The 72,089-nt window shown below is 45.9% G+C and overlaps 5 non-coding genes across 5 annotated transcripts; all 5 read right to left on the minus strand.

The window, feature by feature from the left end:
- Positions 1–13,369: 13,369 nt before the first annotated feature.
- LOC138361640 (5S ribosomal RNA) lies at positions 13,370–13,488 on the minus strand. The gene has a single exon (XR_011227076.1). It is a non-coding gene; the product is annotated as a 5S ribosomal RNA (ribosomal RNA).
- Positions 13,489–35,623: 22,135 nt separating this feature from the next.
- Positions 35,624–35,742, minus strand: LOC138361643 (5S ribosomal RNA). The gene has a single exon (XR_011227079.1). It is a non-coding gene; the product is annotated as a 5S ribosomal RNA (ribosomal RNA).
- A 10,360-nt stretch (positions 35,743–46,102) lies between these two features.
- On the minus strand, positions 46,103–46,221 carry LOC138361644 (5S ribosomal RNA). Its single transcript, XR_011227080.1, has one exon. It is a non-coding gene; the product is annotated as a 5S ribosomal RNA (ribosomal RNA).
- Positions 46,222–59,492: 13,271 nt separating this feature from the next.
- On the minus strand, positions 59,493–59,611 carry LOC138361645 (5S ribosomal RNA). Its single transcript, XR_011227081.1, has one exon. It is a non-coding gene; the product is annotated as a 5S ribosomal RNA (ribosomal RNA).
- Positions 59,612–69,150: 9,539 nt separating this feature from the next.
- Positions 69,151–69,269, minus strand: LOC138361646 (5S ribosomal RNA). The gene has a single exon (XR_011227082.1). It is a non-coding gene; the product is annotated as a 5S ribosomal RNA (ribosomal RNA).
- Between the last annotated feature and the right edge of the window lie 2,820 nt (positions 69,270–72,089).

A 72,089-nucleotide genomic window follows, 5' to 3' on the forward strand; every position in this document is an offset into this window, starting at 1 on the left:
AGATACCAGTGTCGGGGTGGACCTGCTTCAGCACTTTGTAGATGTAGATGCTGTAGCTCTCCTTCCTCCTGCGCTTCTTTTTCTTATCGCCCTTGGCAATGGCCTTCTGGGCCTTTCCGGCCTTCTTGGCAGCCTTTCCAGATGCCTTGGGTGGCATGATGATGCTCGTGCTGGCTGGCGTTGCGATACAATAATGAACTTTTGCGCGAGTCGAGCTTTCCTTTTATATCCCGCTCGCGACTCAGCTCAGAGCGGGTCGCGTGGCGGAGCGCGCTGATTGGTCAGTGGCGGACTCCCTTGATCCTGAGCGGGGTATATAACACGAAGCTCGATCTGCGGGCCGGCATAACAACATAAAGATAAAGATAAACATAAAGATAAAACCGAAAACCTAAATCAGGCTCTCTGCACCCAGCACTGCCGGGTGGGTAAATATTAGGCAGCAACGTAGAGCCATGATTTACCGCATAAAGGTCCGGTTTCGTGACGAAACCACTTACACCGGACCCCAATTACTAAGGAAAATCGTTGACATCACGAACGCAGCCCCGTTGGACATCCGTGACGATGCTGACGGCGCTGTACTTCTTTATTCAAGCGAGCAAGCTCTGGAGCAACTGTTTGCACCAGAACACCAGGACGCCCTACGAAACGCCAACCTGATCATCACTCCTAACCGTCGCTACTTGGCTGAACGAACCATCTTCGTCAGCCACACAAGTGTCTACATCGCCACCCAAGACCCTGGTACCATACTTGATAGTATCAACACCAGAAACCCGGCTCTGACTGCTGCTACAGTCAAGGTCATCAAGAACAACGACAACCCTAGGCCTACTCTCAAGGTCACCTTCACAACAGCTGCTGCAGCTACCCAAGCTGTGGAAAATGGATTTAGATGTCTGGATATTTCCATCACACCTGACACTGTAAAGAAGGAACGGTACTACAACATTTGCCAGTGCTTTAAGTGCTACAAGTACGATCATGATACCAAGAACTGCCAACAAGCAGAGGTTAAATGCAGCATTTGTACCCAGGATCATCACTTCAAAACCTGCCGGTCAACCACCAAACTGTGCCTCAATTGTGGAGGAGCTCACACCGCCGTCTCCATGGACTGCCAAGTACGACTAGACGAAATAAATAAAACAGCATCTGCCAACCCAACAACCAATCAGCCGGCGAGCTTCAATATCCAAGCTACATCGTTTCCAGTGCTTCCCAACGCTTCTGCTCCTGCTACACAGACGTCCACACCAGGCCAGACCACCCCCCAATGGGGACCCAGGACACAGGCGACTGCAGCTCAGCCAACCAACTTGACTGTCAACCAATCAGCGGCCTCGACCAACACCACTCTCATCCCATGCCTGATCAGTGTAGCTGAGAGAGAGGCGGGAACAGACAACGCAAAATACGTGAGAGTACTGAACAGGCTGCTCGCCCAGAACAACCTGCCTACAATGTTGATACCAGCAGACCTATTTCAACATCACAACGCTGCTTCAACCCAAACAGACGAAATTCCAACACCAACAGCAACCGCAGTCATACCGCAACCACCACCACCGGAGTCGAACCCAGCACAAGTCACCCAGGCAACAGCATCCACCCAGACTACCACCACAGCAGACAAGCCAACCTCATCACCTGCCCCCACCAGCCCGAGACGGAAGAAAATGAGAGGAAAAAGGAGACCAAAATGTCAGCAAGTGGAATCAGAATCAGATTCAGAACCAGAGTTCCTAGAAACCTTGGCTGAGACCATCACATATGAGGCCCCAGACTTCGACCTAAACCCAAGCAAATCAAGCAAGAAAGTGCCCTGCTTTGGACTTTACCTCAATCACGGTGGCACTTTCAACGGCAATCGAAGCACAAGAATGGTCATTGCCTTAGAATGCAACAGGATCATGAACCAGCTCAAGACCACCATGCCTTACCCTGTGTTTGTCCACCACGAGACCGTGGAACGCTATGTAGACTTCTGCGCTCTGGAGAGTGTATACATCGACCCTAAATTCGACTTCAAGAGGGGACAAGTGACCTTCCTGGAAGAAGATGAAGACCCGACAGGAACACCAATACCACCGCTAACATTCGGGAAGTACATGCGAATACCTCCTGGCCAAGACACCACCAAGCAACAGTGAACTTACCTCTCACCATCTCAATAAGGAAGACGCCTCCTCCAAGCCAGACAGACCACCTCAAGTGAACCAGGACGACATCACCCTGCCCCACCACTAGCCTCCTGCCGCCCAAGAAGAACTTAAGCTACAGGCTTTGACTGAAAAAACATCTCCAATCCAAGGTGGAAGGGCCACCGAACTTTCAAGCCTCCTCTCTCCACATCCAAATCCTCTTCCAAGAATTTCATCGCCCCATCCTTCTTCCTCCCACATCCTTTCCAAGCTCTTTGGACATCAAAGCGAAAGCCGGCATAAAGACTCGCCAGCCAGCAGCCGCCGTGAGCAGACGTGCTCCCAGGAGCTCCCGCCACCTACAGGAGAATCTGAGCGTTGGCTCCGCCCACCTCACTCAGGATTGGTGCGCCAGCGAGCCAATCACAGCCGGCCGGCCGCGTAGCAGCCAGCCTCACCCACTGTCAGTCGACTACAAGCTCTCTCGGCGTCAAGACACGCCGGGGCACCTGTACTGTGTCTCAACCTAGCTCTACTGACGCTTACAGCAGTATGATGTCCTAATAAAATAACTACCCATCCTCATCCTTCATCCCACACCCCCTCCCCCCCCCCCATTCCCCACCCTCTCCTCCCCATTCTCTCCCTGCCTGTACCAAGACACACCACACACACACTCACACAATACACAATGCATAACCTACTAATCATAGAATTAAGGAGTGAATAAGGCTGTCTTTCTAAACTGTTTCTACCTCTTGTATTTCGCCATTCCAAACGATCATTCCCGAGCGGTAGCCAAAACCGGGTTCTTGAAATTCTTGCGGAGGTTTGATCGGGCATCTAACAGCCTTGTAGCAGGCTTAGGCTATCGATAGGTTCAATTACCACCTTGTCTAGTAGCTCTAGTTGCCTAGCAACTAGAAGTTAGAGGCCTCGGCCTAACTAACACCCACCATCCACTTAGTCTACCTGGACACTTCACAGCACCCACCATAGTATAGATTAGATTAGGCTGCCTGGCCCACCAAGCTATGGCGACCAAAGTCAGATTCACAGACGAATCTGGCCGGGGTCGTACCCCAGCCCAACTACTTGAGGTGGTCTACGAGGTCACCCAGATTACCTACAAAAATGTGTACAAAATAACGAATGGAGCCATCTTGTTGGTACCCAATGCAAACCTCCCAGACCTCCTTTCGTCAGACACCATGAACAAACTAAGGGAGAAGAATATCACTGTCTACCCCCCTGCCGAATTCCAAGCCCAACGCACCATCTTTGTACATAGGATCCATGACATCATCATGGATCACTCAAATGATGAAATAATTGCAGAAATAGAGAGGAAAAACAGGGATGTCAAAATACTTCAGGCCCACAGATTCACAACCCAACGCAACAACCAAGTACTGAAACTTACTCTGGCTTCACCGGAGCAAGCAACGCAAGTCTGCACACAAGGCCTTTCTGCATTTGGCATCATGGCTGAACCTGACAAAATCAACCCACAGAGGTTTTACAAGCTCAAGCAATGCTTCAAATGCTTTCAGTACGACCACTATTCCAATGCATGTAACAATGGAACCCCCAAGTGCAGCAGGTGCACAGGGGAACACAGCTACAGGGAATGCACAAACCCTACACCCAAATGTGCTCTATGCAATGGTCCACACATTGCAATCTCGCATCTTTGTCCTCGCAGGCAAGAGGCAATCAAGCAATTGCATGAAACGGAGACAGCAGCCCGCCAACAGGCAGCTATTACCATCCCTGCCCCTCCTCCACCAGTAAATGCCTGGGGCATCCCTAACCAACAACAGGCCCAGTCGGTGGCCCAAGGGGGACACCAAAGCACCCAGCACCCCCATAACCCCACGGTTATTCCAGAACAAACCCAGAATCAAACACAACAGGCCCCAACACCTAACTCTCTTGCAACAAACCCCGATCCCAAGCCCAGCTTAGGGGCCGAACTCCTAACATTTGCTCAAATCCAATTTCCAGACAACCCAGTGAAGCTCCTAGGTTTCTGGAACTCACTTAGGAAAGACAATGGCCTACCCCCTGTCCATATGTCCGAGGACTCGCTTGCCTACTTGACTCCTAGCATCACAACAACCGCCGGCCAGGCCCAAGCACAACCCAACAACCCCAACCCTAGTACTCCTCGCCCCCAGGCCTCTACCAACGCCCAGGAGACTCCAAACTCCCTGAACAACCCCGGCCCCTCCACCCCGACATTCTGGGAAACACCTATGTCCACCCTTCCTGGAACACTCCCACATCAGATCGCCCTCCAAGCTCTCACAAACTCCCTTGCCATACGGAACCCCATCCGGGGCACTAGGAAATTTCGCTTCAAACACCGCAGCCCCACAACAATATATTCCACACAACGCTGTACCAAGAGGCCTAGGACCAACACCTACAGCCGAACCCCATCCCCTGTGGACGGAGCAAGGGCAAGCAACCCCCACAACTCTTCACCAGAGAGCGACTCTAGCACCACGGATGTCGACATCATGAACAGCAGTGACACCGAAGACCCCCCAATGGCACAGCAACGTATGGGAAACCCCAACCCCAACCAATCCCCGACCGGAACCAGGAACAAGATACCTGACTCAACAGCTTTACCCCCCTCCTCCACAAACAGAAGCGACCAAACCGAATGTAATAACATTGGCACTACAACCAAACAATCACTTCCGTCTCATAGTCAATAATGGGGATCACAATCCTTCAGGTGAACATCAGACATTACTTCAACAACAGATACCTTCTCACTCTGGAGGTAGCCAGACTTAACCCAGATGTTGTCTTACTCAATGAAACAGCGGCCAGACAAGACCAGCACATCTCCATCTGGGGATATTCCACCAGGGAAGTCAACAGGGGTAGGTACAGTGGGGTGGCAATACTAATAAGAAGAGGGCTCTCCTACCGCCCCATCCTCATAGAAGACGACAACTTTCTTGCAATAGAACTCACCACTTCACACGGCCCCCTCATTGTCTGCACCGCATATCTACCACCTAGACTGGCCTACCTCCCCTCCATCCCTCTGAACAAGCTGCTCGACAGGAACCTCCCCACTATCATCGCAGGAGACCTGAATGCCCACCATCAGGCCTTATTCAACGCTCCTGACAGGCCAGACCTCAAGGGCAGGCAGCTCTTCAATCTAATGCAAAACCGGGACCTCTCCTTCCAAGGCCCCCACTTTAAGACGTTCTTTGCGGGCAACCATAGGGGCACCCCTGACATAGTGCTGACCAACAGAGATTGTGACCTGTTCCACTGCAGAGTAACCCCAGGCAAGAACGTGGGGTCGGATCACATCCCTGTGGTCACATCCCTCCAAGCAACCCCCTTCAGATATGTGGCACCATCCAGGCCCAGATTGGAAACCATACGTGCCCGTGACTATGACACCTTCCTTGCTGGCGACCCCATCCTTGAGTTCGACAACCTCCCAACCCAAACAATCGACCAAGCAGTAAACACCATCCACAACCGGATCCAGCTTGCAACCGAGGCCACTTGTGAAATATCCACCACTAGGACTTACCACCAATATAAGCCGACCCGAGAAATCAGAGGCAAAATGAATGTGTACCAGCGAGCCTGCCAAAGCCACTACCAAACAGGCCAGCCACCAGCGTTGACCCTACAAACACTCAGAAGGGAAACCATAGACCTTACGCTGACCCACAAGAGCCACATTTGGAGAACCCTAGTGAGACAGGCCAACCAGTACAAAAGGGAGCCGGGAACTTTCTGGCGCATGATCAGACAGCTCCTGGGATCGGTTAACCCCAGCCTCACCCACCTTGTACACACATTCCTTGACGAAGATGAAGAGGAGCAACAAGAAAAAATGGAAGACCCGCAGGATCAGGCTGACCTCATGGGCGCAGTTTGGAAAAAGACACTCACAGCTTCAAACAGCAGAGCCTTCAACAACACTCACTTTGAACGTGTCAACCAATGGACAACAGAAAATGCCGCCTCCCTTAACAGCACCCCTCTGATTGACCTGACAACCCTAGAAGACGACCACCCTTTAACAAGACCCATAACTATGCTAGAGATGAGAGGAGTCATCAAAAACACCAGAGATAAGGCCCCAGGACCATCAGGGATCAAAGCGCTGCAGATCAAACTTCTACCAGGCAATCTTATGCAATCCATACTCAACCTATTCAACGCTATGCTGGCATCGGGTCACATTCCTGTAGCATTCAAGTCAGCCAAGATGATATTCATTCCCAAACCCAAGAAAGACCCCCACCAACCTGGCAACTACCGACCAATCTCACTCTTAGACTCAATAGGCAAGTGCTTTGAAAAAATCATGTCAAACCGCCTTAACTACTACATGGAGTACAACAACCTCTTCACAGAAAAGCAGTTTGGCTTTCGAGCACATAGATCAACCCAGCACGCAATTAACATCATCTACGACGCCTTAAGCTCAATTCGCAAGCAAAAACAGGTAGCCTTGATTGCGACGAGGGACGTACACAAGGCCTTCGACAGCCTGTGGCACGATGGTCTGGTGTACAAACTAGCAGACTTACCAGCGCAAAACTGGACCCTCCTCAGGCTGATCAGTAATTTCCTTAAGAATAGGCAAGTTACCCCCAGCTTCAAGGCAAACGAGGCCGCAGCCTTCACCCCAACAGCTGGAGTCCCCCAAGGATCATGCTTGAGCCCGGTTCTCTTCAACATCTTTGTAAATGACCTGCCCCAACCAGAGTATAGGGACACCATTATCGTGCAATTTGCGGACGACGTAACGCACGTAATAACATCTAACCCTAGCAGCCAAGCGGCCAAACATGCAACTGCAACCCGTAAGGCAAACGTAGAACTAGCAAGGACTGTTAACTGGGAAAGGAAATGGAGGATCACCACTAACCCAGAAAAGATTCAATTAAGCACTGTCGGCTGTATGGCCTTCTCAATTGAAAATGAGGGGGGAATAAGAATCAGGGGTGAACCCATAGCCATCTCAAACTCCAACACAGTGCTCGGTTACAACTTCAACAGGCTTCTCAACTCCTCCCAGTACGTATCCCAGAAGACAGCGATGGCCCGGGGCTCACTGGCGAGGCTCTTCCGTTTCAACCAAGCCCCATCCCACATCAAGCTCCACCTGTACAGAATGATCATAAGGCCTAGCTTGGAATACCCATACGTTCCCCTGAACCTCACCAACAAATCCAACATGTTGAAGATTCAACGAGTACAAAACAAAGCACTTCGCTTTGCAGAGGGCCTGACTCTGAGGGACAGGGTGAGAACCGACCTGATCCATGAGACGCTCAACATGAAGCCAATGAACATTAGGCTCAGCTACCTGGCCAGAAGACAGCTGTACCGTATGAAGAACATGTATGTCCCAGACCCAGAAGATCCCTTCGTAGCAGAAAACACCACCAGCGACTACGAGATCCACGAACCACCACACAGAACCAGAAGAATCACTCTCCAACAAAAAGTGATCAGACATATCCATGATGAGGCCTTCCCAAGCCCTCAGATACTAAGCGGTCTGCCAGACGATCCAGATGAGTGGCCCATCCCGGACCCAATCTACACCAAATGAAGAATAAAGAAAGAAATAAAAAAAAAAAAAAATATAAATAATAAAAAAAAAAAAAAAAAAAATAATAATAAATAAATAAATAAAAAAAAAAAAAAAAAAAAAAAAAAAAAAAAATATATATAAATAAAACACCTACAAAAAAATATAAAACCAAAAAACCATTTGTCGTGGCGGCAGAAGTGTAACTACCCTGATGTTTCTAAGATTAGCCTCCTTCAGCCAACTCCATCGGCTCTAGTGCTTTAGGACACCAACAAGGTCACAAACACTAGCCCCCCCAGCCAATGTACTGACAACCCAACATAACACACACGCAAACAAACAACACATACAAAAATGTCAACCCATGGTGGACAGGCCACCGAACTTTCAAACCTCCTCTCTCTCGACACCCGCATCCTCTTCCTGAATTTCATCTCCCCATCCCTCTACCTCCCCCATCCTTTCCATTCCCTATGGACATCAAAGCAAAGCCGGCATAAAACACCACAAACCCACAACAGCAGCAGCAATGTCAGGACGCGGCAAGGGAGGCAAAGTGAAGGGCAAGTCAAAGTCTCGCTCCAGCAGGGCCGGACTTCAGTTCCCCGTGGGCAGAATTCACCGTCTGCTGCGTAAAGGCAACTACGCCGAACGCGTCGGTGCTGGCGCTCCTGTCTACCTGGCAGCCGTCATGGAATACCTCGCTGCCGAAGTTCTGGAGCTCGCCGGTAACGCCGCACGTGACAACAAGAAGACCCGTATCATCCCACGTCACTTGCAGTTGGCCATCCGCAACGACGAAGAACTCAACAAACTTCTGTCTGGCGTAACCATTGCACAGGGAGGTGTTCTTCCAAACATTCAGGCAGTTCTTTTGCCAAAGAAGACAGAGAAGAAGTAAGCACTTCTGCCACCCACCACGACAAATACCATAACCAGGCTCCATCCGGAGCCACACACACTTTAATAGAGAGATTCAAGTAGACAATCAACTTTCAAACATTAATAATAACATTTATATTGATTTCATTTGGAATGTGTACATAACAAACAAACAAAACAAAATTATAGGGGATATTCAGCATCACTTGGAATATTAACCAATCATATAAATCCAATATATATTTTATATTTTACTTTAAGCGAGGAATTCATATTCTATCAATTTTTAATCATACAAATGAACAAAAGCAATTCTTCACTAGACGTAATGAATGAATAAATGATCAAGGTTTTAATGTGTTTCATGAATATATATATATATATATATATATATATATATATATATATATATATATATATATATATATATATATATATATAATATAATATAATATAATATAATATATTATAATACTTGTGAACCAGAATATGTTTGAGCAGCAGCGATCGTGCCTGCCATTGGCCGAAGTGCAACAATTCAAATAATTTAAAGGGCCTGCTCGGGTATATAAGAGAGGCTGGGAGACTGGGGCCGGCATATACAGAGTACTTTGCTTTAAGAGGTCAGACCCCACCCTGATCCGGTGCATTAAACCGGTAAGAGACGGGAGACCTCTTAAGGAAAGTGCAACCCTCTAGATCAGGCTCTCCTGCACCCAGCACTGCCGGGTGGGTAAACATTAGGCAGCAACGATTAGAGCCATGATCTACCGAATCAAGGTACGATTCAGAGGGAACCAGACCCCTACTCGATCAGAGATATCGGATTTGATCACCACTACAACCAATGTTGCACCCCTGGACGTCGTACTCAACGATGATGGACTCCCTCAACTGCTGTTCAGCAGTGCCGAGGCCGTACAACGCCTCTTTAACCCCATTCACCTCACTGCTCTCGAGGAGGCGCACATGTTCCTCACCCCACCACGACACTACCTCGCAGCCAGGACTGTTTTCGTAAGGAGAGTGAGCTCCCTCATCTCCGAAAAAGCTACCACTGATGTCGCCACCCGCATAACCGAAGATAACCCTTCCTTGACTGCAGTCACCGTAAAATTCATCCCTGTGCAGGACAGCCACCTCTCCACTATGAAGGTCACCTTCACCTCGCCTGAGGAAGCTACCTCTGCTACCACCAACGGCTTCCGGTGCTTCGGCCTCGCTTGTACACCCCGACAAATAACAAGAGAACATTACTACCAGCTACGACAGTGTTTTAAGTGCTATAGTTATGAGCACTTCACTAAAAATTGCCCATCTCAGGACCAACGGTGCAGCAAGTGCGCCGAGAGTCACCACTTCAAACAATGCACCAGCGACTTCCTCAAATGCCTTCTCTGCCAAGGTCACCATACTGCCGTCTCTGCTGAGTGTCCACAAAGACGTCAAGAAATACAGAAGATGACCGAAGCCAGGCAAGCCAACACCACACGACGAGAACCGTCAACATTCAACGTGCAAGCCGCCAACTTTCCTCTGCTTCCGGGAGGGGGCGGAGCTTCTGCACAGACTGCATCCCATTGGGGCCCTGGGTCCCAGCCCGCCAACCAATCATCGACGCAGCAGCGACAGCCACAAGTTTACTCTGCTGAATCAACAAGCCAGCCCTCACCACACCAGATGCTGCTCCCTAACAGGAACCACAACGTCATAATGGGACTCATCCGCACTGCTGAAATGATTGCAGGCACGAACACCAAGGAATTTGTACGAATTCTGAACATTATGTACGCTGACAACGGTTTACCAACATTTACTGTTCGTGACGAGCTCTTCACAACAACAGCCTCAGCCAACACCAATGCTACGACTTCAGCAACAAATACCACTTCTGCTTCTAACATCAGCATCACCATCTCTTCAACTGCATTGGCAGATATCCTGTCTGCTGACGCCCACCCTGTGCAACCTGATACAGACTCTGCAACATCCTTGCACACTGCTACTACTCCAGACGAACCAGCTACTTCTCCAGTGGTACCTGAGACTGCACCAACTTCACCAGCTTCACCAGAAAATACACCAGCCGCACCTGAGACTACACCAGCTTCACAGGTACCTACACCTGATGCTTCTGAAAACCAACACTTGTTTTCCGATGATGACTCTACTGCCTCGATTGACGTTGAAGCACAATCACCATCTCCAGCAACACAGGAGTCTCCAAGAGTCTCCGCACTATATGATCAACGTGAACAACTTACACTTGGAACTCCCGAATACAGACGCCTCTCCAGCAAAATACTCAACACAAGGTATGCGGAATGCCTGCTGAATGATCCAAACTTAAAGTACACACTAAAGAACGAAGTAATCTTCGTTGAATGCGACGAAACCACATTGTCAAAGGACCTTTTCCCACCAGACTACGCCGATTACAAACATCAAATGATTACTCGAAGCAAGAAGAAAGAAGAAACACCAAATTGAAGAAGAAGAAGACACCACATGAAGAAAGATTGTTTCCACCTTGAATGCTGAAGCACTGCCACCGCCGCCTTCCAGACCCGCCTCCAAGCCTAGCCAGTTGTTGGGTTGTTTGCAGCATCGACGTATTGCCACGCAGCTGGGTTTAGCCCTGGCACTTTTTCTTCAACTTCAGCATTTCCTCTCACCGACTACTCTTCAGCTGTCCCCACTTCAAGGCTCGCCCCAATGGGCATCTTCTCCTGTATTATTCAGTTCAGTTCAATTCTGGGGCCGGTGGTGGGTGATGGGTGATGAGTGATGGTGTGGTGTGGTGTGGTGTTGTTAAGAGTTGATTTACGGCCAGCCAGCCAGCCAGCTGCAGCCAAGGCAGGGCAGGGCAGGGCAGGGCAAGGCAAGGCAAGGCAAGGCAAGGCAAGGCAAGGCAAGGCAAGGCAAGGCAATAACAGGACAGGACAGGCAAGGCAAGGCAAGGCAAGGCAAGGCAAGGCAAGCAGGCGGGCGGGCGGGCGGGCGGGCGGGCGGGCAGCCAGCCAGCCAGCCAGCCAGCCAGCCAGCCAGCCAGCCAGCCAGCCAGGCAGGCAGGCAGGCAGGCAGGCAGGCAGGCAGGCAGGCAGGCAGGCAGGCAGGCAGCCAGCCAGTCAGCCAGCCAGCCAGCCACTCCCACTTTGTATTTATATGCATTCAATTTATATTCAAACATTATATTTGTTAAGGGCCTAGTTTTAGTGTTTATTTTAAAAATGACAAACATCGAGTCGTTTTACCAGTCCTTTAGCGTTAACGGTGATGCATTTTAAAACTGAACAGAAATCACCTTTTCTGGATATATCAAATATCGAATCCGCTTAATGTGCCTACAATTCAATCATTCAAAAAATACATAATTTACATCATGCCTTTTCATAGAACAGACAATAAGATTTGAGACAATAAGAACTTTAGTTTTATAACTAAAGTTGCACAATTATACCAACTCTATGGTGGCTGGGTGGTAAGGTGTGTGGCTGGTGTTTTGGAAGTCGCGAGTTCAAACGACCCAATGGGAGTACTTTTTTTTTTTTTATGCCATACAATCTTCCTAGTACTATTATGTAGGTGTGTGTGTGTGTGTTTTTATTCATTCTTTGGTTTTATAGATGACATACATATTGACTCCTTTTACCGGTCCTTAATTAGGCTCTGGGGAAGCAATGGTGGTGGTGGTGCATTTAAAACTAAACCAAAAATCACCAGTTCTGGACGCGTCAAATATCATATCCGCTTAATGTGTCTACAACCTAATTACTTAAAACTACACTATTTAATTCATTCATATCATGTGCATATTGGTCATTATGCTCATACAACCGACATAACAATTTATTTTCATTATTAGAATCATACATTTCATCAAGTAATACAGATACAAAGAGATTTTCTTTCTGAGAAGACCGTTAGTATTGGCTGGCTGGCAGGCAGGCAGGCAGGCAGGCAGGCATTTGAGGGTTATTATTTCGCCTGTTGATTGGGGGGAGGGAGGGTTGATGTGTTAGGGGGTTTTCGGTTAGGTGTGGTGGTGGTGATTGGTGGTGATTGGTGGTGGTGGTGATTGGTGGTGATTGGTGGTGAGTAGTGGTGGTGGTGGTGGTGGTGGTGGTGGTGGTGGTGGTAGTAGGTGGGAGGGGGGGGGAAGGGGAATGATGGTCTGTGGATTCCTTCTCCGTACCCCTTACATATAAGCAAAAACATGCCTTCCTGTGGGTATAGAAACATTAACACAAATTATATCAGTAACTGATATTGTAGCCTTTTAAACAGAAAAGATTTGTACATACAAATACTTTTAAATTATCATTTATTTGTGGAAATGGCATTTACGTCATTAAATTGATACCTCAGCATCAAGTGTCCTGCAGCTGTGGTCCAGTGGTAAAGTGTATATAAGTGATGCGTATTCTTGGAGTTGCGAGTTCAAACTCGGATTAAGCTATATATATATTATATATATATATATATATATATATATATATATATATATATATATATATATATATATATATATATATATACAACATGTTTTGTTTTGGTTGTTTGTTTTTGTATAAAGCCTCACACACTATATTAAGCGAGTTTGTTTTAAACATGACATACATATTAATTCATTTTACCAGGCCTTATTCCACACAACTCCGTGAATTTCCCGTGGAGCCAGCCAGCCAGCCATTCAAACAAAAACAAACGAAACAAAACAAAACAAAACAAAAAACATTATTGCCAACAGCATTTGGTGTTCCCAGGCGGTCACCCATCCAAGTACTAACCAAACCCAACGTTGCTTAACTTCGCTGATCGGACGAGAAGCGGTGTTCTCAACGTGGTATGGCCGTTGGCATGAGACTGCCTACACATTGTGGCTAATAACCAACTCTTTTTAGTCATCACGGCAGGATACGGACCTTCTTGTGGTGTCTTAATGGTAATTGTATCCTAACATATTTTTGTCTCCTTGGCATGGATATTTAACATCGTTTATTCAGTCTTGGGTTTATGTTCTTTCGCCATTTACAGACATTTTACATCTACCTACTTCCTCAGCCTACCCTGCCAATTTCTAATGATTTTGTGGATTTTCTTTTGTAATACATACATGTGTGTGCTCATCTGCTCTTCAGTTTTTATGATATTTGTCTCATCTGTCCTGCTTTATGATACTTTTACAAAGAACATGAACAAATGCTTCTATTTTAGAGAAGATATGGGATCCAGGTTTCGGAGCCGTAAAACCAACCGTCGTGATTGGTGGACGAGTTGCCAGGTTGCAGCTTCTGTACCGTGCCGGCACATAAATAGGTTCGGCTCAAGCGGCGGCAGCATCATTCCCCCGTGACTGTCTGAGCGTCTCTCATCACCTTGGTTGGTTCATCATCATCATCATGGTAGAAGCAAAGCCTACCAAGAAGGCTGCGGCTGCTGCTGCTGTGGTGGCCACCACCAGGAAACCTCGCGTCCAAATGGTTCTAGCCGCGGTCGCAGCACTCAAAGACCGTAAGGGCTCGTCTCTACAAGCAATCAAGAAGTACGTTGTTGCCAACAACAAAGTCGAGGCTGCCAAGATCGCCATTTACATCCGAAGATTTCTCAAGAAAGCAGTGGCTGACGGCATTCTTGTTCAGACCAAGGGAAGTGGAGCTAGTGGATCATTCATGCTGGCCGTAGCAGAGAAGAGGGCCGTTCTAACTCCCAAGAAAGCTACCACAACCAAGAAACCATCTACAGCAGCAAAGAAGGCCGTGGTAACTCCCAAGAAAGCCGCCACAAGCAACAAACCACCTACAGCCTTGAAAAAGAAGCAGCAGCAGCAGCAGCAGCAGCAGCTTGTTGTTGGGAACAAAAAGCCCAAAATAAAGAGAGCTTCAAAATCTCCCAAACCACCCAAGGCAAAGAAAGCTGTCAAGAAAACAACAAAGGCAAAATAAACGACGACATGCAAGCAGCATGAATACACATGACAATAAACATCCAGGCCTCCCCCCTCAGTGGAGGGGCCTCATATGATTCCAAAAAGAGTTTAGTTTTGTAGACAAATAAATCATTACTTTTGGGGTAGATTTACTCTGTATATTATATATATATATATATATATATATATATATATATATATATATATATATATATATATATATATATATATATATATATATATATATATATATATATATATATATATATATATATATATACACACATACATGGGTGAGGTGATATGGTACCAAAGTTTTGGGTGAGGTGATTGACATTTACACAAGATAAAACACGAACCAATGGGAATAAAAACATAAGAATGGAAGTAACTGCAGAAGGCCTATTGGCCCATAACACAAGCACTTCCTCTTGATGCTTCTATATTGGTTCGGAGTCTTGAAGCTATAATATATATATATATATATATATATATATATATATATATATATATATATATATATATATGCACACAAAACTAAATAGTCTTGTTAGACAAATTGCCCCTATTAGAGGCAAGTTGACTAACAAGCCGAATGACTGCAATTGTTTTGAATTTGAGTTAAATCTAACATAGAAATGTAATCAAACCTAACCTAACCTATGCTAACTCAAGCTAAGCTAACCTAACCTAAGCTAAGCTAACCTAACCTAACCTAACCCAGCAATTCATGATCTTAATATAATACTGTTAATTGGATAAACCAATTTGGAAAGAAATGTTCGAAAATAACAAAATTAACTGTGCTTGTTAGGAAAATTGGGCCTTGCATACTTGTCCCAATAGTGTGGTTCTCGCTTTTAGGTACGACATAAACGTATACCTAAGTTGAGAGAGAAAAAGATTCGCACTCAAACATGCATATCGATTGCCAGTCCTGAATTCTGGGTAGATATTCGTGTCCTCCCTTTTCATTTACCATCATTTGGATACTATCAAAACAGCTCTGTGAAGGATAAAATGAATAAAACGGGTAGCTCACTCATGTAAAAAGGAAGAGTTGGGAAAGATCTCTCTCTCTCTCTCTCTCTCTCTCTCCCTCACCCCCCCCCCCCCCCCACCACCAATGATCCTGCTCTGCTAGTATATAACGGAACAAACCTTCCCCCCCCCCCCACCCCTCCCTCCCCAATCAGAGTCCCTTTAAGCATGCGAGGATAAAAAATAGATTTCATAAGACCCAATGTGCTAGCTGATATCAAAACAATTTATGTTATCGTCTATTAAGCCCTTCAGTAAAAAAGTATAGGGACCTAATTAGGTCCCGTTTTGAGGTGGTGGTGGGTGGAATCGATGGATTAGCCAAGCTCTTATCCGCCGAATCCGTAGAGGGTACGACCCTGGCGCTTCAGAGCGTACACCACGTCCATGGCAGTGACGGTCTTCCTCTTGGCGTGTTCCGTGTAGGTTACAGCATCACGGATGACGTTCTCGAGGAACACCTTCAGGACGCCACGGGTCTCTTCGTAGATGAGACCCGAAATACGCTTCACGCCGCCACGACGAGCTAAGCGACGAATAGCGGGCTTGGTGATGCCCTGGATGTTGTCACGTAGCACCTTACGATGACGCTTGGCGCCACCCTTTCCGAGTCCCTTGCCTCCCTTGCCGCGTCCAGTCATGGTGTTGAAGTTGTGTGAATAATAAAATTTCGGCTGAATTGAATAATACAGGAGAAGATGCCCATTGGGGCGAGCCTTGAAGTGGGGACAGCTGAAGAGTAGTCGGTGAGAGGAAATGCTGAAGTTGAAGAAAAAGTGCCAGGGCTAAACCCAGCTGCGTGGCAATACGTCGATGCTGCAAACAACCCAACAACTGGCTAGGCTTGGAGGCGGGTCTGGAAGGCGGCGGTGGCAGTGCTTCAGCATTCAAGGTGGAAACAATCTTTCTTCATGTGGTGTCTTCTTCTTCTTCAATTTGGTGTTTCTTCTTTCTTCTTGCTTCGAGTAATCATTTGATGTTTGTAATCGGCGTAGTCTGATGGGAAAAGGTCCTTTGACAATGTGGTTTCGTCGCATTCAACGAAGATTACTTCGTTCTTTAGTGTGTACTTTAAGTTTGGATCATTCAGCAGGCATTCCGCATACCTTGTGTTGAGTATTTTGCTGGAGAGGCGTCTGTATTCGGGAGTTCCAAGTGTAAGTTGTTCACGTTGATCATATAGTGCGGAGACTCTTGGAGACTCCTGTGTTGCTGGAGATGGTGATTGTGCTTCAACGTCAATCGAGGCAGTAGAGTCATCATCGGAAAACAAGTGTTGGTTTTCAGAAGCATCAGGTGTAGGTACCTGTGAAGCTGGTGTAGTCTCAGGTGCGGCTGGTGTATTTTCTGGTGAAGCTGGTGAAGTTGGTGCAGTCTCAGGTACCACTGGAGAAGTAGCTGGTTCGTCTGGAGTAGTAGCAGTGTGCAAGGATGTTGCAGAGTCTGTATCAGGTTGCACAGGGTGGGCGTCAGCAGACAGGATATCTGCCAATGCAGTTGAAGAGATGGTGATGCTGATGTTAGAAGCAGAAGTGGTATTTGTTGCTGAAGTCGTAGCATTGGTGTTGGCTGAGGCTGTTGTTGTGAAGAGCTCGTCACGAACAGTAAATGTTGGTAAACCGTTGTCAGCGTACATAATGTTCAGAATTCGTACAAATTCCTTGGTGTTCGTGCCTGCAATCATTTCAGCAGTGCGGATGAGTCCCATTATGACGTTGTGGTTCCTGTTAGGGAGCAGCATCTGGTGTGGTGAGGGCTGGCTTGTTGATTCAGCAGAGTAAACTTGTGGCTGTCGCTGCTGCGTCGATGATTGGTTGGCGGGCTGGGACCCAGGGCCCCAATGGGATGCAGTCTGTGCAGAAGCTCCGCCCCCTCCCGGAAGCAGAGGAAAGTTGGCGGCTTGCACGTTGAATGTTGACGGTTCTCGTCGTGTGGTGTTGGCTTGCCTGGCTTCGGTCATCTTCTGTATTTCTTGACGTCTTTGTGGACACTCAGCAGAGACGGCAGTATGGTGACCTTGGCAGAGAAGGCATTTGAGGAAGTCGCTGGTGCATTGTTTGAAGTGGTGACTCTCGGCGCACTTGCTGCACCGTTGGTCCTGAGATGGGCAATTTTTAGTGAAGTGCTCATAACTATAGCACTTAAAACACTGTCGTAGCTGGTAGTAATGTTCTCTTGTTATTTGTCGGGGTGTACAAGCGAGGCCGAAGCACCGGAAGCCGTTGGTGGTAGCAGAGGTAGCTTCCTCAGGCGAGGTGAAGGTGACCTTCATAGTGGAGAGGTGGCTGTCCTGCACAGGGATGAATTTTACGGTGACTGCAGTCAAGGAAGGGTTATCTTCGGTTATGCTGGTGGCGACGTCAGTGGTAGCTTTTTCGGAGATGAGGGAGCTCACTCTCCTTACGAAAACAGTCCTGGCTGCGAGGTAGTGTCGTGGTGGGGTGAGGAACATGTGCGCCTCCTCGAGAGCAGTGAGGTGAATGGGGTTAAAGAGGCGTTGTACGGCCTCGGCACTACTGAACAGCAGTTGAGGGAGTCCATCATCGTTGAGTACGACGTCCAGGGGTGCAACATTGGTTGTAGTGGTGATCAAATCCGATATCTCTGATCGAGTAGGGGTCTGGTTCCCTCTGAATCGTACCTTGATTCGGTAGATCATGGCTCTAATCGTTGCTGCCTAATGTTTACCCACCCGGCAGTGCTGGGTGCAGGAGAGCCTGATCTAGAGGGTTGCACTTTCCTTAAGAGGTCTCCCGTCTCTTACCGGTTTAATGCACCGGATCAGGGTGGGGTCTGACCTCTTAAAGCAAAGTACTCTGTGAAATTTCGGAATCAGAATCAGAATAATACAGGAGAAGATGCCCATAGGGGCGAGCTTGGAAGTGGGGACAGAAGAAGATAGGGGGGGTGAGAGGAAGAAGATTTGTAAGAGAAAAAGTGCCAGGGCTAAACCCAGCTGCGTGTCGTTAGGTTGCGGCTTTCGAGGCAGGGACTCAGTCGGGTGTTTTCAGTGACAACATCGGGACATCACAAACTCACAACATCACAGTGATTGGCTCAAGAGCGTCAGGGCTGAACTTTTTTACGGATTGTTTGTGCTGGTTGTTGAGAGCTGAATATGTAATGATAGTGGATGCTGGGTGTTGAGAGCTAAAGTTTAACGAAATTCAGAGTTAGGAAGAGGATCATGGATGGTAGAGAAGAGGTCATGATTGTTTCGTGGTAGTCTGAGAGTGTGTAGGAGAAAATCAATGTGTTGTTCATGATGAGTGAGTAGTCTATCGATTTGTTTGTCTGATAGAGTTTTCCAGTAGGTATTTAGGGCAGGAATGTTAGTACTTTCATGGAGACTTTGATTGGTATTTAACTCTTGCCATCGGGTGTTGAGTACCCATCTTAGTGCTCTGTTCTGTATTCTTTGAAGTTTTATTTTGTTAGTGCGTGCAGATAGAGAAAGAGCTAGTGGAGCGTATGTTAGGAGAGGTCTAATAAGTGCTTTGTAAAGGTGCATTTTTGTGTCAGGTTTTGCAAATCTAAGTCTGTATAGTTTCTTCATGGCTTGAAGAGCTATTGCATGTTTCTGTGTTATGTGTGTGTGAAAGAGTAGTTGTCGATCAAATGTGAGTCCCAGGACTGTGGAGGAGGGAGATACAGAGATGTAAGTAGGATTTTGAGTGTATGAATAGAGTTTGAGAGGAATTGGGCGAATAGTTCTTTTACAGAAAAAGTAGGTGATTTTAGATTTGCTGGAGTTGGTTTTTATACGCCATTTGTACTCCCACTCAGTGACAACATCAAGTTCTGTTTGTGCTCTGTTTGTTAGTGTATCAATGGTGTTGCTGGTGACAAGGTGAGAGACATCATCAGCATAACATATGGTTAATGAAGTGTGATGAACAGGGTCAGGAATGTCGTTTATGTATAGGATGTAGAGTGTTGGGGCAAGAACAGAACCTTGGGGAACACCGGCGTGTAAGTTGAAGTAGTCAGAGTGTTGTTGGAGGAACTTAATTCGCATTGTCCTATTGTCTAAGTAGTTCGAAAGAAGTTTGGTGGTGATAAGAGGAAGATTAAAGTTGTTGCATAGTTTGAATTTTAAGCCGTCATGCCAAACAGTGTCAAAGGCCTTCTCAACGTCCTTAGTGATGAGTGCAGTCTTAAGTCTTTGGTGCTGATTGATACTGAGGTAGTTAGTCATGATGTTTAAGGCGTCGTGAGTGGACCGGTGAGGCCGAAATCCAAACTGTTTGTTAGTGAGTAAGTCATTGTGTTCAAGGTGGGTTCTAAGTCTCTGGTTGATCAGCCTTTCAAAGACTTTGCCAAGTGTCTCTAGAAGGCTGATGGGTCTATAGTTCTTTGGGTCAGTGTGGGGTTTCCCAGGTTTTGGAATAAGAACGGCTGTGGCAGACTTAAAGTTGAGTGGAAAGTATCCAGAGGCAAGGGAGGCGTTGAATACGTTAGTGATAGCAGTAATGATAGAGGCAGGGAGTTGTCTAAGAAGGATATGTCCAATGCCAGACGCACCAGGGGCTCTACGACGAGTGCCCATGAGAGCTGTCTTGACATCAGCTAGAGTTAGGGGAGTCTGTAGTTCAGTGTTTGAATTGAGATTTTCAAGGTGAATGAGGTCGTCTGGTGTAGTTGCTTGTCTATTTTGGTGTATCCAGTCTTCGACTATTTCAATGTTGGGGCGTGCAAATGGTTCAGGAGGATGTGGGTGAAAGATTTGTTCCCAGTGGTGTTTAAAAATGTTGAGAACTGCTTCAGGATCAGTGATTTTGTTGTTATTATGTAGAAGGTATTTAAACGGTGTGTGAGTTGATCCTTGTAATCGTTTGATTCGTTTCCAGAATTCTTGAGGTGTCAGTTTTCTGTATTGTTCTGCTTGTTCTATAAGGTGTTTCCAATGTTTTGTGTGATCTTCATCTAGGCTGTTAAGGATATGGTTTTTTAATGCTGTTAGGTCCCATAGTATTTGTCCATGTCGATGTATGTTTTGTAAGAATCTAGTGTGATAGCAAGCTAAGAGGCGTTTGGAGCGAATGGAGGGGGTGAAAGTGAAATGTGGTTTGTGTGCTGTTTTTGGAATGGAGATGTTTGCTGCATGAATGATGGTGTCTTGTATGTTGAGTGCTTGTGTGTCGATGTCAGTGTGATGTTTGTCATTGTATTCATAAGTGAGATCAGTGTCATCAATGTGTTGTTTGAACATGTCCCAGTTTGCCCTATGGTATGAGAATTGAGGAGTGCTGGGGATGAGAATAGGATTTGTGGAGACTGTGAGAATTAAGGGAATATGATCAGAGCCCGTAATGGGCCCTGGTGAAATGAAGTGTTGCAAGTTGCTGCCGTGTCTGTTGGTGAATATGAGATCAGGCCGGCCAGAACCTGTATGTGTGAAACAAGTGGGGAAATCAGGGCCAAGAAAGAATAGATGTTTTTGGGTGTATATTTGGTGAAGCTGTCTGCCATGCTGATTTGTGGTATTGTGGTGGAATGTAGGGTGTTGTGCATTGAGGTCTGCAAGCAGAAAAACAGGCAAGTGAGAGTTGTTGAAGAGAGTTATGAAATCTTGCATGGGAATGTCGGTGTTAGGACGGGTGTAGGTTGTGCAGATGATGAGAGACCCCATTTGTGTATGAACTTTAATGGCTAGGAAATGTTTGTGAAGCCAATGAGTGTGTAAGAGTTCGTGTTTGTATGAAGAACGGATGAGTATTGCAACTCCTTCATGTGCTTCATCTGGTGACTGGTAAGAGGTGTAGCCATAATGTTTGATTTTATATGAGTTCGTGATATATGTGCTATTTAATAATAGCACATCAGGTCTCTCGATCTCAATAAAATCTGACACCATGTGTCTAATGTTGAAATATGCCCGCACATTAAACTGTATGATCTTTATGAATTTTTAGGTTTTGATGGGGTGCTGGTGGGGTTTTGTGCATGTAAAAGAGCATGAGGGTTGCGTGATTCAATGAGTTGGGCAGTTATTGAGGAGGGTGCATCTTGGAGGATGGTGGTAGGAATTGTAGGATATTTACAGCGGGAGGTGGGAGTAAGACAACGGGTTGCTGAACGGGCTCGGGACGAGACAAGATGAGTTACAGAAGAAATGACTGAAGTTGTTGGGGGATGGAGGGAGACAGAAGGCTTGTTGACAGGGACCGGGTGAGAGGTATCAGAGGTTGTAGTGTTAGTAGTCAGATTGGAAGTGGAGAGGACAATGTTGGGAGAAGAGGTTGAAAGTGCCTTTGACATGGATGCTTCAGTTTGGGATAGTCCAGGATGTGCTGTTTGGTCAGTGGCACCGTTTTCTGTGGCAGTCAGGAGTGGGTTGGTAGGAGATTGTGGGGGAACTGTAGTATTTTCTTCAGCTGAAGTCATGGTGTTTTGTGGAGTGAGGACTGTAGGAGAGAATGGAGCAGAGCGCAATAGTTGAGTAGGAGGAACAGAGATACTAGGAAGGCCGTTATGAGTGAGAAAGATTGGAAGATAGTCAGCAAAGTCACGGCCATCGTCCTTGGCCTTCAAGTAAGCAGCTTGTACACAGGCAGTGACTCGTTCATATGCAAGGTTCTGAAGAGGAGAATAAGGTGGAGGTGGTGGGTGAGGGAAGAGAGGTGGAGAGGACTGAGTTTGTTGTGCAGTATTATGATGATGTTGCTGGTGAGGTGAAGCATTAAGGACACTGGCATAGGACATTGATGTGGCTGATGCTGTTTGGTGATGAGATAGGTTATGGGAGGTTGAAGAAGAGGAATGAGGGTGTGCTTGAGTGCGAGGTTGGTTATTGCGAAGAGATTTTAGGGTTTGCTTTCTCAAAGGGCAAGATTTGTCAACTGCTGAATGACCTCCTTGGCAATTGATGCATTTTAAAGTGTTGGCAGAGCACTGAGTGTAAAAATGGCCTTCTACAGAACATTTTGAACAAATTTGTGGGCTTTTACATTTCCGGGTTTCATGACTGTATTTGTAGCATTTAAAGCATTGCAGCAAAGGAAGATAGTCAACTGGACTAATGAGATAGGGAGGAGTGCTGGTGTGGAGGATTTTAATTCCATGGTGCAAGAGTTTTTGAGCTTCTGTAGGGGAGGAACATTGGATCTTGAGGTGTTTTGTATTGGGCACTGGGTATATCTCCATTACAGTAATAGCATTCCTGTGAGAGATGTCTTGAGAGAGATTGATAGTAGTAGGTGCTGAAAGGACAGAGCTGTCGACATTTCTTACAAGTACAGAGCATTTAGTTTTTTGTTCAATAGTGAGAACAGGAGTAAGTGAAGCTTGTGTGAGTTTTCTGAAAGTAGGTTCCTTGAAACAGGCAAAAAGGTCGTCTTCAGAGGCAATGAGAAATTTGATGGTGTTTGTGTTGGCATGTTTTATATGGTTAGTGGCTGGTGTGCCAGTGGCATTGTAAAAGGTAGTGATGCAGTCAACTGTGTCTATGGGTGTATTCCCAGTGTAGGTCATCCGTAGACAGTGAGCCATTGTGACTCACTGTCTACTGACAGTCCCGTGTCTTGTGCCAATCACTGCGATTCCATTAGCTCAGTGGGGGGGTCAGTGTGCTCGTGAGCTGTGGGTTGGAGCTCGGTTGTCAGAGGCGTAATTCCGGGTTCCTAGCAGGCTAATTGAACCCGGTTCGGCACAAATACAAAGTATTCGTGAGTCCTGAAGGTGTTACTCAAGGGCAACCCCCACTGCTAGTTGACTCGCACTATCACGAGGTTCTAGCAGTGGATCGGCATAGCAAACAAGCCAGGCAGGGAGACACAGGGCGCAAGCACGTGCTGTGACCCCACCTGGGAGGAAAGGACGAATACCCCACTGCACTTTCACCGCACAGGGGGTAGGTCCCGGCCTGAAGAGGAAGAAATGTTTAGCAGAGGAGAGAAAGAGTGCTATGCACGGCAATACACATTACGTAAGTTAGGCCATCCAGCTGTCCCTGGTTTTATTCAGGGTGGCAGTACGGGTTGGCCCACTAGGGTAATGTATCTTTGCACGTTATATCACTGATAGAGCTGTAACATAAACCGTGAACACGCCGAGAGGAAGAGCCGTCGTTGCCTGAAAAAGAGGTGTGTGCCAGTTTGCCTGGGTGTTGCCTTGGATGGAAGATGGCTGTGATAAGGATGTGGCCCCAGGTAGGGTTACCACGAGAGTATGCTCGTCTGGGCCGACCAAGCGGCCCTGACCTTGCAAGTTAGCAACAGGTGCTACTAGCGCTCTGCATCTCTGGCTGTTGTTAAATCGATGCTGTTGGATCACTGTGGTGGTTGTGATGTCAGATGCCTCAAAACGGTGGTCCCATGTAACTGCAATAATGCAGAGGCAGGTGGTTGCAGGTGCGGGGGCGCTCAAACAGCGTATCGCCTAGATCTCACTGCGAGCGCGACGTGCTGCTGCTTCCGTTGCCAATGAAAAGATGAAAATTTCGGGCACGATTTCCCCAGACTATATCCCGTCAAGCGGACGTACTTGTAGCATGGCAACTCCTAACTCCTGCCTGTCCTTACTTTATGCTTGTACTCGAGCAGAAACACGGCTTTCTCACAACGCTTTCAAAACTGCAGTTGCCTACTCGTCTGTTTCACGTCTCTGTGAAATGACTTTTGCACAAATCCAAAAAATAGAGCAAAATCAGCGATAATAGTGTTTGAGGTGAGCTGCCTGTTGGCTGCAGCCAGAGGAAGGAGGGGAGGGGCAACGGGGTGACGTAGGCGAGTCGAGCAGCCAATGGCGCTCGAGCAAGCGCCTCGAGACGGCGTATATAAGCAAAAATTTTTCGGCGCCGGCCATCACAGTCGTCTCAACTTCCCACGCCAGTACCTGGCTGAACACTCTGTCGTTATTCACGATCTCAGTCAATGGATCGTGGAACAAGATGACGCTGATGATAGTGCGTTCATGCACGACTTCAAGGCATCAAACCCGGACCTACGGCTTCACCAAGCTCAATTCTTCAATTCAAGTCGCTCCCTGAAGCTGACCTTCGAGACGGTAGCTTCGGCTACTTTGGCTACCAGAAATGGAGTTTACAGCTTTGGAATTCACATTCCGCCTTTCCGTGTGAAGATGGAACGTTTTCACATCGTCAACCAGTGCCTCCGATGCTACGAGTACACCCACTCCACCAGCAAATGTACCCAGCGGATTCAGAAGTGTAGCCTCTGCTCAGCTGACCACCATTACTCCATCTGCAAGTCTGAAACACTATGCTGCTTGCTGTGCAAAGGCGATCATCCAGCAATCTCCATACATTGTCCTCACAGACAAAACGCTATTAAAAACATGGAGAAATCCACATCTTCAACCGGAGCCAGTACCTCTGAAGCAACAAGCCAATCAGCGACCACCTCTACTTCAGGTTTCAACGCCCAAGCCGCCATCTTCCCGGAGCTCCCGGGAGGACGTCCCACTGCTACTACCAGCCAATGGGGAGCCAGCTCCCAAACGCCAACCAGCGATTCGTCGAGCCAGCCATCGCCACCGGCCCAACCAAAGACAAAGCTAATTGGGCAGAGCACAGTAAAAGCTCTGATATCAACAGCCAGAATTACTGCTGGCAATAACCCCCGAGAATTCGTGAGGCTTCTGAAAATTCTGTACAAGGCGAACGGTCTCCCTACCTTCATTGTTCCTGAGGAAGTTTTCAACGCTCCGCGTTCATCTCCAACAACTGACCCTGTAGAGGAGGATGCTGACTCTACATCCGACGACGACGATTCCGCCACTGCAATGCAGCCCTCAGATCCTGTTCGGGTACCTACAGCTCACAAGACTCTGCCTCATGTGACCCCCACTTCTGCATCAGTTCCCGTTACCAACCATGACATCACTGTGAACGCAGCCACGCTTTCTGACATACTGTCAGCTCCTGCTCCACACGCTTCTCCAGCTGCTGCTGTCCCTTCACCCGTCTCAGTGGCGAATTTCGCTGCTATCGACCCTTGGTGTGACCCTATAGAGGGTACCGACTATGCAGCACCTTCTGCTGCAGTACCTACCGCTGTTACACACCCTCCGAGAACTCTACCTTCAAGACATCAACCCTCAAGAACCCAACCTTCAAGAAATCTACCCCAGCGTGTCAACACCCCTGCTCCTCACTCATCTGATGAATCGGATGAGGACGTATCTGTCGGTACACCATCACCCCCAAGGAAAGATCACCTTCAAGCATCAACACGAACCGTGACCACCAAGACCGACAAGCCCAAAAAAAAGAACAAAGATCAAAGTTTGGTAAAATCAACAAGAAAGAAGACTCCTAACGAACTGACTTAACATCATCTGACATCAAACCTCCGCTGCCAGCTGCTTGCGTTCCCGGCCTCTGTGTGTATTGCAAATGACACCCCACTCAATTCTACTTTCATCTGATCAAGCTCAAATCCACGGTGGTTGGGCCACCGATCTTTCATCTCCCCTCTTCACCTCATCTCCAGATCCTTGCTCAAGATTTCTGCAACCTCGCCCCGTTCTTCCATCCCCTGCTTGCCAGCTCTATGGACTTTTTAATCCGTTAATCCGTTAATCCGGCCATCACAGTTTGCAACCTGCAGCCGTCACGGCCGGACGTGTCTCTTGTTGCTCCTCACCTGCGAGCTGCCTAGCCAACCAGATAGTGAGGGGGTGTACATCCTTCGACCTGCCCAGGAGGGTGGGTCAGCTGTATTGCCTCGGCTCGGCCCTCGCCGGTACTAGCCACACAGTACCATGGCCTACAAAGTTAAGGCACGGTTCCTAGAGAACCACGCTTTCGGACGAGAAGAAATTCTCAACGTTCTCAAAGCCACCACCAACACAGTACCAGACGACATCCAGCAGGACGACGAAGGTATCGTCCTCTCTTACTCGACCGGAGACGACCTGGAACACCTGTTCACACCTGCTGCTACATCTGCACTCTACGATGCGGATATTACCCTCATCCAACCACGACGCTTTCAAGCTGAACGAACCATCTTTGCCAGGAGAGTAAGCTCATGGATCACCGAGCACGAGGTGGACGTTATCCTGAACAGTATCAACAGGGAAAACGAAAACATGACAGCTGTCTCAGCAAAAATCATCGCCAACAACAACGACACTCGCTCCACCTTGAAAGTGACCTTCACTACAGCTGCCGCAGCGGACCAGGCCACCACCACAGGATTTAGGTGCTTAGGCATCAATACTCCACCAGCTTCAGTGCACAAGGAACGTTTTTACGAGGTAAGCCAGTGCTACAAGTGCTACCAGTACTCACACGTGACCAGGAAGTGCCCCCAAAGTGTAAACAAGTGTAGTGTCTGTGCCAAGGACCACCATTATAAACAGTGTCGCGCCGATATCACGTGTTGTGTAGTGTGCGGTGGTGACCATATTGCTATTTCTCATTTGTGTCCTGTGCGACAGGAAGAAATTAAGAAGCTCTTGACAGCTGGACGGGCTTCCGCAACTGCTCGTGCTCAGTCACCATTCAACATGCAAGCCGCCATTTTCCCGGAGCTCCCGGGGGAAGGAGTAGCCGCCCACCAACGTACCAACCAATGGGGACCCGGCATGCAGTCCCGCAGCCAACCAGCTGCCCAATCACAGACCCAGCCTCCACCTCCACCACCAGGCTCCTCCCATTCGTCGACTCAGACTTCGCCACGGCAGTTGCCGGTTACTGTCACCGACCTTAGCACTGCACATGCTCTCACGAAACTAGTGAGCGACATTACTGGTTCCAACTACCGAGAATTTGTGAGGATTCTAAATATCGTCTACAAGGCTAACGGACTCCAGACCATCATCGTACCTGACGAAGTCTTCCCCACCTCTGCCTCAGCTTCCACTTCAGTAACTGAGCCGGAAATCACTGTAAACGCTGCCGCACTTGTTGACCTACTGTCTGCCACTGTTCCACCCACCACTCCAGTTGCTGCTGACCCTACACCAGACCCAGTAGAGGCTGTTAGTCTCTCCACACAAGACAACGACCCTCCTGCTCCTGTTTATGCGTCTTACAATTGCCCTAGAGACCTGAAATTTAATATTTCTCAGAAACGTGTCACAGCTCGGGAGTGGAACATCGACTACGAAAACGGACTGAACGATGACGGAACCCGCAGAGAGTTTTGGTACGTTGAGGCTGACACAGTTCGTTACTGCACTGATGTTACCATACTCCACCCTGCCATTATTGACCCTCAATACTACGTGAAATATCCGAAACACGCCGCTATGATAAAGAAAGAAATTCAAGAACGAACGGGCAATGAACCTTCAACCCAGCAGAGTCAACCAACACCTCTTCATACCAAACCTTCAGGGACCACTGTGCTAGTCCCCGACCCTTCAAACCCATTGTCGGATGATGCTCCAGCTCCTGGTCCAGCCTCGGACATTGCTGTGAACGATACTGAACCTACTGCAGCTGCAACATCTGCTCCTGGCATGGTAGCAACCCAGAAGCCGACGACTTCTCATCCACCATCTCCTGTTACATCTCCACCCACAGTACATACATCCACTGAACCTTCTACATCTGCAGTAAGTCCTACCGCTGCTACCAAACCATCAGGAACACTACTTCCAAGACCCACATCTCCTGGTATGTACTCATCTGACTCATCAGATGAGGATGTCTCTGTGGGAACGACATCTCCACCTTCACAGAAATACAACTATTCATCTGCCGATTTTCTTTATGACGCTATTGATCCCACAGCAATGTCAACACGAAGTCGGACCGCCAAGAAAGACAAGCCGAAAACAAAGACCAAAGATCAGACCTTGCTCCCACCATCAAGAAAGAAGTAAACCAATGAAGTAATCAACCTTCAATTACCATCAACTGCCAGCTGCTTGCGTTCCTGGCCTCTGCGTGGACTGCAAATGACGCCCAACTCAATTCTACTTCCATCTACTCAAGTTCTAATCCGCGGTGGTTGGGCCACCGATCTTTCATCTCCCCTCTTCACCTCATCTCCAGATCCTTGCTCAAGATTTCTGCAACCTCGCCCCGTTCTTCCATCCCCTGCTTGCCAGCTCTATGGACTTTTTAATCCGTAATCCGGCCATCACAAACCACAGTTGTTCACCATGGCTCGCACCAAGCAGACTGCTCGCAAGTCCACGGGAGGCAAGGCTCCTCGTAAGCAGCTGGCCACCAAGGCAGCACGCAAGTCTGCTCCTGCCACAGGGGGCGTGAAGAAGCCTCACCGTTACAGGCCCGGAACGGTCGCCCTGCGTGAGATCCGTCGTTACCAGAAGAGCACAGAGTTGCTCATCAGGAAACTTCCCTTCCAGCGTCTGGTGCGCGAGATTGCCCAGGACTTCAAGACCGATCTTCGCTTCCAGTCGTCTGCCGTCATGGCTTTACAGGAGGCATCCGAGGCTTACCTGGTCGGTCTCTTCGAGGACACTAACCTCTGTGCCATCCACGCCAAGCGTGTCACCATCATGCCAAAGGACATTCAGCTTGCTCGCCGTATCCGTGGAGAGCGTGCATAAGCTAAAACGACCACCCTAGTATACACCAAACTCGGCCCTTCTCAGGGCCAAAATATCCTTCTAAGGAGATTTCAGACATTCCTAGCATCAGTCATATGAATTTACCTTCATCTATACATATAATAAATAAATAAATACAATAATTTAGGTGTCATACATACACTGTACACGTGATATCAATAAATCAAGTCATTTGTAGTACAACCTGTCCTCTTACAAACAAAACGCCGTCGCTTTTCATTCTTATGCACTGCCAAGGATCCTCCCCCCCCCCCTCCAAAAAAAAAAAAAAAAAATTGTCATACTGTACTAGAAATAAAAGCAGCTTGTATAAGTGACATACTGTCCTGTCCTGTTTTATTCTGTTTTTGGTCCTCTCGCTTAATCTGTTAAGTTAGGAGATGACATTTTAAATTAACCGTTTTCTTGACATTTTCAAACCTTAAGAGGGTGGCCTGCATAGTAATCCTAATGTGGAACATAACAATGAATCTCTAATCTCTAGAAAAAAGATACCGAGTGTTTATATGTGTGTTGAGAGAGAGAGAGAGAGAGAGAGAGAGAGAGAGAGAGAGAGAGAGAGAGAGAGAGAGAGAGAGAGAGAGAGAGAGAGAGAGAGAGAGAGAGAGAGAGAGAGAGAGAGACATGCAGAGACAGAGACAGAGACAGAGACAGACAGACAGACAGACAGACAGACAGAGACTGAGAGAGAGAAACACACACAGACAGTTTCATAAATATTCTCATTTTATAGCTATTTGCTTTCAGTGACAGAGGTTTTTGTTATAATAGTATTGGTGTCTAACACTCACAATCTCTTTAGAAATTAAAGTGTGGCTCCAATGGAGCCGAGTTTGTTGGTTTGAGGCCAAGCCACCACCACAGGGCAGTAAGTAAGCCGTTTACTTGGAGGAGGTGTACTTGGTGACGGCCTTAGTGCCCTCAGAGACGGCGTGCTTGGCCAGTTCTCCGGGCAACAGGAGCCTTACAGCCGTCTGGATCTCCCGACTGGTAATGGTGGAACGCTTGTTGTAGTGGGCCAGGCGAGAAGCCTCGGCGGCGATGCGCTCGAAGATGTCGTTCACGAACGAGTTCATGATCGACATGGCTTTGGAAGAGATACCAGTGTCGGGGTGGACCTGCTTCAGCACTTTGTAGATGTAGATGCTGTAGCTCTCCTTCCTCCTGCGCTTCTTTTTCTTATCGCCCTTGGCAATGGCCTTCTGGGCCTTTCCGGCCTTCTTGGCAGCCTTTCCAGATGCCTTGGGTGGCATGATGATGCTCGTGCTGGCTGGCGTTGCGATACAATAATGAACTTTTGCGCGAGTCGAGCTTTCCTTTTATATCCCGCTCGCGACTCAGCTCAGAGCGGGTCGCGTGGCGGAGCGCGCTGATTGGTCAGTGGCGGACTCCCTTGATCCTGAGCGGGGTATATAACACGAAGCTCGATCTGCGGGCCGGCAATACAGAGTACTTTGCTTTAAGAGGTCAGACCCCACCCTGATCCGGTGCATTAAACCGGTAAGAGACGGGAGACCTCTTAAGGAAAGTGCAACCCTCTAGATCAGGCTCTCCTGCACCCAGCACTGCCGGGTGGGTAAACATTAGGCAGCAACGATTAGAGCCATGATCTACCGAATCAAGGTACGATTCAGAGGGAACCAGATCCCTACTCGATCAGAGATATCGGATTTGATCACCACTACAACCAATGTTGCACCCCTGGACGTCGTACTCAACGATGATGGACTCCCTCAACTGCTGTTCAGCAGTGCCGAGGCCGTACAACGCCTCTTTAACCCCATTCACCTCACTGCTCTCGAGGAGGCGCACATGTTCCTCACCCCACCACGACACTACCTCGCAGCCAGGACTGTTTTCGTAAGGAGAGTGAGCTCCCTCATCTCCGAAAAAGCTACCACCGACGTCGCCACCAGCATAACCGAAGACAACCCTTCCTTGACTGCAGTCACCGTAAAATTCATCCCTGTGCAGGACAGCCACCTCTCCACTATGAAGGTCACCTTCACCTCGCCTGAGGAAGCTACCTCTGCTACCACCAACGGCTTCCGGTGCTTCGGCCTCGCTTGTACACCCCGACAAATAACAAGAGAACATTACTACCAGCTACGACAGTGTTTTAAGTGCTATAGTTATGAGCACTTCACTAAAAGTTGCCCATCTCAGGACCAACGGTGCAGCAAGTGCGCCGAGAGTCACCACTTCAAACAATGCACCAGCGACTTCCTCAAATGCCTTCTCTGCCAAGGTCACCATACTGCCGTCTCTGCTGAGTGTCCAAACAGACGTCAAGAAATACAGAAGATGACCGAAGCCAGGCAAGCCAACACCACACGACGAGAACCGTCAACATTCAACGTGCAAGCCGCCAACTTTCCTCTGCTTCCGGGAGGGGGCGGAGCTTCTGCACAGACTGCATCCCATTGGGGCCCTGGGTCCCAGCCCGCCAACCAATCATCGACGCAGCAGCAACAGCCACAACTTTACTCTGCTGAATCAACAAGCCAGCCCTCACCACACCAGATGCTGCTCCCTAACAGAAACCATAACGTCATAATGGGACTCATCCGCACTGCTGAAATGATTGCAGGCACGAACACCAAGGAATTTGTACGAATTCTGAACATTATGTACGCTGACAACGGTTTACCAACATTTACTGTTCGTGACGAGCTCTTCACAACAACAGCCTCAGCCAACACCAATACTACGACTTCAGCAACAAATACCACTTCTGCTTCTAACATCAACATCGCCATCTCTTCAACTGCATTGGCAGATATCCTGTCTGCTGACGCCCACCCTGTGCAACCTGCTACAGACTCTGCAACATCCTTGCACACTGCTACTACTCTAGACGAACCATCTACTTCTCCAGTGGTACCTGAGACTGCACCAACTTCACCAGCTTCACCAGAAAATACACCAGCCGCACCCGAGACTACACCAGCTTCACAGGTACCTACACCTGATGCTTCTGAAAACCAACACTTGTTTTCCGATGATGACTCTACTGCCTCGATTGACGTTGAAGCACAATCACCATCTCCAGCAACACAGGAGTCTCCAAGAGTCTCCGCACTATATGATCAACGTGAACAACTTACACTTGGAACTCCCGAATACAGACGCCTCTCCAGCAAAATACTCAACACAAGGTATGCGGAATGCCTGCTGAATGATCCAAACTCAAAGTACACACTAAGGAACGAAGTAATCTTCGTTGAATGCGACGAAACCACATTGTCAAAGGACCTTTTCCCACCAGACTACGCCGATTACAAACATCAAATGATTACTCGAAGCAAGAAGAAAGAAGAAACACCAAATTGAAGAAGAAGAAGACACCACATGAAGACTGATTGTTTCCACCTTGAAAGCTGAAGCACTGCCACCGCCGCCTTCCAGACCCGCCTCCAAGCCTAGCCAGTTGTTGGGTTGTTTGCAGCATCGACGTATTGCCACGCAGCTGGGTTTAGCCCTGGCACTTTTTCTTCAACTTCAGCATTTCCTCTCACCGACTACTCTTCAGCTGTCCCCACTTCAAGGCTCGCCCCAATGGGCATCTTCTCCTGTATTATTCAGTTCAGTTCAGCGGGCCGGCATAAAACACCACAAACCCACAACAGCAGCAGCAATGTCAGGACGCGGCAAGGGAGGCAAAGTGAAGGGCAAGTCAAAGTCTCGCTCCAGCAGGGCCGGACTTCAGTTCCCCGTGGGCAGAATTCACCGTCTGCTGCGTAAAGGCAACTACGCCGAACGCGTCGGTGCTGGCGCTCCTGTCTACCTGGCAGCCGTCATGGAATACCTCGCTGCCGAAGTTCTGGAACTCGCCGGTAACGCCGCACGTGACAACAAGAAGACCCGTATCATCCCACGTCACTTGCAGTTGGCCATCCGCAACGACGAAGAACTCAACAAACTTCTGTCTGGCGTAACCATTGCACAGGGAGGTGTTCTTCCAAACATTCAGGCAGTTCTTTTGCCAAAGAAGACAGAGAAGAAGTAAGCACTTCTGCCACCCACCACGACAAATACCATAACCAGGCTCCATCCGGAGCCACACACACTTTAATAGAGAGATTCAAGTAGACAATCAACTTTCAAACATTAATAATAACATTTATATTGATTTCATTTGGAATGTGTACATAACAAACAAACAAACAAAACAAAATTATAGGGGATATTCAGCATCACTTGGAATATTAACCAATCATATAAATCCAATATATATTTTATATTTTACTTTAAGCGAGGAATTCATATTCTATCAATTTTTAATCATACAAATGAACAAAAGCAATTCTTCACTAGACGTAATGAATGAATAAATGATCAAGGTTTTAATGTGTTTCATGAATAAATATATATATATATATATATATATATATATATATATATATATATATATATATATATATATATATATATATAATATAATATAATATAATATATTATAATACTTGTGAACCAGAATATGTTTGAGCAGCAGCGATCGTGCCATTGGCCGAAGTGCAACAATTCAAATAATTTAAAGGGCCTGCTCGGGTATATAAGAGAGGCTGGGAGACTGGGGCCGGTGGTGGGTGATGAGTGATGGTGTGGTGTGGTGTGGTGTTGTTAAGAGTTGATTTACGGCCAGCCAGCCAGCCAGCTGCAGCCAAGGCAGGGCAGGGCAAGGCAAGGCACGGCAAGGCAAGGCAAGGCAAGGCAAGGCAAGGCAAGGCAATAACAGGACAGGACAGGACAGGCAAGGCAAGGCAAGGCAAGGCAAGGCAAGCAGGCGGGCGGGCGGGCGGGCGGGCAGCCAGCCAGCCAGCCAGCCAGCCAGCCAGCCAGCCAGCCAGCCAGCCAGCCAGCCAGCCAGCCAGCCAGCCAGCCAGCCAGGCAGGCAGGCAGGCAGGCAGGCAGCCAGCCAGCCAGCCAGCCAGCCAGCCACTCCCACTTTGTATTTATATGCATTCAATTTATATTCAAACATTATATATGTTAAGGGCCTAGTTTTAGTGTTTATTTTAAAAATGACAAACATCGAGTCGTTTTACCAGTCCTTTAGCGTTAACGGTGATGCATTTTAAAACTGAACAGAAATCACCTTTTCTGGATATATCAAATATCGAATCCGCTTAATGTGCCTACAATTCAATCATTCAAAAAATACATAATTTACATCATGCCTTTTCATCGAACAGACAATAAGATTTGAGACAATAAGAACTTTAGTTTTATAACTAAAGTTGCACAATTATACCAACTCTATGGTGGCTGGGTGGTAAGGTGTGTGGCTGGTGTTTTGGAAGTCGCGAGTTCAAACGACCCAATGGGAGTACTTTTTTTTTTTTTTATGCCATACAATCTTCCTAGTACTATTATGTAGGTGTGTGTGTGTGTGTTTTTATTCATTCTTTGGTTTTATAGATGACATACATATTGACTCCTTTTACCGGTCCTTAATTAGGCTCTGGGGAAGCAATGGTGGTGGTGGTGGTGCATTTAAAACTAAACCAAAAATCACCAGTTCTGGACGCGTCAAATATCATATCCGCTTAATGTGTCTACAACCTAATTACTTAAAACTACACTATTTAATTCATTCATATCATGTGCATATTGGTCATTATGCTCATACAACCGACATAACAATTTATTTTCATTATTAGAATCATACATTTCATCAAGTAATACAGATACAAAGAGATTTTCTTTCTGAGAAGACCGTTAGTATTGGCTGGCTGGCAGGCAGGCAGGCAGGCATTTGAGGGTTATTATTTCGCCTGTTGATTGGGGGGAGGGTTGATGTGTTAGGGGGTTTTCGGTTAGGTGTGGTGGTGGTGATTGGTGGTGGTGGTGATTGGTGGTGATTGGTGGTGAGTAGTGGTGGTGGTGGTGGTGGTGGTAGTAGGTGGGAGGGGGGGGGGGGGGAAGGGGAATGATGGTCTGTGGATTCCTTCTCCGTACCCCTTACATATAAGCAAAAACATGCCTTCCTGTGGGTATAGAAACATTAACACAAATTATATCAGTAACTGATATTGTAGCCTTTTAAACAGAAAAGATTTGTACATACAAATACTTTTAAATTATCATTTATTTGTGGAAATGGCATTTACGTCATTAAATTGATACCTCAGCATCAAGCTTGTGTCCTGCAGCTGTGGTCCAGTGGTAAAGTGTATATAAGTGATGCGTATTCTTGGAGTTGCGAGTTCAAACCCGGATTAAGCTATATATATATATATATATATATATATATATATATATATATATATATATATATATATATATATATATATATATATATATATATAAATAAAACAACATGTTTTGTTTTGGTTGTTTGTTTTTGTATAAAGCCTCACACACTATATTAAGCGAGTTTGTTTTAAACATGACATACATATTAATTCATTTTACCAGGCCTTATTCCACACAACTCCGTGAATTTCCCGTGGAGCCAGCCATTCAAACAAAAACAAACGAAACAAAACAAAACAAAACAAAAAACATTATTGCCAACAGCATTTGGTGTTCCCAGGCGGTCACCCATCCAAGTACTAACCAAACCCAACGTTGCTTAACTTCGCTGATCGGACGAGAAGCGGTGTTCTCAACGTGGTATGGCCGTTGGCATGAGACTGCCTACACATTGTGGCTAATAACCAACTCTTTTTAGTCATCACGGCAGGATACGGACCTTCTTGTGGTGTCTTAATGGTAATTGTATCCTAACATATTTTTGTCTCCTTGGCATGGATATTTAACATCGTTTATTCAGTCTTGGGTTTATGTTCTTTCGCCATTTACAGACATTTTACATCTACCTACTTCCTCAGCCTGCCCTGCCAATTTCTAATGAATTTGTGGATTTTCTTTTGTAATACATACATGTGTGTGCTCATCTGCTCTTCAGTTTTTATGATATTTGTCTCATCTGTCCTGCTTTATGATACTTTTACAAAGAACATGAACAAATGCTTCTATTTTAGAGAAGATATGGGATCCAGGTTTCGGAGCCGTAAAACCAACCGTTGTGATTGGTGGACGAGTTGCCAGGTTGCAGCTTCTGTACCGTGCCGGCACATAAATAGGTTCGGCTCAAGCGGCGGCAGCATCATTCCCCCGTGACTGTCTGAGCGTCTCTCATCACCTTGGTTATCTCATCATCATCATGGTAGAAGCAAAGCCTACCAAGAAGGCTGCGGCTGCTGCTGTGGTGGCCACCACCAGGAAACCTCGCGTCCAGGTTGCTCACCCGAAAACTAGTCAAATGGTTCTAGCCGCGGTCGCAGCACTCAAAGACCGTAAGGGCTCGTCTCTACAAGCAATCAAGAAGTACGTTGTTGCCAACAACAAAGTCGAGGCTGCCAAGATCGCCATTTACATCCGAAGATTTCTCAAGAAAGCAGTGGCTGACGGCATTCTTGTTCAGACCAAGGGAAGTGGAGCTAGTGGATCATTCAAGCTGGCCGTAGCAGAGAAGAGGGCCGTTCTAACTCCCAAGAAAGCCACCACAACCAAGAAACCATCTACAGCAGCAAAGAAGGCCGTGGTAACTCCCAAGAAAGCCGCCACAAGCAACAAACCACCTACAGCCTTGAAAAAGAAGCAGCAGCAGCAGCTTGTTGTTGGGAACAAAAAGCCCAAAATAAAGAGAGCTTCAAAATCTCCCAAACCACCCAAGGCAAAGAAAGCTGTCAAGAAAACAACAAAGGCAAAATAAACGATGACATGCAAGCAGCATGAATACACATGACAATAAACATCCAGGCCTCCCCCCTCAGTGGAGGGGCCTCATATGATTCCAAAAAGAGTTTAGTTTTGTAGACAAATAAATCATTACTTTTGGGGTAGATTTACTCTGTATATTATATATATATATATATATATATATATATATATATATATATATATATATATATATATATATATATATATATATATATATATATATATATATATATATATATTTATATATACACATGGGTGAGGTGATATGGTACCAAAGTTTTGGGTAAGGTGATTGACATTTACACAAGATAAAACACGAACCAATGGGAATAAAAACATAAGAATGGAAGTAACTGCAGAAGGCCTATTGGCCCATAACACAAGCACTTCCTCTTGATGCTTCTATATTGGTTCGGAGTCTTGAAGCTATAATATATATATATATATATATATATATATATATATATATATATATATATATATATATATATATATATATATATATATATATATATATAATATATATATATATATATATATATATATATATATATATATATATATATATATATATATATATATATATATATATATATATATATATATATATGCACACAAAACTAAATAGTCTTGTTAGACAAATTGCCCCTATTAGAGGCAAGTTGACTAACAAGCCGAATGACTGCAATTGTTTTGAATTTGAGTTAAATCTAACATAGAAATGTAATCAAACCTAACCTAACCTATGCTAACCCAAGCTAAGCTAACCTAACCTAACCTAAGCTAACCCAAGCTAAGCTAAGCTAACCTAACCTAACCTAACCTAACCTAAGCTAAGCTAACCTAACCTAACCTAACCTAACCTAACCTAACCTAACCCAGCAATTCATGATCTTAATATAATACTGTTAATTGGATAAACCAATTTGGAAAGAAATGTTCGAAAATAACAAAATTAACTGTGCTTGTTAGGAAAATTGGGCCTTGCATACTTGTCCCAATAGTGTGGTTCTCGCTTTTAGGTACGACATAAACGTATACCTAAGTTGAGAGAGAAAAAGATTCGCACTCAAACATGCATATCGATTGCCAGTCCTGAATTCTGGGTAGATATTCGTGTCCTCCCTTTTCATTTACCATCATTTGGATACTATCAAAACAGCTCTGAGAAGGATAAAATGAATAAAACGGGTAGCTCACTCATGTAAAAAGGAAGAGTTGGGAAAGATCTCTCTCTCTCTCTCTCTCTCTCTCTCTCTCCCCCTCACCCCCCACCAATGATCCTGCTCTGCTAGTATATAACGTAACAAACCTTCCCCCCCCCCCTCCCTCCCCAATCAGAGTCCCTTTAAGCATGCGAGGATAAAAAATAGATTTCATAAGACCCAATGTGCTAGCTGATATCAAAACAATTTATGTTATCGTCTATTAAGCCCTTCAGTAAAAAAGTATAGGGACCTAATTAGGTCCCGTTTTGAGGTGGTGGTGGGTGGAATCGATGGATTAGCCAAGCTCTTATCCGCCGAATCCGTAGAGGGTACGACCCTGGCGCTTCAGAGCGTACACCACGTCCATAGCAGTGACGGTCTTCCTCTTGGCGTGTTCCGTGTAGGTTACAGCATCACGGATGACGTTCTCGAGGAACACCTTCAGGACGCCACGGGTCTCTTCGTAGATGAGACCCGAAATACGCTTCACGCCGCCACGACGAGCTAAGCGACGAATAGCGGGCTTGGTGATGCCCTGGATGTTGTCACGTAGCACCTTACGATGACGCTTGGCGCCACCCTTTCCGAGTCCCTTGCCTCCCTTGCCGCGTCCAGTCATGGTGTTGAAGTTGTGTGAATCGAATTGACGAATGCCTGAATTGAACTGAATAATACAGGAGAAGATGCCCATTGGGGCGAGCCTTGAAGTGGGGACAGCTGAAGAGTAGTCGGTGAGAGGAAATGCTGAAGTTGAAGAAAAAGTGCCAGGGCTAAACCCAGCTGCGTGGCAATACGTCGATGCTGCAAACAACCCAACAACTGGCTAGGCTTGGAGGCGGGTCTGGAAGGCGGCGGTGGCAGTGCTTCAGCATTCAAGGTGGAAACAATCAGTCTTCATGTGGTGTCTTCTTCTTCTTCAATTTGGTGTTTCTTCTTTCTTCTTGCTTCGAGTAATCATTTGATGTTTGTAATCGGCGTAGTCTGGTGGGAAAAGGTCCTTTGACAATGTGGTTTCGTCGCATTCAACGAAGATTACTTCGTTCCTTAGTATGTACTTGGAGTTTGGATCATTCAGCAGGCATTCCGCATACCTTGTGTTGAGTATTTTGCTGGAGAGGCGTCTGTATTCGGGAGTTCCAAGTGTAAGTTGTTCACGTTGATCATATAGTGCGGAGACTCTTGGAGACTCCTGTGTTGCTGGAGATGGTGATTGTGCTTCAACGTCAATCGAGGCAGTAGAGTCATCATCGGAAAACAAGTGTTGGTTTTCAGAAGCATCAGGTGTAGGTACCTGTGAAGCTGGTGTAGTCTCGGGTGCGGCTGGTGTATTTTCTGGTGAAGCTGGTGAAGTTGGTGCAGTCTCAGGTACCACTGGAGAAGTAGATGGTTCGTCTGGAGTAGTAGCAGTGTGCAAGGATGTTGCAGAGTCTGTAGCAGGTTGCACAGGGTGGGCGTCAGCAGACAGGATATCTGCCAATGCAGTTGAAGAGATGGTGATGTTGATGTTAGAAGCAGAAGTGGTATTTGTTGCTGAAGTCGTAGTATTGGTGTTGGCTGAGGCTGTTGTTGTGAAGAGCTCGTCACGAACAGTAAATGTTGGTAAACCGTTGTCAGCGTACATAATGTTCAGAATTCGTACAAATTCCTTGGTGTTCGTGCCTGCAATCATTTCAGCAGTGCGGATGAGTCCCATTATGACGTTATGGTTTCTGTTAGGGAGCAGCATCTGGTGTGGTGAGGGCTGGCTTGTTGATTCAGCAGAGTAAAGTTGTGGCTGTTGCTGCTGCGTCGATGATTGGTTGGCGGGCTGGGACCCAGGGCCCCAATGGGATGCAGTCTGTGCAGAAGCTCCGCCCCCTCCCGGAAGCAGAGGAAAGTTGGCGGCTTGCACGTTGAATGTTGACGGTTCTCGTCGTGTGGTGTTGGCTTGCCTGGCTTCGGTCATCTTCTGTATTTCTTGACGTCTGTTTGGACACTCAGCAGAGACGGCAGTATGGTGACCTTGGCAGAGAAGGCATTTGAGGAAGTCGCTGGTGCATTGTTTGAAGTGGTGACTCTCGGCGCACTTGCTGCACCGTTGGTCCTGAGATGGGCAACTTTTAGTGAAGTGCTCATAACTATAGCACTTAAAACACTGTCGTAGCTGGTAGTAATGTTCTCTTGTTATTTGTCGGGGTGTACAAGCGAGGCCGAAGCACCGGAAGCCGTTGGTGGTAGCAGAGGTAGCTTCCTCAGGCGAGGTGAAGGTGACCTTCATAGTGGAGAGGTGGCTGTCCTGCACAGGGATGAATTTTACGGTGACTGCAGTCAAGGAAGGGTTGTCTTCGGTTATGCTGGTGGCGACGTCGGTGGTAGCTTTTTCGGAGATGAGGGAGCTCACTCTCCTTACGAAAACAGTCCTGGCTGCGAGGTAATGTCGTGGTGGGGTGAGGAACATGTGCGCCTCCTCGAGAGCAGTGAGGTGAATGGGGTTAAAGAGGCGTTGTACGGCCTCGGCACTGCTGAACAGCAGTTGAGGAAGTCCATCATCGTTGAGTACGACGTCCAGGGGTGCAACATTGGTTGTAGTGGTGATCAAATCCGATATCTCTGATCGAGTAGGGATCTGGTTCCCTCTGAATCGTACCTTGATTCGGTAGATCATGGCTCTAATCGTTGCTGCCTAATGTTTACCCACCCGGCAGTGCTGGGTGCAGGAGAGCCTGATCTAGAGGGTTGCACTTTCCTTAAGAGGTCTCCCGTCTCTTACCGGTTTAATGCACCGGATCAGGGTGGGGTCTGACCTCTTAAAGCAAAGTACTCTGAATGTGTTGACGAATGCCCGCACGATTTCCCGACTATATCCCATCAAGCGGACGTACTAGTAGCATTGCAACTCCTGCCTGCCCTTACTTTACGCTTGTGGTCGAGTAGACACGGCTTTCTCACAACGCTTTCAAAACTGCAGTTGCCTACTCGTCTGTTTCACGTCCCTGTGAAATGACTTTTGCACAAATCCAAAAAATAGAGCAAAATCAGCGATAATAGTGATTGAGGTGAGCCGCCTGTTGGCTGCAGCCAGAGGAAGGAGGGGAGGGGCAACGGGGTGACGTAGGCGAGTCGAGCAGCCAATGGCGCTCGAGCAAGCGCCTCGAGACGGCGTATATAAGCAAAAATTTTTCGGCGCCGGCCATCACAAACCACAGTTGTTCACCATGGCTCGCACCAAGCAGACTGCTCGCAAGTCCACGGGAGGCAAGGCTCCTCGTAAGCAGCTGGCCACCAAGGCAGCACGCAAGTCTGCTCCTGCCACAGGGGGTGTGAAGAAGCCTCACCGTTACAGGCCCGGAACGGTCGCCCTGCGTGAGATCCGTCGTTACCAGAAGAGCACCGAGTTGCTCATCAGGAAACTTCCCTTCCAGCGTCTGGTGCGCGAGATTGCCCAGGACTTCAAGACCGATCTTCGCTTCCAGTCGTCTGCCGTCATGGCTTTACAGGAGGCATCCGAGGCTTACCTGGTCGGTCTCTTCGAGGACACTAACCTCTGTGCCATCCACGCCAAGCGTGTCACCATCATGCCAAAGGACATTCAGCTTGCTCGCCGTATCCGTGGAGAGCGTGCATAAGCTAAATCGACCACCCTAGTATACACCAAACTCGGCCCTTCTCAGGGCCAAAATATCCTTCTAAGGAGATTTCAGACATTCCTAGCATAATTTAGGTGTCATACATACATGTGATATCAATAAATCAAGTCATTTGTAGTACAACCTGTTCTCTTACAAACAAAACGCCGTCGCTTTTCACTCTTATGCACTGTCAAGGATCACCCCCCCCCCAAAATAAAAATTGTCATACTGTACTAGAAATAAAAGCAGCTTGTATAAGTGACATATACTGTCCAGTCCTGTTTTATTCTGTTTTCGGTCCTCTGGCTTAATCTGTTAAGTTAGGAGATGACATTTTAAATTAACCGTTTTCTTGACATTTTCAAACCTAAGAGGGTGGCCTGCATAGTAATCCTAATGTGGAACATAACAATGAATCTCTAATCTCTAGAAAAAAGATACCGAGTGCTTATATGTGTTGAGAGAGAGAGAGAGAGAGAGAGAGAGAGAGAGAGAGAGAGAGAGAGAGAGAGAGAGAGAGAGAGAGAGAGAGAGAGAGAGAGAGAGAGAGAGAGAGACACACAGACAGACAGACAAGACAGACAAGACAGACAAGACAGACAGACAGACAGACAGACAGACAGACAGACAGACAGGCAGGCAGGCAGGCAGGCAGACAGACAGACAGACAGACAGACAGACAGACAGACAGACAGACAGACACTGAGAGAGAGAAACACACACAGACAGTTTCATAAATATTCTCATTTTATAGCTATTTGCTTTCAGTGACAGAGGTTTTTGTTATAATAGTATTGGTGTCTAACACTCACAATCTCTTTAGAAATTAAAGTGTGGCTCCAATGGAGCCGAGTTTGTTGGTTTGAGGCCAAGCCACCACCACAGGGCAGTAAGTAAGCCGTTTACTTGGAGGAGGTGTACTTGGTGACGGCCTTAGTGCCCTCAGAGACGGCGTGCTTGGCCAGTTCTCCGGGCAACAGGAGCCTTACAGCCGTCTGGATCTCCCGACTGGTAATGGTGGAACGCTTGTTGTAGTGGGCCAGGCGAGAAGCCTCGGCGGCGATGCGCTCGAAGATGTCGTTCACGAACGAGTTCATGATCGACATGGCTTTGGAAGAGATACCAGTGTCGGGGTGGACCTGCTTCAGCACTTTGTAGATGTAGATGCTGTAGCTCTCCTTCCTCCTGCGCTTCTTTTTCTTATCGCCCTTGGCAATGGCCTTCTGGGCCTTTCCGGCCTTCTTGGCAGCCTTTCCAGATGCCTTGGGTGGCATGATGATGCTCGTGCTGGCTGGCGTTGCGATACAATAATGAACTTTTGCGCGAGGCGAGCTTTCCTTTTATATCCCGCTCGCGACTCAGCTCAGAGCGGGTCGCGTGGCGGAGCGCGCTGATTGGTCAGTGGCGGGCTCCCTTGATCCTGAGCGGGGTATATAACACGAAGCTCGATCTGCGGGGCGGCATAAAACACCACAAACCCACAACAGCAGCAGCAATGTCAGGACGCGGCAAGGGAGGCAAAGTGAAGGGCAAGTCAAAGTCTCGCTCCAGCAGGGCCGGACTTCAGTTCCCCGTGGGCAGAATTCACCGTCTGCTGCGTAAGGGCAACTACGCCGAACGCGTCGGTGCTGGCGCTCCTGTCTACCTGGCAGCCGTCATGGAATACCTCGCTGCCGAAGTTCTGGAGCTCGCCGGTAACGCCGCACGTGACAACAAGAAGACCCGTATCATCCCACGTCACTTGCAGTTGGCCATCCGCAACGACGAAGAACTCAACAAACTTCTGTCTGGCGTAACCATTGCACAGGGAGGTGTTCTTCCAAACATTCAGGCAGTTCTTTTGCCAAAGAAGACAGAGAAGAAGTAAGCACTTCTGCCACCCACCACGACAAATACCATAACCAGGCTCCATCCGGAGCCACACACACTTTAATAGAGAGATTCAAGTAGACAATCAACTTTCAAACATTAATAATAACATTTATATTGATTTCATTTGGAATGTGTACATAACAAACAAACAAACAAAACAAAATTATAGGGGATATTCAGCATCACTTGGAATATTAACCAATCATATAAATCCAATATATATTTTATATTTTACTTTAAGCGAGGAATTCATATTCTATTAATTTTTAATCATACAAATGAACAAAAGCAATTCTTCACTAGACGTAATGAATGAATAAATGATCAAGGTTTTAATGTGTTTCATGAATATATATATATATATATATATATATATATATATATATATATATATATATATATATATATATATATATATATATATATATATATATATATATATATATATATATATTAATACTTGTGAACCAGAATATGTTTGAGCAGCAGCGATCGTGCCTGCCATTGGCCGAAGTGCAACAATTCAAATAATTTAAAGGGCCTGCTCGGGTATATAAGAGAGGCTGGGAGACTGGGGCCGGTGGTGGGTGATGGGTGATGAGTGATGGTGTGGTGTGGTATGGTGTTGTTAAGAGTTGATTTACGGCCAGCCAGCCAGCTGCAGCCAAGGCAGGGCAGGGCAGGGCAAGGCAAGGCAAGGCAAGGCAAGGCAAGGCAAGGCAAGGCAATAACAGAACAGGACAGGACAGGACAGGCAAGGCAAGGCAAGGCAAGCAGGCGGGCGGGCAGGCGGGCGGGCAGGCGGGCGGGCGGGCGGGCGGGCGGGCGGGCGGGCGGCCAGCCAGCCAGCCAGCCAGCCAGGCAGGCAGGCAGGCAGGCAGGCAGGCAGGCAGGCAGGCAGGCAGGCAGGCAGGCAGGCAGGCAGGCAGGCAGGCAGGCAGGCAGGCAGGCAGCCAGCCAGCCAGCCAGCCAGCCAGCCACTCCCACTTTGTATTTATATGCATTCAATTTATATTCAAACATTATATATGTTAAGGGCCTAGTTTTAGTGTTTATTTTAAAAATGACAAACATCGAGTCGTTTTACCAGTCCTTTAGCGTTAACAGTGATGCATTTTAAAACTGAACAGAAATCACCTTTTCTGGATATATCAAATATCGAATCCGCTTAATGTGCCTACAATTCAATCATTCAAAAAATACATAATTTACATCATGCCTTTTCATAGAACAGACAATAAGATTTGAGACAATAAGAACTTTACTTTTATAACTAAAGTTGCACAATTATACCAACTCTATGGTGGCTGGGTGGTAAGGTGTGTGGCTGGTGTTTTGGAAGTCGCGAGTTCAAACGACCCAATGGGAGTACTTTTTTTTTTTGCCATACAATCTTCCTAATACTATTATGTAGGTGTGTGTGTGTGTGTGTGTTTTTATTCATTCTTTGGTTTTATAGATGACATACATATTGACTCCTTTTACCGGTCCTTAATTAGGCTCTGGGGAAGCAATGGTGGTGGTGCATTTAAAACTAAACCAAAAATCACCAGTTCTGGACGCGTCAAATATCATATCCGCTTAATGTGTCTACAACCTAATTACTTAAAACTACACTATTTAATTCATTCATATCATGTGCATATTGGTCATTATGCTCATACAACCGACATCAAAATTTATTTTCATTATTAGAATCATACATTTCATCAAGTAATACAGATACAAAGAGATTTTCTTTCTGAGAAGACCGTTAGTATTGGCTGGCTGGCTGGCAGGCAGGCAGGCATTTGAGGGTTATTATTTCGCCTGTTGATTGGGGGGAGGGTTGATGTGTTAGGGGGTTTTCGGTTAGGTGTGGTGGTGGTGATTGGTGGTGATTGGTGGTGATTGGTGGTGATTGGTGGTGGTGGTGATTGGTGGTGATTGGTGGTGAGTAGTGGTGGTGGTGGTGGTGGTAGTAGGTGGGAGGGGGGGGGGGGGGGGAAGGGGACTGATGGTCTGTGGATTCCTTCTCCGTACCCCTTACATATAAGCAAAAACATGCCTTCCTGTGGGTATAGAAACATTAACACAAATTATATCAGTAACTGATATTGTAGCCTTTTAAACAGAAAAGATTTGTACATACAAATACTTTTAAATTATCATTTATTTGTGGAAATGGCATTTACGTCATTAAATTGATACCTCAGCATCAAGTGTCCTGCAGCTGTGGTCCAGTGGTAAAGTGTATATAAGTGATGCGTATTCTTGGAGTTGCGAGTTCAAACCCGGATTAAGCTATATATATATATATATATATATATATATATATATATATATATATATATATATATATATATATATATATATATATATATATATATATATATACACAACATGTTTTGTTTTGGTTGTTTGTTTTTGTATAAAGCCTCACACACTATATTAAGCGAGTTTGTTTTAAACATGACATACATATTAATTCATTTTACCAGGCCTTATTCCACACAACTCCGTGAATTTCCCGTGGAGCCAGCCATTCAAACAAAAACAAACGAAACAAAACAAAACAAAACAAAAAACATTATTGCCAACAGCATTTGGTGTTCCCAGGCGGTCACCCATCCAAGTACTAACCAAACCCAACGTTGCTTAACTTCGCTGATCGGACGAGAAGCGGTGTTCTCAACGTGGTATGGCCGTTGGCATGAGACTGCCTACACATTATGGCTAATAACCAACTCTTTTTAGTCATCACGGCAGGATACGGACCTTCTTGTGGTGTCTTAATGGTAATTGTATCCTAACATATTTTTGTCTCCTTGGCATGGATATTTAACATCGTTTATTCAGTCTTGGGTTTATGTTCTTTCGCCATTTACAGACATTTTACATCTACCTACTTCCTCAGCCTGCCCTGCCAATTTCTAATGAATTTGTGGATTTTCTTTTGTAATACATACATGTGTGTGCTCATCTGCTCTTCAGTTTTTATGATATTTGTCTCATCTGTCCTGCTTTATGATACTTTTACAAAGAACATGAACAAATGCTTCTATTTTAGAGAAGATATGGGATCCAGGTTTCGGAGCCGTAAAACCAACCGTTGTGATTGGTGGACGAGTTGCCAGGTTGCAGCTTCTGTACCGTGCCGGCACATAAATAGGTTCGGCTCAAGCGGCGGCAGCATCATTCCCCCGTGACTGTCTGAGCGTCTCTCATCACCTTGGTTATCTCATCATCATCATGGTAGAAGCAAAGCCTACCAAGAAGGCTGCGGCTGCTGCTGTGGTGGCCACCACCAGGAAACCTCGCGTCCAGGTTGCTCACCCGAAAACTAGTCAAATGGTTCTAGCCGCGGTCGCAGCACTCAAAGACCGTAAGGGCTCGTCTCTACAAGCAATCAAGAAGTACGTTGTTGCCAACAACAAAGTCGAGGCTGCCAAGATCGCCATTTACATCCGAAGATTTCTCAAGAAAGCAGTGGCTGACGGCATTCTTGTTCAGACCAAGGGAAGTGGAGCTAGTGGATCATTCAAGCTGGCCGTAGCAGAGAAGAGGGCCGTTCTAACTCCCAAGAAAGCCACCACAACCAAGAAACCATCTACAGCAGCAAAGAAGGCCGTGGTAACTCCCAAGAAAGCCGCCACAAGCAACAAACCACCTACAGCCTTGAAAAAGAAGCAGCAGCAGCAGCTTGTTGTTGGGAACAAAAAGCCCAAAATAAAGAGAGCTTCAAAATCTCCCAAACCACCCAAGGCAAAGAAAGCTGTCAAGAAAACAACAAAGGCAAAATAAACGATGACATGCAAGCAGCATGAATACACATGACAATAAACATCCAGGCCTCCCCCCTCAGTGGAGGGGCCTCATATGATTCCAAAAAGAGTTTAGTTTTGTAGACAAATAAATCATTACTTTTGGGGTAGATTTACTCTGTATATTATATATATATATATATATATATATATATATATATATATATATATATATATATATATATATATATATATATATATATATATATATATATATATATATATATATATATATATATATATATATATTTATATATACACATGGGTGAGGTGATATGGTACCAAAGTTTTGGGTAAGGTGATTGACATTTACACAAGATAAAACACGAACCAATGGGAATAAAAACATAAGAATGGAAGTAACTGCAGAAGGCCTATTGGCCCATAACACAAGCACTTCCTCTTGATGCTTCTATATTGGTTCGGAGTCTTGAAGCTATAATATATATATATATATATATATATATATATATATATATATATATATATATATATATATATATATATATATATATATATATATATATATATATATATATATATATATATATATATATATATATATATATATATATATATATATATATATATATATATATATATATATATATATATATATATATATATATATATATATATGCACACAAAACTAAATAGTCTTGTTAGACAAATTGCCCCTATTAGAGGCAAGTTGACTAACAAGCCGAATGACTGCAATTGTTTTGAATTTGAGTTAAATCTAACATAGAAATGTAATCAAACCTAACCTAACCTATGCTAACCCAAGCTAAGCTAACCTAACCTAACCTAAGCTAACCCAAGCTAAGCTAAGCTAACCTAACCTAACCTAACCTAACCTAAGCTAAGCTAACCTAACCTAACCTAACCTAACCTAACCTAACCCAGCAATTCATGATCTTAATATAATACTGTTAATTGGATAAACCAATTTGGAAAGAAATGTTCGAAAATAACAAAATTAACTGTGCTTGTTAGGAAAATTGGGCCTTGCATACTTGTCCCAATAGTGTGGTTCTCGCTTTTAGGTACGACATAAACGTATACCTAAGTTGAGAGAGAAAAAGATTCGCACTCAAACATGCATATCGATTGCCAGTCCTGAATTCTGGGTAGATATTCGTGTCCTCCCTTTTCATTTACCATCATTTGGATACTATCAAAACAGCTCTGAGAAGGATAAAATGAATAAAACGGGTAGCTCACTCATGTAAAAAGGAAGAGTTGGGAAAGATCTCTCTCTCTCTCTCTCTCTCTCTCCCCCTCACCCCCCACCAATGATCCTGCTCTGCTAGTATATAACGTAACAAACCTTCCCCCCCCCCCCTCCCTCCCCAATCAGAGTCCCTTTAAGCATGCGAGGATAAAAAATAGATTTCATAAGACCCAATGTGCTAGCTGATATCAAAACAATTTATGTTATCGTCTATTAAGCCCTTCAGTAAAAAAGTATAGGGACCTAATTAGGTCCCGTTTTGAGGTGGTGGTGGGTGGAATCGATGGATTAGCCAAGCTCTTATCCGCCGAATCCGTAGAGGGTACGACCCTGGCGCTTCAGAGCGTACACCACGTCCATAGCAGTGACGGTCTTCCTCTTGGCGTGTTCCGTGTAGGTTACAGCATCACGGATGACGTTCTCGAGGAACACCTTCAGGACGCCACGGGTCTCTTCGTAGATGAGACCCGAAATACGCTTCACGCCGCCACGACGAGCTAAGCGACGAATAGCGGGCTTGGTGATGCCCTGGATGTTGTCACGTAGCACCTTACGATGACGCTTGGCGCCACCCTTTCCGAGTCCCTTGCCTCCCTTGCCGCGTCCAGTCATGGTGTTGAAGTTGTGTGAATCGAATTGACGAATGCCTGAATGAACTGAACTGAATAATACAGGAGAAGATGCCCATTGGGGCGAGCCTTGAAGTGGGGACAGCTGAAGAGTAGTCGGTGAGAGGAAATGCTGAAGTTGAAGAAAAAGTGCCAGGGCTAAACCCAGCTGCGTGGCAATACGTCGATGCTGCAAACAACCCAACAACTGGCTAGGCTTGGAGGCGGGTCTGGAAGGCGGCGGTGGCAGTGCTTCAGCATTCAAGGTGGAAACAGTCAGTCTTCATGTGGTGTCTTCTTCTTCTTCAATTTGGTGTTTCTTCTTTCTTCTTGCTTCGAGTAATCATTTGATGTTTGTAATCGGCGTAGTCTGGTGGGAAAAGGTCCTTTGACAATGTGGTTTCGTCGCATTCAACGAAGATTACTTCGTTCCTTAGTGTGTACTTTGAGTTTGGATCATTCAGCAGGCATTCCGCATACCTTGTGTTGAGTATTTTGCTGGAGAGGCGTCTGTATTCGGGAGTTCCAAGTGTAAGTTGTTCACGTTGATCATATAGTGCGGAGACTCTTGGAGACTCCTGTGTTGCTGGAGATGGTGATTGTGTTTCAACGTCAATCGAGGCAGTAGAGTCATCATCGGAAAACAAGTGTTGGTTTTCAGAAGCATCAGGTGTAGGTACCTGTGAAGCTGGTGTAGTCTCGGGTGCGGCTGGTGTATTTTCTGGTGAAGCTGGTGAAGTTGGTGCAGTCTCAGGTACCACTGGAGAAGTAGATGGTTCGTCTGGAGTAGTAGCAGTGTGCAAGGATGTTGCAGAGTCTGTAGCAGGTTGCACAGGGTGGGCGTCAGCAGACAGGATATCTGCTAATGCAGTTGAAGAGATGGTGATGTTGATGTTAGAAGCAGAAGCGGTATTTGTTGCTGAAGTCGTAGTATTGGTGTTGGCTGAGGCTGTTGTTGTGAAGAGCTCGTCACGAACAGTAAATGTTGGTAAACCGTTGTCAGCGTACATAATGTTCAGAATTCGTACAAATTCCTTGGTGTTCGTGCCTGCAATCATTTCAGCAGTGCGGATGAGTCCCATTATGACGTTATGGTTCCTGTTAGGGAGCAGCATCTGGTGTGGTGAGGGCTGGCTTGTTGATTCAGCAGAGTAAAGTTGTGGCTGTTGCTGCTGCGTCGATGATTGGTTGGCGGGCTGGGACCCAGGGCCCCAATGGGATGCAGTCTGTGCAGAAGCTCCGCCCCCTCCCGGAAGCAGAGGAAAGTTGGCGGCTTGCACGTTGAATGTTGACGGTTCTCGTCGTGTGGTGTTGGCTTGCCTGGCTTCGGTCATCTTCTGTATTTCTTGACGTCTTTTTGGACACTCAGCAGAGACGGCAGTATGGTGATCTTGGCAGAGAAGGCATTTGAGGAAGTCGCTGGTGCATTGTTTGAAGTGGTGACTCTCGGCGCACTTGCTGCACCGTTGGTCCTGAGATGGGCAATTTTTAGTGAAGTGCTCATAACTATAGCACTTAAAACACTGTCGTAGCTGGTAGTAATGTTCCCTTGTTATTTGTCGGGGTGTACAAGCGAGGCCGAAGCACCGGAAGCCGTTGGTGGTAGCAGAGGTAGCTTCCTCAGGCGAGGTGAAGGTGACCTTCATAGTGGAGAGGTGGCTGTCCTGCACAGGGATGAATTTTACGGTGACTGCAGTCAAGGAAGGGTTGTCTTCGGTTATGCTGGTGGCGACGTCAGTGGTAGCTTTTTCGGAGATGAGGGAGCTCACTCTCCTTACGAAAACAGTCCTGGCTGCGAGGTAGTGTCGTGGTGGGGTGAGGAACATGTGCGCCTCCTCGAGAGCAGTGAGGTGAATAGGGTTAAAGAGGCGTTGTACGGCCTCGGCACTGCTGAACAGCAGTTGAGGGAGTCCATCATCGTTGAGTACGACGTCCAGGGGTGCAACATTGGTTGTAGTGGTGATCAAATCCGATATCTCTGATCGAGTAAGGTTCTGGTTCCCTCTGAATCGTACCTTGATTCGGTAGATCATGGCTCTAATCGTTGCTGCCTAATGTTTACCCACCCGGCAGTGCTGGGTGCAGGAGAGCCTGATCTAGAGGGTTGCACTTTCCTTAAGAGGTCTCCCGTCTCTTACCGGTTTAATGCACCGGATCAGGGTGGGGTCTGACCTCTTAAAGCAAAGTACTCTGTGCACGAATGCCCGCACGATTTCCCGACTATATCCCATCAAGCGGACGTACTAGTAGCATTGCAACTCCTGCCTGCCCTTACTTTACGCTTGTGGTCGAGTAGACACGGCTTTCTCACAACGCTTTCAAAACTGCAGTTGCCTACTCGTCTGTTTCACGTCCCTGTGAAATGACTTTTGCACAAATCCAAAAAATAGAGCAAAATCAGCGATAATAGTGATTGAGGTGAGCCGCCTGTTGGCTGCAGCCAGAGGAAGGAGGGGAGGGGCAACGGGGTGACGTAGGCGAGTCGAGCAGCCAATGGCGCTCGAGCAAGCGCCTCGAGACGGCGTATATAAGCAAAAATTTTTCGGCGCCGGCCATGCACGACTCAGCAACTAGCAACCGTCGCGGTCGGACGTGCTCGCGTTGCTCCAGCTCTTCTCTCTCGCACCTAGTACTGCAGGGTGGATAAACAATTGGCAGCAGACTTGCGTCTCTCTAGATGGTCAGACCCCACTCCTAACTTGGTATTTTATGCCGGGTAGAGACGGGAGGCCATCTTCAGTGACGTGTAGTCTTTGAGAGAGATCCATCGGCCTCCAGGAAGCTCATTATGCGTCACAAACGCTTCAAGATCAGGGGTACGCCCCTCAACGAACATCCATTCTCCAAGACATCTCTCCTGAAGCTCTTTAAAGACGTTGCAGGAGTAACACCCAACGACATCAAGCAGGAAGGCACGGACATCCTTTTCTTCTTTTATAGTGAGGAGGAAGTCGACAAACTTCTGTCTTACAGCGCTAACTTCTCCAACCAACACCTTCGTCTCAACTTCCCACGCCAGTACCTGGCTGAACACTCTGTCGTTATTCACGATCTCAGTCAATGGATCGTGGAACAAGATGACGCTGATGATAGTGCGTTCATGCACGACTTCAAGGCATCAAACCCGGACCTACGGCTTCACCAAGCTCAATTCTTCAATTCAAGTCGCTCCCTGAAGCTGACCTTCGAGACGGTAGCTGCGGCTACTATGGCTACCAGAAATGGAGTTTACAGCTTTGGAATTCACATTCCGCCTTTCCGTGTGAAGATGGAACGTTTTCACATCGTCAACCAGTGCCTCCGATGCTACGAGTACACCCACTCCACCAGCAAATGTACCCAGCGGATTCAGAAGTGTAGCCTCTGCTCAGCTGACCACCATTACTCCATCTGCAAGTCTGAAACACTATGCTGCTTGCTGTGCAAAGGCGATCATCCAGCAATCTCCATACATTGTCCTCACAGACAAAACGCTATTAAAAACATGGAGAAATCCACATCTTCAACCGGAGCCAGTACCTCTGAAGCAACAAGCCAATCAGCGACCACCTCTACTTCAGGTTTCAACGCCCAAGCCGCCATCTTCCCGGAGCTCCCGGGAGGACGTCCCACTGCTACTACCAGCCAATGGGGAGCCAGCTCCCAAACGCCAACCAGTGATTCGTCGAGCCAGCCATCGCCACCGGCCCAACCAAAGACAAAGCTAATTGGGCAGAGCACAGTAAAAGCTCTGATATCAACAGCCAGAATTACTGCTGGCAATAACCCCCGAGAATTCGTGAGGCTTCTGAAAATTCTGTACAAGGCGAACGGTCTCCCTACCTTCATTGTTCCTGAGGAAGTTTTCAACGCTCCGCGTTCATCTCCAACAACTGACCCTGTAGAGGAGGATGCTGACTCTACATCCGACGACGACGATTCCGCCACTGCAATGCAGCCCTCAGATCCTGTTCGGGTACCTACAGCTCACAAGACTCTGCCTCATGTGACCCCCACTTCTGCATCAGTTCCCGTTACCAACCATGACATCACTGTGAACGCAGCCACGCTTTCTGACATACTGTCAGCTCCTGCTCCACACGCTTCTCCAGCTGCTGCTGTCCCTTCACCCGTCTCAGTGGCGAATTTCGCTGCTATCGACCCTTGGTGTGACCCTATAGAGGGTACCGACTATGCAGCACCTTCTGCTGCAGTACCTACCGCTGTTACACACCCTCCGAGAACTCTACCTTCAAGACATCAACCCTCAAGAAACCAACCTTCAAGAAATCTACCCCAGCGTGTCAACACCCCTGCTCCTCACTCATCTGATGAATCGGATGAGGACGTATCTGTCGGTACACCATCACCCCCAAGGAAAGATCACCTTCAAGCATCAACACGAACCGTGACCACCAAGCCCGAGAAGCCCAAAAAAAAGAACAACGATCAAAGTTTGGTGAAATCAACAAGAAAGAAGACTACTAACGAACTGACTTAACATCAAACCTCCACTGCCAGCTGCTTGCGTTCCCGGCCTCTGTGTGTACTGCAAATGACACCCCACTCAATTCTACTTTCATCTGATCAAGCTCAAATCCACGGTGGTTGGGCCACCGATCTTTCATCTCCCCTCTTCACCTCATCCCCGGATCCTTGCTCAAGATTTCTGCAGCCTCGCCCCGTTCTTCCATCCCCTGCTTGCCAGCTCTATGGACTTTTTAATCCGTAATCCGGCCATGCACCGATCCCACTCACACTTGCAGCACCAACAAATAGGAAGAAACTCCAGCGTACCCAGAACAGGGCTCTGAGATGGGTGTTCGATACCCATTGGCAGGACTTCACCACCAGTGAGGCCCTGCATGAGAGGGCGAACATCCCACCTCTGAACATAACCTGGGATACTATGGGGAAGAAACAGATTGACAGAATTCTCACCTATCATGACAACTACGACACGTTCCTCAGAAACGTCCTAAGCAGACCCAGACATACGCACAACCTCTTTAACCTGATCGACGATCCACCTCCTGCTCCGTCCTTTACATAACCCCTCTCCTATAATATCACTACTCAAATCACCAAACTTCCAACTATAACCTCCTAACTCTTCTCCCCCCTCTTTAGGGGGGGACCAACTAGCTCCCGTTTTCTGGTGCCTTGGGTGGGCCGCGATGCTGATTGACAGATCAAAGACCACATCTGGTGTGAGCCTCCAGGGCACACCCAGCTGAGGGCTGCTGTCTCCGTGGGTGCTCAGAAAAGACGAAATGTTGTCACAGATCCGATTCCTTGCCTTCACTGCCTAGTCTGGTCATAACGATTTCAATGCCATGCAGCTGGGTCTAGCCCTGGCACTTTACCTCATACTGAAAACCCTTCCTCTCACCCCCACTAATTCTTCCCCTATCCCCACTTCCACGCTCACCCATTAGGGTATCTTGACCTATATTTAATTCATTCATTCATTCGCCGGCCATCACAAACCACAGTTGTTCACCATGGCTCGCACCAAGCAGACTGCTCGCAAGTCCACGGGAGGCAAGGCTCCTCGTAAGCAGCTGGCCACCAAGGCAGCACGCAAGTCTGCTCCTGCCACAGGGGGTGTGAAGAAGCCTCACCGTTACAGGCCCGGAACGGTCGCCCTGCGTGAGATCCGTCGTTACCAGAAGAGCACCGAGTTGCTCATCAGGAAACTTCCCTTCCAGCGTCTGGTGCGCGAGATTGCCCAGGACTTCAAGACCGATCTTCGCTTCCAGTCGTCTGCCGTCATGGCTTTACAGGAGGCATCCGAGGCTTACCTGGTCGGTCTCTTCGAGGACACTAACCTCTGTGCCATCCACGCCAAGCGTGTCACCATCATGCCAAAGGACATTCAGCTTGCTCGCCGTATCCGTGGAGAGCGTGCATAAGCTAAATCGACCACCCTAGTATACACCAAACTCGGCCCTTCTCAGGGCCAAAATATCCTTCTAAGGAGATTTCAGACATTCCTAGCATAATTTAGGTGTCATACATACATGTGATATCAATAAATCAAGTCATTTGTAGTACAACCTGTTCTCTTACAAACAAAACGCCGTCGCTTTTCACTCTTATGCACTGTCAAGGATCACCCCCCCCCCAAAATAAAAATTGTCATACTGTACTAGAAATAAAAGCAGCTTGTATAAGTGACATATACTGTCCAGTCCTGTTTTATTCTGTTTTCGGTCCTCTGGCTTAATCTGTTAAGTTAGGAGATGACATTTTAAATTAACCGTTTTCTTGACATTTTCAAACCTAAGAGGGTGGCCTGCATAGTAATCCTAATGTGGAACATAACAATGAATCTCTAATCTCTAGAAAAAAGATACCGAGTGCTTATATGTGTTGAGAGAGAGAGAGAGAGAGAGAGAGAGAGAGAGAGAGAGAGAGAGAGAGAGAGAGAGAGAGAGAGAGAGAGAGAGAGAGAGAGAGAGAGAGAGAGAGAGAGAGAGAGAGAGAGAGAGAGAGAGAGAGAGACACACAGACAGACAGACAAGACAGACAAGACAGACAAGACAGACAGACAGACAGACAGACAGACAGACAGACAGACAGACAGACAGACAGGCAGGCAGGCAGGCAGGCAGACAGACAGACAGACAGACAGACAGACAGACAGACAGACAGACAGACAGACACTGAGAGAGAGAAACACACACAGACAGTTTCATAAATATTCTCATTTTATAGCTATTTGCTTTCAGTGACAGAGGTTTTTGTTATAATAGTATTGGTGTCTAACACTCACAATCTCTTTAGAAATTAAAGTGTGGCTCCAATGGAGCCGAGTTTGTTGGTTTGAGGCCAAGCCACCACCACAGGGCAGTAAGTAAGCCGTTTACTTGGAGGAGGTGTACTTGGTGACGGCCTTAGTGCCCTCAGAGACGGCGTGCTTGGCCAGTTCTCCGGGCAACAGGAGCCTTACAGCCGTCTGGATCTCCCGACTGGTAATGGTGGAACGCTTGTTGTAGTGGGCCAGGCGAGAAGCCTCGGCGGCGATGCGCTCGAAGATGTCGTTCACGAACGAGTTCATGATCGACATGGCTTTGGAAGAGATACCAGTGTCGGGGTGGACCTGCTTCAGCACTTTGTAGATGTAGATGCTGTAGCTCTCCTTCCTCCTGCGCTTCTTTTTCTTATCGCCCTTGGCAATGGCCTTCTGGGCCTTTCCGGCCTTCTTGGCAGCCTTTCCAGATGCCTTGGGTGGCATGATGATGCTCGTGCTGGCTGGCGTTGCGATACAATAATGAACTTTTGCGCGAGGCGAGCTTTCCTTTTATATCCCGCTCGCGACTCAGCTCAGAGCGGGTCGCGTGGCGGAGCGCGCTGATTGGTCAGTGGCGGGCTCCCTTGATCCTGAGCGGGGTATATAACACGAAGCTCGATCTGCGGGGCGGCATAAAACACCACAAACCCACAACAGCAGCAGCAATGTCAGGACGCGGCAAGGGAGGCAAAGTGAAGGGCAAGTCAAAGTCTCGCTCCAGCAGGGCCGGACTTCAGTTCCCCGTGGGCAGAATTCACCGTCTGCTGCGTAAGGGCAACTACGCCGAACGCGTCGGTGCTGGCGCTCCTGTCTACCTGGCAGCCGTCATGGAATACCTCGCTGCCGAAGTTCTGGAGCTCGCCGGTAACGCCGCACGTGACAACAAGAAGACCCGTATCATCCCACGTCACTTGCAGTTGGCCATCCGCAACGACGAAGAACTCAACAAACTTCTGTCTGGCGTAACCATTGCACAGGGAGGTGTTCTTCCAAACATTCAGGCAGTTCTTTTGCCAAAGAAGACAGAGAAGAAGTAAGCACTTCTGCCACCCACCACGACAAATACCATAACCAGGCTCCATCCGGAGCCACACACACTTTAATAGAGAGATTCAAGTAGACAATCAACTTTCAAACATTAATAATAACATTTATATTGATTTCATTTGGAATGTGTACATAACAAACAAACAAACAAAACAAAATTATAGGGGATATTCAGCATCACTTGGAATATTAACCAATCATATAAATCCAATATATATTTTATATTTTACTTTAAGCGAGGAATTCATATTCTATTAATTTTTAATCATACAAATGAACAAAAGCAATTCTTCACTAGACGTAATGAATGAATAAATGATCAAGGTTTTAATGTGTTTCATGAATATATATATATATATATATATATATATATATATATATATATATATATATATATATATATATATATATATATATATATATATATATATATATATATATATATATATTAATACTTGTGAACCAGAATATGTTTGAGCAGCAGCGATCGTGCCTGCCATTGGCCGAAGTGCAACAATTCAAATAATTTAAAGGGCCTGCTCGGGTATATAAGAGAGGCTGGGAGACTGGGGCCGGTGGTGGGTGATGGGTGATGAGTGATGGTGTGGTGTGGTATGGTGTTGTTAAGAGTTGATTTACGGCCAGCCAGCCAGCTGCAGCCAAGGCAGGGCAGGGCAGGGCAAGGCAAGGCAAGGCAAGGCAAGGCAAGGCAAGGCAAGGCAATAACAGAACAGGACAGGACAGGACAGGCAAGGCAAGGCAAGGCAAGCAGGCGGGCGGGCAGGCGGGCGGGCGGGCGGGCGGGCGGGCGGGCGGGCGGCCAGCCAGCCAGCCAGCCAGCCAGCCAGCCAGCCACTCCCACTTTGTATTTATATGCATTCAATTTATATTCAAACATTATATATGTTAAGGGCCTAGTTTTAGTGTTTATTTTAAAAATGACAAACATCGAGTCGTTTTACCAGTCCTTTAGCGTTAACAGTGATGCATTTTAAAACTGAACAGAAATCACCTTTTCTGGATATATCAAATATCGAATCCGCTTAATGTGCCTACAATTCAATCATTCAAAAAATACATAATTTACATCATGCCTTTTCATAGAACAGACAATAAGATTTGAGACAATAAGAACTTTACTTTTATAACTAAAGTTGCACAATTATACCAACTCTATGGTGGCTGGGTGGTAAGGTGTGTGGCTGGTGTTTTGGAAGTCGCGAGTTCAAACGACCCAATGGGAGTACTTTTTTTTTTTTGCCATACAATCTTCCTAATACTATTATGTAGGTGTGTGTGTGTGTGTGTGTTTTTATTCATTCTTTGGTTTTATAGATGACATACATATTGACTCCTTTTACCGGTCCTTAATTAGGCTCTGGGGAAGCAATGGTGGTGGTGCATTTAAAACTAAACCAAAAATCACCAGTTCTGGACGCGTCAAATATCATATCCGCTTAATGTGTCTACAACCTAATTACTTAAAACTACACTATTTAATTCATTCATATCATGTGCATATTGGTCATTATGCTCATACAACCGACATCAAAATTTATTTTCATTATTAGAATCATACATTTCATCAAGTAATACAGATACAAAGAGATTTTCTTTCTGAGAAGACCGTTAGTATTGGCTGGCTGGCTGGCAGGCAGGCAGGCATTTGAGGGTTATTATTTCGCCTGTTGATTGGGGGGAGGGTTGATGTGTTAGGGGGTTTTCGGTTAGGTGTGGTGGTGGTGATTGGTGGTGATTGGTGGTGATTGGTGGTGGTGGTGATTGGTGGTGAGTAGTGGTGGTGGTGGTGAGTAGTGGTGGTGGTGGTGGTGGTGGTGGTGGTAGTAGGTGGGAGGGGGGGGGGGGGGGGAAGGGGAATGATGGTCTGTGGATTCCTTCTCCGTACCCCTTACATATAAGCAAAAACATGCCTTCCTGTGGGTATAGAAACATTAACACAAATTATATCAGTAACTGATATTGTAGCCTTTTAAACAGAAAAGATTTGTACATACAAATACTTTTAAATTATCATTTATTTGTGGAAATGGCATTTACGTCATTAAATTGATACCTCAGCATCAAGCTTGTGTCCTGCAGCTGTGGTCCAGTGGTAAAGTGTATATAAGTGATGCGTATTCTTGGAGTTGCGAGTTCAAACCCGGATTAAGCTATATATATATATATATATATATATATATATATATATATATATATATATATATATATATATATATATATATATATATATATATATATATATATATATATATATATATATATATATATATATAAATAAAACAACATGTTTTGTTTTGGTTGTTTGTTTTTGTATAAAGCCTCACACACTATATTAAGCGAGTTTGTTTTAAACATGACATACATATTAATTCATTTTACCAGGCCTTATTCCACACAACTCCGTGAATTTCCCGTGGAGCCAGCCATTCAAACAAAAACAAACGAAACAAAACAAAACAAAACAAAAAACATTATTGCCAACAGCATTTGGTGTTCCCAGGCGGTCACCCATCCAAGTACTAACCAAACCCAACGTTGCTTAACTTCGCTGATCGGACGAGAAGCGGTGTTCTCAACGTGGTATGGCCGTTGGCATGAGACTGCCTACACATTGTGGCTAATAACCAACTCTTTTTAGTCATCACGGCAGGATACGGACCTTCTTGTGGTGTCTTAATGGTAATTGTATCCTAACATATTTTTGTCTCCTTGGCATGGATATTTAACATCGTTTATTCAGTCTTGGGTTTATGTTCTTTCGCCATTTACAGACATTTTACATCTACCTACTTCCTCAGCCTGCCCTGCCAATTTCTAATGAATTTGTGGATTTTCTTTTGTAATACATACATGTGTGTGCTCATCTGCTCTTCAGTTTTTATGATATTTGTCTCATCTGTCCTGCTTTATGATACTTTTACAAAGAACATGAACAAATGCTTCTATTTTAGAGAAGATATGGGATCCAGGTTTCGGAGCCGTAAAACCAACCGTTGTGATTGGTGGACGAGTTGCCAGGTTGCAGCTTCTGTACCGTGCCGGCACATAAATAGGTTCGGCTCAAGCGGCGGCAGCATCATTCCCCCGTGACTGTCTGAGCGTCTCTCATCACCTTGGTTATCTCATCATCATCATGGTAGAAGCAAAGCCTACCAAGAAGGCTGCGGCTGCTGCTGTGGTGGCCACCACCAGGAAACCTCGCGTCCAGGTTGCTCACCCGAAAACTAGTCAAATGGTTCTAGCCGCGGTCGCAGCACTCAAAGACCGTAAGGGCTCGTCTCTACAAGCAATCAAGAAGTACGTTGTTGCCAACAACAAAGTCGAGGCTGCCAAGATCGCCATTTACATCCGAAGATTTCTCAAGAAAGCAGTGGCTGACGGCATTCTTGTTCAGACCAAGGGAAGTGGAGCTAGTGGATCATTCAAGCTGGCCGTAGCAGAGAAGAGGGCCGTTCTAACTCCCAAGAAAGCCACCACAACCAAGAAACCATCTACAGCAGCAAAGAAGGCCGTGGTAACTCCCAAGAAAGCCGCCACAAGCAACAAACCACCTACAGCCTTGAAAAAGAAGCAGCAGCAGCAGCTTGTTGTTGGGAACAAAAAGCCCAAAATAAAGAGAGCTTCAAAATCTCCCAAACCACCCAAGGCAAAGAAAGCTGTCAAGAAAACAACAAAGGCAAAATAAACGATGACATGCAAGCAGCATGAATACACATGACAATAAACATCCAGGCCTCCCCCCTCAGTGGAGGGGCCTCATATGATTCCAAAAAGAGTTTAGTTTTGTAGACAAATAAATCATTACTTTTGGGGTAGATTTACTCTGTATATTATATATATATATATATATATATATATATATATATATATATATATATATATATATATATATATATATATATATATATATATATATATATATTTATATATACACATGGGTGAGGTGATATGGTACCAAAGTTTTGGGTAAGGTGATTGACATTTACACAAGATAAAACACGAACCAATGGGAATAAAAACATAAGAATGGAAGTAACTGCAGAAGGCCTATTGGCCCATAACACAAGCACTTCCTCTTGATGCTTCTATATTGGTTCGGAGTCTTGAAGCTATAATATATATATATATATATATATATATATATATATATATATATATATATATATATATATATATATATATATATATATATATATATATATATAATATATATATATATATATATATATATATATATATATATATATATATATATATATATATATATATATATGCACACAAAACTAAATAGTCTTGTTAGACAAATTGCCCCTATTAGAGGCAAGTTGACTAACAAGCCGAATGACTGCAATTGTTTTGAATTTGAGTTAAATCTAACATAGAAATGTAATCAAACCTAACCTAACCTATGCTAACCCAAGCTAAGCTAACCTAACCTAACCTAAGCTAACCCAAGCTAAGCTAAGCTAACCTAACCTAACCTAACCTAACCTAAGCTAAGCTAACCTAACCTAACCTAACCTAACCTAACCTAACCTAACCCAGCAATTCATGATCTTAATATAATACTGTTAATTGGATAAACCAATTTGGAAAGAAATGTTCGAAAATAACAAAATTAACTGTGCTTGTTAGGAAAATTGGGCCTTGCATACTTGTCCCAATAGTGTGGTTCTCGCTTTTAGGTACGACATAAACGTATACCTAAGTTGAGAGAGAAAAAGATTCGCACTCAAACATGCATATCGATTGCCAGTCCTGAATTCTGGGTAGATATTCGTGTCCTCCCTTTTCATTTACCATCATTTGGATACTATCAAAACAGCTCTGAGAAGGATAAAATGAATAAAACGGGTAGCTCACTCATGTAAAAAGGAAGAGTTGGGAAAGATCTCTCTCTCTCTCTCTCTCTCTCTCTCTCTCTCCCCCTCACCCCCCACCAATGATCCTGCTCTGCTAGTATATAACGTAACAAACCTTCCCCCCCCCCTCCCTCCCCAATCAGAGTCCCTTTAAGCATGCGAGGATAAAAAATAGATTTCATAAGACCCAATGTGCTAGCTGATATCAAAACAATTTATGTTATCGTCTATTAAGCCCTTCAGTAAAAAAGTATAGGGACCTAATTAGGTCCCGTTTTGAGGTGGTGGTGGGTGGAATCGATGGATTAGCCAAGCTCTTATCCGCCGAATCCGTAGAGGGTACGACCCTGGCGCTTCAGAGCGTACACCACGTCCATAGCAGTGACGGTCTTCCTCTTGGCGTGTTCCGTGTAGGTTACAGCATCACGGATGACGTTCTCGAGGAACACCTTCAGGACGCCACGGGTCTCTTCGTAGATGAGACCCGAAATACGCTTCACGCCGCCACGACGAGCTAAGCGACGAATAGCGGGCTTGGTGATGCCCTGGATGTTGTCACGTAGCACCTTACGATGACGCTTGGCGCCACCCTTTCCGAGTCCCTTGCCTCCCTTGCCGCGTCCAGTCATGGTGTTGAAGTTGTGTGAATCGAATTGACGAATGCATCATTCATCATTCATTTAAATAATGATGAATGATGCATTCGTCAATTCGATTCACACAACTTCAACACCATGACTGGACGCGGCAAGGGAGGCAAGGGACTCGGAAAGGGTGGCGCCAAGCGTCATCGTAAGGTGCTACGTACCAGAATCAGAATCAGAATAATACAGGAGAAGATGCCCAGAGGGGCGAGCTTGGAAGTGGGGACAGAAGAAGATAAGGGGGGGTGAGAGGAAGAAGATTTGTAAGAGAAAAAGTGCCAGGGCTAAACCCAGCTGCGTGTCGTTAGGTTGCGGCTTTCGAGGCAGGGACTCAGTCGGGTGTTTTCAGTGACAACATCGGGACATCACAAACTCACAACATCACAGTGATTGGCTCAAGAGCGTCAGGGCTGAACTTTTTTACGGATTGTTTGTGCTGGTTGTTGAGAGCTGAATATGTAATGATAGTGGATGCTGGGTGTTGAGAGCTAAAGTTTAACGAAATACAGAGTTAGGAAGAGGATCATGGATGGTAGAGAAGAGGTCATGATTGTTTCGTGGTAGTCTGAGAGTGTGTAGGAGAAAATCAATGTGTTGTTCATGATGAGTGAGTAGTCTATCGATTTGTTTGTCTGATAGAGTTTTCCAGTAGGTATTTAGGGCAGGAATGTTAGTACTTTCATGGAGACTTTGACTGGTATTTAACTCTTGCCATCGGGTGTTGAGTACCCATCTTAGTGCTCTATTCTGTATTCTTTGAAGTTTTATTTTGTTAGTGCGTGCAGATAGAGAAAGAGCTAGTGGAGCGTATGTTAGGAGAGGTCTAATAAGTGCTTTGTAAAGGTGCATTTTTGTGTCAGGTTTTGCAAATCTAAGTCTGTATAGTTTCTTCATGGCTTGAAGAGCTATTGCATGTTTCTGTGTTATGTGTGTGTGAAAGAGTAGTTGTCGATCAAATGTGAGTCCCAGGACTGTGGAGGAGGGAGATACAGAGATATAAGTAGGATTTTGAGTGTATGAATAGAGTTTGAGAGGAATTGGGCGAATAGTTCTTTTACAGAAAAAGTAGGTGATTTTAGATTTGCTGGAGTTGGTTTTTATACGCCATTTGTACTCCCACTCAGTGACAACATCAAGTTCTGTTTGTGCTCTGTTTGTTAGTGTATCAATGGTGTTGCTGGTGACAAGGTGAGAGACATCATCAGCATAACATATGGTTAATGAAGTGTGATGAACAGGGTCAGGAATGTCGTTTATGTATAGGATGTAGAGTGTTGGGGCAAGAACAGAACCTTGGGGAACACCGGCGTTTAAGTTGAAGTAGTCAGAGTGTTGTTGGAGGAACTTAATTCTCATTGTCCTATTGTCTAAGTAGTTCGAAAGAAGTTTGGTGGTGATGAGAGGAAGATTAAAGTTGTTGCATAGTTTGAATTTTAAGCCGTCATGCCAAACAGTGTCAAAGGCCTTCTCAACGTCCTTAGTGATGAGTGCAGTCTTAAGTCTTTGGTGCTGATTGATACTGAGGTAGTTAGTCATGATGTTTAAGGCGTCGTGAGTGGACCGGTGAGGCCGAAATCCAAACTGTTTGTTAGTGAGTAAGTCATTGTGTTCAAGGTGCGTTCTAAGTCTCTGGTTGATCAGCCTTTCAAAGACTTTGCCAAGTGTCTCTAGAAGGCTGATGGGTCTATAGTTCTTTGGGTCAGTGTGGGGTTTCCCAGGTTTTGGAATGAGAACGGCTGTGGCAGACTTAAAGTTGAGTGGAAAGTACCCAGAGGCAAGGGAGGCGTTGAATAGGTTAGTGATAGCAGTAATGATAGAAGCAGGGAGTTGTCTAAGAAGGATATGTCCAATGCCAGACGCACCAGGGGCTCTACGACGAGTGCCCATGAGAGCTGTCTTGACATCAGCTAGAGTTAGGGGAGTCTGTAGTTCAGTGTTTGAATTGAGATTTTCAAGGTGAATGAGGTCGTCTGGTGTAGTTGCTTGTCTATTTTGGTGTATCCAGTCTTCGACTATTTCAATGTTGGGGCGTGCAAATGGTTCAGGAGGATGTGGGTGAAAGATTTGTTCCCAGTGGTGTTTAAAAATGTTGAGAACTGCTTCAGGATCAGTGATTTTGTTGTTATTATTTAGAAGGTATTTAAACGGTGTGTGAGTTGATCCTTGTAATCGTTTGATTCGTTTCCAGAATTCTTGAGGTGTCAGTTTTCTGTATTGTTCTGCTTGTTCTATAAGGTGTTTCCAATGTTTTGTGTGGTCTTCATCTAGGCTGTTAAGGATATGGTTTTTTAATGCTGTTAGGTCCCATAGTATTTGTCCATGACGATGTATGTTTTGTAAGAATCTAGTGTGATAGCAAGCTAAGAGGCGTTTGGAGCGAATGGAGGGGGTGAAAGTGAAATGTGGTTTGTGTGCTGTTTTAGGGATGGAGATGTTTGCTGCATGAATGATGGTGTCTTGTATGTTGCGTGCTTGTGTGTCGATGTCAGTGTGATGTTTGTCATTGTATTCATAAGTGAGATCAGTGTCATCAATGTGTTGTTTGAACATGTCCCAGTTTGCCCTATGGTATGAGAATTGAGGAGTGCTGGGGATGAGAATAGGATTTGTGGAGACTGTGAGAATTAAGGGAATATGATCAGAGCCCGTAATGGGCCCTGGTGAAATGAAGTGTTGCAAGTTGCTGCCGTGTCTGTTGGTGAATATGAGATCAGGCCGGCCAGAACCTGTATGTGTGAAACAAGTGGGGAAATCAGGGCCAAGAAAGAATAGATGTTTTTGGGTGTATATTTGGTGAAGCTGTCTGCCATGCTGATTTGTGGTATTGTGGTGGAATGTAGGGTGTTGTGCATTGAGGTCTGCAAGCAGAAAAACAGGCAAGTGAGAGTTGTTGAAGAGAGTTATGAAATCTTGCATGGGAATGTCGGTGTTAGGACGGGTGTAGGTTGTGCAGATGATGAGAGACCCCATTTGTGTATGAACTTTAATGGCTAGGAAATGTTTGTGAAGCCAATGAGTGTGTAAGAGTTCGTGTTTGTATGAAGAACGGATGAGTATTGCAACTCCTTCATGTGCTTCATCTGGTGACTGGTAAGAGGTGTAGCCATAATGTTTGATTTTATATGAGTTCGTGATGTATGTGCTATTTAATAATAGCACATCAGGTCTCTCGATCTCAATAAAATCTGACACCATGTGTCTAATGTTGAAATATGCCCGCACATTAAACTGTATGATCTTTATGAATTTTTAGGTTTTGATGGGGTGCTGGTGGGGTTTTGTAATTCTTACTTTTGCGCGAGGCGAGCTTTCCTTTTATATCCCGCTCGCGACTCAGCTCAGAGCGGGTCGCGTGGCGGAGCGCGCTGATTGGTCAGTGGCGGGCTCCCTTGATCCTGAGCGGGGTATATAACACGAAGCTCGATCTGCGGGGCGGCATAAAACACCACAAACCCACAACAGCAGCAGCAATGTCAGGACGCGGCAAGGGAGGCAAAGTGAAGGGCAAGTCAAAGTCTCGCTCCAGCAGGGCCGGACTTCAGTTCCCCGTGGGCAGAATTCACCGTCTGCTGCGTAAGGGCAACTACGCCGAACGCGTCGGTGCTGGCGCTCCTGTCTACCTGGCAGCCGTCATGGAATACCTCGCTGCCGAAGTTCTGGAGCTCGCCGGTAACGCCGCACGTGACAACAAGAAGACCCGTATCATCCCACGTCACTTGCAGTTGGCCATCCGCAACGACGAAGAACTCAACAAACTTCTGTCTGGCGTAACCATTGCACAGGGAGGTGTTCTTCCAAACATTCAGGCAGTTCTTTTGCCAAAGAAGACAGAGAAGAAGTAAGCACTTCTGCCACCCACCACGACAAATACCATAACCAGGCTCCATCCGGAGCCACACACACTTTAATAGAGAGATTCAAGTAGACAATCAACTTTCAAACATTAATAATAACATTTATATTGATTTCATTTGGAATGTGTACATAACAAACAAACAAACAAAACAAAATTATAGGGGATATTCAGCATCACTTGGAATATTAACCAATCATATAAATCCAATATATATTTTATATTTTACTTTAAGCGAGGAATTCATATTCTATTAATTTTTAATCATACAAATGAACAAAAGCAATTCTTCACTAGACGTAATGAATGAATAAATGATCAAGGTTTTAATGTGTTTCATGAATATATATATATATATATATATATATATATATATATATATATATATATATATATATATATATATATATATATATATATATATTAATACTTGTGAACCAGAATATGTTTGAGCAGCAGCGATCGTGCCTGCCATTGGCCGAAGTGCAACAATTCAAATAATTTAAAGGGCCTGCTCGGGTATATAAGAGAGGCTGGGAGACTGGGGCCGGTGGTGGGTGATGGGTGATGAGTGATGGTGTGGTGTGGTGTGGTGTTGTTAAGAGTTGATTTACGGCCAGCCAGCCAGCCAGCCAGCCAGCCAGCCAGCCAGCCAGCCAGCCAGCCAGCCAGCCAGCCAGCCAGCTGCAGCCAAGGCAGGGCAAGGCAAGGCAAGGCAAGGCAAGGCAAGGCAAGGCAAGGCAGGCAGGCAGGCAGGCAGGCAGGCAGGCAGGCAGGCAGGCAGGCAGGCAGGCAGGCAGGCAGCCAGGCAGGCAGGCAGGCAGGCAGGCAGGCAGGCAGGCAGGCAGCCAGGCAGGCAGGCAGGCAGGCAGGCAGGCAGGCAGGCAGCCAGCCAGCCAGCCAGCCAGCCAGCCAGCCAGCCAGCCAGCCAGCCAGCCAGCTGCAGCCAAGGCAGGGCAGGGCAAGGCAAGGCAAGGCAAGGCAAGGCAAGGCAAGGCAAGGCAGGCAGGCAGGCAGGCAGGCAGGCAGGCAGGCAGGCAGGCAGGCAGGCAGGCAGGCAGCCAGGCAGCCAGGCAGGCAGGCAGGCAGGCAGGCAGGCAGGCAGGCAGGCAGGCAGGCAGGCAGGCAGGCAGCCAGCCAGCCAGCCAGCCAGCCAGCCAGCCAGCCAGCCAGCCAGCCAGCCAGCCAGCCAGCCAGCCAGCCAGCCAGCCACTCCCACTTTGTATTTATATGCATTCAATTTATATTCAAACATTATATATGTTAAGGGCCTTGTTTTAGTGTTTATTTTAAAAATGACAAACATCGAGTCATTTTACCAGTCCTTTAGCGTTAACGGTGATGCATTTTAAAACTGAACATAAATCGCCTTTTCTGGATATATCAAATATCGAATCCGCTTAATGTGCCTACAATTCAATCATTCAAAAAATACATAATTTACATCAAGCCTTTTCATAGAACAGACAATAAGATTTGTACATGCAAAATAAAAAAAAAAAATCCTTTAAGTTATCAATACAATGTGAGAAAACTTTACTTTTATAACTAAAGTTGCACAATTATACCAACTCTATGGTGGCTGGGTTGTAAGGTGTGTGGCTGGTGTTTTGGAAGTCGCGAGTTCAAACGACCCAATGGGAATAATACTTTTTTTTTTTTGCCATACAATCTTCCTAATACTATTATGTAGGTTTGTGTGTGTGTTTTTTTTATTCATTCTTTGGTCTTATAGATGACATACATATTGACTCCTTTTACCGGTCCTTAATTAGGCTCTGGGGAAGCAATGGTGGTGGTGGTGGTGGTGCATTTAAAACTAAACCAAAAATCACCAGTTCTGGACGCGTCAAATATCATATCCGCTTAATGTGTCTACAACCTAATTACTTAAAACTACACTATTTAATTCATTCATATCATGTGCATATTGGTCATTATGCTCATACAACCGACATCAAAATTTATTTTCATTATTAGAATCATACATTTCATCAAGTAATACAGATACAAAGAGATTTTCTTTCTGAGAAGACCGTTAGTATTGGCTTGCAGGCAGGCAGGCAGGCATTTGAGGGTTATTATTTCGCCTGTTGATTGGGGAGAGGGTTGATGTGTTAGGGGGTTTTCGGTTAGATGTGGTGGTGGTGATTGGTGGTGGTGATTGGTGGTGGTGGTGATTGGTGGTGGTGGTGGTGGTAGTAGGTGGGAGTTGGGGGTGGGGGGGGGGGGGGGGGGGGGGAAGGGGAGGGGAATGATGGTCTGTGGATTCCTTCTCCGTACCCTTTACATATAAGCAAAAATATGCCTTCTTGTGGGTATAGAAACATTAACACAAATTATATCAGTAACTGATATTGTAGCCTTTTAAACAGAAAAGATTTGTACATACAAATACTTTTTAATTATCATTTATTTGTGGAAATGGCATTTACGTCATTAAATTGATACCTCAGCATCAAGCTAGTGTCCTGCAGCAGTGGTCCAGTGGTAAAGTGTATATAAGTGATGCGTATTCTTGGAGTTGCGAGTTCAAACCCGGATTAAGCTATATATATATATATATATATATATACAACATGTTTTGTTTTAGTTGGTTGTTTTTGTATAAAGCCTCACACAATATCTATATTAAGCGAGTTTGTTTTAAACATGACATACATATTAATTCATTTTACCAGGCCTTATTCCACACAACTCCGTGAATTTCCCGTGGAGCCAGCCATTCAAACAAAAACAAACGAAACAAAACAAAACAAAACAAAAAACATTATTGCCAACAGCATTTGGTGTTCCCAGGCGGTCACCCATCCAAGTACTAACCAAACCCAACGTTGCTTAACTTCGCTGATCGGACGAGAAGCGGTGTTCTCAACGTGGTATGGCCGTTGGCATGAGACTGCCTACACATTGTGGCTAATAACCAACTCTTTTAAGTCATCGCGGCAGGATACGGACCTGCTTGTGGTGTCTTAATGGTAATTGTATCCTAACATATTTTTGTCTCCTTGGCATGGATATTTAACATCGTTTATTCAGTCTTGGGTTTATGTTCTTTCGCCATTTACAGACATTTTACATCTACCTACTTCCTCAGCCTGCCCTGCCAATTTCTAATGAATTTGTGGATTTTCTTTTGTAATACAAACATGTGTGTGCTCATCTGCTCTTCAGTTTTTATGATATTTGTCTCATCTGTCCTGCTTTATGATACTTTTACAAAGAACATGAACAAATGCTTCTATTTTAGAGAAGATATGGGATCCAGGTTTCGGAGCCGTAAAACCAACCGTCGTGATTGGTGGACGAGTTGCCAGGTTGCAGCTTCTGTACCGTGCCGGCACATAAATAGGTTCGGCTCAAGCGGCGGCAGCATCATTCCCCCGTGACTGTCTGAGCGTCTCTCATCACCTTGGTTGGTTCATCATCATCATGGTAGAAGCAAAGCCTACCAAGAAGGCTGCGGCTGCTGCTGCTGTGGTGGCCACCACCAGGAAACCTCGCGTCCAGGTTGCTCACCCGAAAACTAGTCAAATGGTTCTAGCCGCGGTCGCAGCACTCAAAGACCGTAAGGGCTCGTCTCTACAAGCAATCAAGAAGTACGTTGTTGCCAACAACAAAGTCGAGGCTGCCAAGATCGCCATTTACATCCGAAGATTTCTCAAGAAAGCAGTGGCTGACGGCATTCTTGTTCAGACGAAGGGAAGTGGAGCTAGTGGATCATTCAAGCTGGCCGTAGCAGAGAAGAGGGCCGTTCTAACTCCCAAGAAAGCCACCACAACCAAGAAACCATCTACAGCAGCAAAGAAGGCCGTGGTAACTCCCAAGAAAGCCGCCACAAGCAACAAACCACCTACAGCCTTGAAAAAGAAGCAGCAGCAGCAGCTTGTTGTTGGGAACAAAAAGCCCAAAATAAAGAGAGCTTCAAAATCTCCCAAACCACCCAAGGCAAAGAAAGCTGTCAAAAAAACAACAAAGGCAAAATAAACGACGACATGCAAGCAGCATGAATACACATGACAATAAACATCCAGGCCTCCCCCCTCAGTGGAGGGGCCTCATATGATTCCAAAAAAAGAGTTTAGTTTTGTAGACAAATAAATCATTACTTTTGGGGTAGATTTACTCTGTATATTATATATATATATATATATATATATATATATATATATATATATATATATATACATACATGGGTGAGGTGATATGGTACCAAAGTTTTGGGTAAGGTGATTGACATTTACACAAGATAAAACACGAACCAATGGGAATAAAAACATAAGAATGGAAGTAACTGCAGAAGGCCTATTGGCCCATAACACAAGCACTTCCTCTTGATGCTTCTATATTGGTTCAGAGTCTTGAAGCTATAATAATATATATATATATATATATATATATATATATATATATATATATATATATATATATATATATATATATATATATATATATATATATATATATATATATACACAAAACTAAATAGTCTTGTTAGACAAATTGCCCCTATTAGAGGCAAGTTGACTAACAAGCCGAATGACTGGCAATTGTTTTGAATTTGAGTTAAATCTAACATAGAAATGTAATCAAACCTAACCTAACCTATGCTAACCCAAGCTAAGCTAACCTAACCTAACCTAAGCTAACCCAAGCTAAGCTAAGCTAACCTAACCTAACCTAACCTAACCTAAGCTAAGCTAACCTAACCTAACCTAACCTAACCTAACCTAACCTAACCTAAGCTAACCTAACCTAACCCAGCAATTCATGATCTTAATATAATACTGTTAATTGGATAAACCAATTTGGAAAGAAATGTTCGAAAATAACAAAATTAACTGTGCTTGTTAGGAAAATTGGGCCTTGCATACTTGTCCCAATAGTGTGGTTCTCGCTTTTAGGTACGACATAAACGTATACCTAAGTTGAGAGAGAAAAAGATTCTCACTCAAACATGCATATCGATTGCCAGTCCTGAATTCTGGGTAGATATTCGTGTCCTCCCTTTTCATTTACCATCATTTGGATACTATCAAAACAGCTCTGAGAAGGATAAAATGAATAAAACGGGTAGCTCACTCATGTAAAAAGGAAGAGTTGGGAAAGATCTCTCTCTCTCTCTCTCCCCCTCACACCCCCCCACCAATGATCCTGCTCTGCTAGTATATAACGTAACAAACCTTCCCCCCCCCCCCCTCCCCAATCAGAGTCCCTTTAAGCATGCGAGGATAAAAAATAGATTTCATAAGACCCAATGTGCTAGCTGATATCAAAACAATTTATGTTATCGTCTATTAAGCCCTTCAGTAAAAAAGTATAGGGACCTAATTAGGTCCCGTTTTGAGGTGGTGGTGGGTGGAATCGATGGATTAGCCAAGCTCTTATCCGCCGAATCCGTAGAGGGTACGACCCTGGCGCTTCAGAGCGTACACCACGTCCATGGCAGTGACGGTCTTCCTCTTGGCGTGTTCCGTGTAGGTTACAGCATCACGGATGACGTTCTCGAGGAACACCTTCAGGACGCCACGGGTCTCTTCGTAGATGAGACCCGAAATACGCTTGACGCCGCCACGACGAGCTAAGCGACGAATAGCGGGCTTGGTGATGCCCTGGATGTTGTCACGTAGCACCTTACGATGACGCTTGGCGCCACCCTTTCCGAGTCCCTTGCCTCCCTTGCCGCGTCCAGTCATGGTGTTGTAGTTGTGTG

The sequence above is a fragment of the Procambarus clarkii genome, unplaced genomic scaffold (genome assembly GCF_040958095.1).
Source record: "Procambarus clarkii isolate CNS0578487 unplaced genomic scaffold, FALCON_Pclarkii_2.0 HiC_scaffold_556, whole genome shotgun sequence".
In the NCBI taxonomy this organism is placed as follows: domain Eukaryota; kingdom Metazoa; phylum Arthropoda; class Malacostraca; order Decapoda; family Cambaridae; genus Procambarus; species Procambarus clarkii.